This window comes from Lepus europaeus, chromosome 15 (assembly GCF_033115175.1).
Source record: "Lepus europaeus isolate LE1 chromosome 15, mLepTim1.pri, whole genome shotgun sequence".
Classification (NCBI taxonomy): Eukaryota; Metazoa; Chordata; class Mammalia; order Lagomorpha; family Leporidae; genus Lepus; species Lepus europaeus.
In genome coordinates, this window is record NC_084841.1 from 832788 (window position 1) to 901233 (window position 68446).

At 65.4% G+C, this 68446-nt stretch overlaps 1 protein-coding gene across 1 annotated transcript; it reads right to left on the reverse strand.

Annotated features, from left to right (window-relative positions):
* Positions 1-890: 890 nt before the first annotated feature.
* Positions 891-25869, reverse strand: LPCAT1 (lysophosphatidylcholine acyltransferase 1). The gene is made up of 14 exons (XM_062212182.1): positions 25723-25869; positions 16692-16834; positions 14170-14384; positions 13095-13207; positions 11939-11999; positions 9396-9454; positions 8957-8991; positions 7245-7299; positions 4782-4864; positions 3081-3206; positions 2709-2862; positions 2215-2313; positions 1252-1393; positions 891-1089 (listed from the first exon to the last, which is right to left on the reverse strand). The coding sequence occupies exons 1-14, from the start codon at positions 25867-25869 to the stop codon at positions 923-925; spliced, it is 1599 nt and encodes a 532-aa protein (XP_062068166.1). The 3' UTR covers positions 891-922.
* Between the last annotated feature and the right edge of the window lie 42577 nt (positions 25870-68446).

A 68446-nucleotide genomic window follows, 5' to 3' on the forward strand; every position in this document is an offset into this window, starting at 1 on the left:
TCCCGCTCGAGATCGGTGAAGCGAATGGGAGCCCCCCCCCCAATCTGGGAAGCAAAGTGCTGGCCGCCCGGGAGGGGTCTGATGCCGGCCCGGAAGCTGGGCTGGGCAGACGGAGCAGCAGGGGTGACCCCCGCCCTGTCCTCGGGGGCCCAGCGCGTGCTGAGGAGAGGGGCTGCGACCCACGGGCTGCTCGGGGGGGGGGGGGCAGGGGGGGTGGAGGAGAACGCCCCTGCCCGCAGCAAAATGGGCCGCAGGGAAGCGGAGGCGTGGGCGGCGCTGGCCACTCGCAGCCCCTCCTCCCGGGGACTTCTGGTCGGGCCTGGCGTCCGGGGAGGACATTGGGGACCCCCTTTCTGGGGGCGGCACCGGAGCGCTGTGCTTGTCCGAGCGGCCCCGCTCTGTTGGAGCGGTGGAGCCGGGGACTCGGGGGTGGGGGTCCCCCGCTGCGCCCCAACACGAGCCCCAGCACGTGTTTAAAGCAAACTCGGAGCAACCAACGGCCACATGCGCCCGCCGCCGGCTGCGGGATCAGAATGTTCCAGAAGGTCTCGGCCAGTGGCAGGAGCCACTCGGCCTCTCCCACGCGGGCTCCCGGCGGCCTGGCTTGTCTGGTGCCGCCCGGCGAACGCGGCGCGAAGAAAACACGCCCTCCAGTACCAAATCTCCCGTTTATTGAACCCCCGGCCGCGGTGGGGGCGGCCCTCAGGAGGGGCAAGCATCCGCTCCGAGTCCGGCCGTCAGGGACGCGGCGCCGCCGGCCCCGTCATCGGCCGAGCGCGGGGCCTCTCGGCTCGCTGGCCTCCGTCACTGGCCGCTCCGCTCCCCGCGGGAACCCCGACTCCGTGTCCGGGCCCGAGCGGGCCAAGCGGACACGCAGCCGCCCGCCCGCCCGCGGCTCCGGGCCTCCCCGGGCCTCCCCGCGCTAGTCCGGCTGCCCGCGCGGCGGCCTCCGCCTGCGGCCCGCGCCGTCCACGCCGTCCACGCCGTCCACGCCGAAGTCCGCGCAGAAGCCGTTGGCCGGCGTCCGCTCGCGCCGCAGGAACTCCTCCGCGAAGCCCGGGCGCGCCTGCGCGAACCTGCGGAAGTCGTCTGCGGACACAGGGTGGCCGCGTGGGTGCAGGGCGCGGGCGTGGACCCTGCGGGCGCCCCCCAGCTGCTCCTGCTCCGGGAACCCTAAGCCGCGGAGGGCACGCGGCCCGCAGGCTCACGGCAGGGGCGGGGCTCGGGCAGGGCCACGCGGGCCCCACTCACCGAACGTGATCCTCCCGCTGTCGCCCGCGTCGATGGCTCGGAACAGCTCGGTCACGCCGAGCTCCGCCACGCCCAGCGCGGTCTTGAGGATGCGGGACAGGGCGTCCTCGTCGATGCTGCCGTCCTCCTGGGCGCCGTACACCTGCAAGGCCAGGCGGCTCAGGCGGGGCCCGCCCCGGCTCCCCGCACACGCGGCTGCGCCCGGGGCTGCACGCGCGCCCCCGGGTCTCGGGTGCCCGCCAGGGCCCTGGGCAGGGAGAGCGAGCCTGGACCCGAGGGCGGCGCGCGCCCCCTGGTGGCCGCGGGGCAGCCAGCACCTGCTCGGCTTTTGGCGACTTTGCCAAACACGAGGGGGACAGGCAGGTGCACCAGACATGGCCCCCCGCCTGACAGCTTCCCACACACCCTGCGAGGTGGCGTCTGGGGCAGGGCCAGCGGCGGAGGGCGGCCCTGCTGCGGTGTCCCCGCCCTGCCCGGGCAGCCGCGCCCGGCCAGCGGGAGGACAGCCAGGCTCTGTGCAGCTGTTTGTGTAAGCGGCAGCCGAGCCCCGGGGGCGCCTGCCAGATCCCAGGCGGTGACTGTGGAGCTGGGCGGGGGTGGGTGGGGGGTGGGGGCGGGGTCCCCGGGGCCGGCTGGGCAGCGAGAGAGGCAGCCGGCTTCTGGACTTGGCGTCAGGGTCTGAGACTGGCCCCCCGAGTGGCACCCGTTCTGCAGCGCGGGCGGCCCTGGGGTCGCTGTGAAGAGGGCTGCGACCCCAGTGGGTGGCACACACGTGTGCGTCCTGCGTGTCGGACGTGCTGCGGCAGGGGGCAGATCTGTGGCCCTGCCCCCGCCTCAGCCGCAGCTCCGTGCCTTTCCTGCGAGCGTGGTCGGACCTGGAGTGCAGGGCACGCCTTCCAGCCCACGGGCAGGTGACGCGGGGTCGCGGTCCCCACAGACCAACGCGCACGGGGCTGCACTTGCCTTGAACGCCAGCTGGATGGTGTCCAGGGTCCGGGACGGCCTGCAGACCACCGACAGGGCGACCACGAACTCGCGCAGGTCCACCTCGCCGGCCCCGCCCTGCGGGGGAGACGCTCGCTCAGCAGCGGCTCGGCCCTCCCGCCGACGGAGGCCTTGGTGCCCACCCTGGCACGTATGGGGCACCCACGGCCCTGCTGTCACTCACTGGGAAGGCGGGACTAGGGCGAAGGGGCTCAGCACGTGGCCTGTGTGTGGCCACGCCAGCACCTGGGCAGGACCAGGCCCGAGGGATTTCCGGTGGAGGACGGCACTGTCCCAGACCCCACACACGCAGGGCCGGGACGTGGGGACGGTGGAACCTGAGTGAAAAGCCCCAGAGCCCAGGCGTGCTGGCCGCCAGGAATGATGGGGAAGTGGAGCTTCCTCATGGGGGGCAGGTCCCCCATCCATGGTCCAAACGTCCCCCAGGGAAGCCAGGGGTCTCGGGGGCCCACCTCGTCAAACAGCGCAAACAGCTCCTCCAGCGCGGGTGACACGGCCACCTCCAGGCATTCGGCGAACTGCGCCAGGCTGAGCTTGCCACGATGCCGCGTCTCGGCGCGCTCCCAGTACTTGTCCAGCTCTCGCTCGAGCCGCTCTGGCTTCAGCCTAAACCAGCGAGACCGCAGGGCGCGCAGGTCACAGCCTCGGGACGGCTCCTGCGGGCGGGGGCGGGCTCTGTCCCCCGGACGGCCCTCAGCGCCCAGCTCCGGGGCACCGTGTGCCCTGAGGTTGGTATTTTGAAAAAACAAACAAGCGAGGGGCAGTAGGGCCACCGTTCCCCACCCCGCGGCTGGCTTCCTCCCGCGCGAGAACATGGCGCTCACCCCAGGCCCCGCACAAGCCTGGCAAACTCCAGGAGGCAGGTGTCCGCGGGCAGCCGGAGCTGCCCCTCCGCCAGCGCCAGCTGACAGTCCTCGAACGTGTAGTCGGTCACCGAGACGCCCAGGGCCCTGCAAGACACGGGCGCCCGTGCTCGCTCACTCGGCCGGACCCCCCGTGCCCCTGGGGTGACGGGGCAGAGAGGCCCCCGCCTGTCAGTCACCGAGACGCCCAGGGCCCTGCAAGACACGGGCGCCCGCCTGGCTCCACCTGCAGCACACAGCGGGCGCCCCTGTGCTGACCAGCAATGGGAACCTAGAGGAAGACGGGGGACGTGGGGGCCCCCGCTTGAGACGCGGCACCCAAACCCCAGCCGCTCCACCCAGGGCTCAGAGTCCCGAGCGGCAGGCCTTCCAGAGCCCCGGAACATCACTCTCCGCGTGCAGAGCCCCGGGGGGCACCATGAGCCACAGAGGAGCGAGGTCAGGGTCAGGGTCAGGGTCAGGGTTCCCATTCAGCCCCAAGCACTCGGGCCTGGCCTGCGTGAAAGCCACGTTTGCTTGTGCAGGAAATCTAGCGAGCAGAACTCCCCAGGAATCCCTGCGGCCGAGTCACCGGGACACAGCTCACAGCCTGGAGGAAGGCACGGGACAGCTTGGTGCCGGCCCCAGGAACCGGCCAGGCCCGTGTTCTGGGGGGAGGTGGGGCTCCTGGCTGGCCTCAGCCTTCCCTCCTGTGCCCAGGGCTGGGACACGCCCCTCCCAGGACGCTGACGGGAACTTGGCGGCTGCACTCTGCACAGGGAACACACAGGCTGGCAGGGAGGGGGCGCGGGTCCCACTAGCAAGAGAAGACCCTCGCTGGCTGCACCAGCCGGGCACAAGGCCAGGGCCCTGGGCTCTGGGTCCTGCCAGGGGCTCACACAGCGACTGGGGGGCGTGCGCGGCAGGAGCGGGGGGGGGGGGGGGGACGACTTGGCTGTCTTAGCACAGCTGTGCCTCTGTCAACAGGTGGCTTTACACCCTCCACAGGCCCACTGGCGACCTCTGGTGGACTTCTGTGAACTCTCGCCTGCCTGGGGCCTGGACGGAGACTGAACACGGAGAAACACTGCGCGGAGGGCGAACTCAGACTTCCAGCCCTGGAGAGCGTCTTCCGTCTGCTTGGAACTCGGAGACCGCCCGCCCCGGCGTGTGCCAGGGCAGAGGCCAGGCGGCCAGGCGGCACCTTCGGCCGAGCCTGAGTCACGGGGTCACCGGAGCCGCCAAAGCCGGTTCCACCAGGGCCAGCATTGGGGAGCGCACGCTGCCCCGGCGTCGCTGGGGAGGGACTGGAGGGAGCAGGAGCCGTCAGCGCTGTGGCCACACAGACGGGGGCTGCAGCAGTGCCACCAGAGCCGGGCCTGGGTTCCGGCCCGTGCACCGGAGCCAGTGAGAAGGGTTAGGAGCCCTGGTGACCGCGGGGGCCGAGGACCACCAGGCCCCGAATCCTGTCCAGGCCGGTGCTGCGCCAGACCCTCGCAGCGTGGTGTCGGTGGCTGTGGGCAGGACCGGAGCTGGTGAAACCCACGCCGATTGGCCACGGTCCTCAGGGAACCGAGCACTGCCTGTTGGCGGCGCCCGCACAGCTCGTTCGCCGTGGCCTCGGCAGCACCGCGGCGGGGGACGCCGGCCCCACACGGGGACGGGGAGGACGCGCTCACTCACTCGGCCATGACGCGCCGCACGTTGCTGGCGAACAGGGCGGGGTCTCTCTTCTCCTCCTCGGAAGGGCTGTACACGGGCAGGAACTGAGGACACGAAGAAGCCCCGTCACTCCATGGGCGTCACGCACACCAGCCCCCCAGGGCCACCGCTGACAACGGCTGGCAAACAGCTGTCAGGGCTCTGTCCTGAGAACCTCGCTCAGCACTGTCACACGTGCACACTCACAACGCACACACACGCACTCACACCCACACCACGCACGCACCCACAATGATGCCGGTGCTGTATGTACACCTGTACCACACACGCGAGTGCACACTCAACCCAGAGTACGTGTGATGCACACACATGTGCACCGTGCAGACAGGAGAGGCAGACGACATCGCTAGCTCCCTTTCCTGCAGTGCCGACGTTCAGGAACACGGGAACATCCCCAAGTCCCATCAGCTGTCCCGCATACTCCCGCTCTCACGCATGGCCACTCTGCCAAATGACCCAGCGCGCAGGGGCCCTCACGTGGACAGCAGCATCTCGCTGAGTCTCGCGGGAATTCTGCAAAGCCCTCGGGTTTCTCTTCAGCTCTCACAGTTAGGAACCAGGGCTGCAGGGCCACTGAGGACCAGGCAGGCCCTGGGCGGAGCACACGCATGCCCCGGCTCTGTGGCCTGGGGCCGGGCAGCAGCCCCCGCGCCCGCCACGAGGAGCCCACAGGCTGTGCTGGGAAGCAGGGGCGGCAGCCCTGGCACCAATGGCAAGTGGCGCATCTTCCACAGAATCAGGTGCCCGATGACAGCCTGCCTGTGTGTTAGCATCACTCTGCAATGCCTGCTGGGAGAAGTCTCCCACCGAACACACAGCTGCACATAGACTCGCCTGTAACTTTCAGGTGCAGGCACAGCACCCCAGTTTTAAGAGAAAACTATTCCTTGTGCACTCGGCTGCAGACCTGGAGCTGTTCAGGTAAGCCAGGAGGGTGGAGTCAGGGCCTGGAGACCTGCGGGCGGCAGGCCAGCAGCAGGAGGGCGGGGCACGTCACTCGACCTAGGGCTCCCGTCTGTGACACACGGAGCAGGACGCGGCCAGCGGAATTAGTGTCAGGTAACAATACAGCCAAAAACCGCAGCAGGCCCCCCGAGTACGTGCCCCGTTCTCGTGCCCTTAAGGTACACCAGCGGCAGTAGAACAATGTTAGCTTCCCGCGCATTCAAGACCCTAAATGAATGGCTCAAAAGTCACGCTAGAGGGGCCGGTGCCGTTGTGCAGCGGGTTAACGTCCTGGTCTGCAGAGCCGGCATCCCATATGGGCGCAGGTTCAAGTCCCGGCTCCTCCTCTTCCGGTCCAGCGCTCTGCTGTGGCCTGGGGAAGCAGTGGAAGATGGCCCAAGTGCTTGGACCCCTGCACCTGTGTGGGAGACCTGGAAGAAGCTCCTGGCTTCGGATCAGCACAGCTCCGGCCATTATGGCCATCTGGGGAGTGAACCAGCAGATGGAAGACCTCTCTCTCTACCTCTCTCTCTCTGTAATTCTTTCAAATAAATAAAGTAAATCTTTAAAAAAAAATCACACAAGACACAAAGTCATAGAATCCGGAAGCCTCTGCTGAGGAACCCTGAGGAGTGGAAACACAAGGAGAGAGACAGGACAGAGCCTCACACGGGGCAGGCCGCAGCGAGACACCACGCACCCTGCCCTTAGCGCTCGGCACAGCTCTGCAACACCACGTCCACACGGCTCTCGGAGTGACCACAACACCACTTCCACACGGCTCTCACTGTGACCACACCGCGTCCACACGGCTCTCACTGTGACCACAGCACGTCCACACGGCTCTCACTGTGACCACACCGCGTCCACACGGCTCTCACTGTGACAACACCGCGTCCACACAGCTCTCACTGTGACCACACCGCGTCCACACGGCTCTGTGACACAACACCACGTCCACACGGCTCTCACCATGACAATACCGCGTCCACATGGCTCTCGGAATGACCACAACACTGCGTCCACACGGCTCTTGGAATGACCACAACACCGCGTCCACACAGCTCTCACTGTGACCACACCACATCCACACGGCTCTCACCGTGACAACACCACATCCACATGGCTCTCACTGTGACAACACTGCGTCCACACGGCTCTGTGACACAACACCATGTCCACATGCTCTCACTGTGACAACACCGCGTCCACACAGCTCTGTGACACAACACCGCGTCCACACGGCTCTCACTGTGACACATCGCGTCCACACGGCTCTCGGTGTGACTACGACGCTGCATGGATACAGGTGTCACAAGCAGCCGTCCGCAAACATCTCAGTGTGACACGGCACCTGTAAGCCGCAGTAACAGAGTCCCCGTCCCCAACACGGCACTTGCATGACTGCACGTGTGCTGTGCCGCCATGACACCATGCAACCCGAGACGTACATGCTGCTCAACACGCATCCACACAAACCTCGATCTCCACTTGATTGTGAAACTGGCACAGGGTGAGCCACAGGATTTTCAACCTACAGACGACACATTGAACAGCCTGGCGTTGGTTACCGCAGGATCTCACTTCCTCTTGGCTTCCCGGCTTCCCGCGGCCGCGGCCCCCACCCAGCACCGGCGTCACTGCAGGGTGTGAGGGCGCGGCTGCTGCCTCTCCCCGGCCCCTTCCACGCCGGCTCTCCCCAGCTCGGACACCTGCCCTGTCATGGCTGCACCTGGGGATTCTCAGGCCCTCGGTGGTCTCCCGGGCCCGGCCTCTGAATTCCTGACCTCAGCAGAGGTTACTCCGTTCGCCGGAGTTGGAGGCAGAAGTCATCTGCAGACCCCAACCCCCGCCTCGCCTGTATTCCTCCCTGGCACCTGTGCCCGCTCTGCACTGTCGGCCCAGCCAGGCCAGTGCCCCCAGCCTGGCCCAGCCTCTGGGAAGCAGCCCTCCTGTACCCCCCCACCCCCGGCGTCCTGCTCCCGACACCCGGGCAAGCGGGAGGCTGCCCGGCGACCACACCCACTTCCAGCAGCAGGGCCACCCTCCCCAGCACGGTCTGTGCCGTGTGCCCGTCACTGGGGCTGCCTGGGACTCGGGTTCCACACAGGGACAACCAGGCAACAAAGGGAACTGCTGAGCGGACACAAGGCAGGAGGGGTCCCACAGGGGACCCAGGGCCCCACGGGGGCTGTCAGCCCTCACAGGTGTCCACAGGGGCCCCGCGGGGGCCATCAGCCCTCACAGGTGTCCACAGGGGCGCTGGGGACCCCGCGGAGGCCATTAGCCCTCATGGGTGTCCACAGGGGACCCCGGGCCCCGCGGGGGTCGTCAGCCCTCATGGGTGTCCACAGGGGACCCAGGGCCCCACGGGGGCCGTCAGCCCTCACGGGTGTCCACAGAGACCCCGGGGCCCGCGGGGGTCGTCAGCCCTCATGGGTGTCCACAGGGGACCCAGGGCCCCACGGGGGCCGTCAGCCCTCACAGGTGTTCACAGGGGCCCCGCGGGGGCCGTTAGCCCTCACAGTGTCCCACAAGGGCCCTGGGGACCCCGCGGAGGCTGTCAGCCCTCACAGGTGTCCACAGGGGCCCCGGGGACCCCGCGGAGGCCATCAGCCCTCACAGGTGTCCACAGGGGACCCCGGGCCCCGCGGGGGCCGTCAGCCCTCACAGTGTCCCACAAGGGCCCTGGGGACCCCGCGGAGGCCATCAGCCCTCACAGGTGTCCACAGGGGCCCCGGGGAGGCCGTCAGCCCTCACAGTGTCCCACAAGGGCCCTGGGGACGCCGCAGAGGCCATCAGTCCTCACGGGTGTCCACAGAGACCCCGGGCCCCGCGGGGGCCGTCAGCCCTCACAGGTGTCCACAGGGGCCGTCAGCCCTCACAGTGTCCCACAAGGGCCCTGGGGACGCCACGGAGGCCATCAGCCCTCACGGGTGTCCACAGAGACCCCGGGCCCCGCGGGGGCCGTCAGCCCTCACAGGTGTCCACAGGGACCCCGCGGGGGCCGTCAGCCCTCACGGGTGTCCACAGGGACCGTCAGCCCTCACAGGTGTCCACAGGGGCCCCGGGGCCCCACGGGGGCCGTCAGCCCTCACAAAGGACTGAACCCAGCTGCTGTGGAATGCAGTGGGTCCGCCCACGGCAGCCACTGGGGCGGCAGCACAGAGGCACCGTGGTGTCCGACTTACGCTCCAGGTCCCTGCCACGTCCACGTGATGGTGTCCTGTGGACGAGAAAGGAGAAGCGACAGTGGCTGCAGTCAGCGTGCTCGTCCTGCCCTCCCCTGCCGCTGCATAGGTGCTGGGTCTCTGTCTTCCCCCAGGTCGCTCCCCCCGTGTCCCCAGAGCCCCAGAGGACCCAGGCTGTGCACCCCAAGGACTCTCATCTGTCGCCTCAGAGGTCACAACCCCACGTCTGCCCAGGACCCAGCCCACGCCTGCTTCTCCTGCCTCCCGGCTCACGCGGCCCCGGACACCAACGTGTACGACATGTGTGAACCACTGTGTCTGCCCGACACCTGCCCCCCCACGTCCACATCCCTACTCCCCACCAGACATGCTCCGCTGGGGCCCCTGCGCGTACCGGGACACACGACATGGCACACACACCTGCGACACACACACCTACCAGTTTGTTTGGATACCGCAAGACCACGGGCTGGACGGGCACTCCGGGGATAAAGGCGCCTGCAGGGAAAGAGCCGTTGTCCTCCTGGGGCAGCAGGTCCTCGCCTGCGCCCCTCACATAGGCCCTGGGCACAGTGAGGTCTTCTGCCCAGGCCACCCCCACGCCTGCACCACTGTGAACGCCCGGGGAAGTGCGGCGCCACTGCCCCGGTGACAGCTCCGGGAGACACGGCGCAGGAGCTTCCCGGCCGAGGCACTTCTGAACGGCCTGCACACCCTGCACAGCAGCCATGGCGCCTGCACTGGGGTCCCCGTCACCCACAGGCTGTCACCCAGCTGGGCTAGGGTCTGCTCTGCCTGGCCCTGGACGGTCCAGGATGGACCAGATGGGCCACAGTGAGCAAGGGCCACCTGCACCTGCCTCTCTGAGCAGCCACGTGCTGGGCTCCCGAGGACCTGGGGAGAAGCCCTGGCGACGGCAGAGCTGCAGCGAGGGACCTGGGGACCCCCTGCTCCCGTGTGAACGGTGGATGCTGCCCGCCAGGCCCACCGCGCTGCCCAGCCTGGCCACGCTCACTTGCCCTGCACGGCCGCCGGCAAGGAGCCACACGTTTTACAGAGTTCTGTTTCTATTTTAAGTTCTATGTAAAGGCTTAAAATAAACCCAGAAAATACCCATATTAGGAGCACCCAGATTTTACAACGTGATGGACACTCTGGGAGGATGCCCCTGCCTGGCTGAGGGGCAGCGTGCGTTGCCTGGGGTCAGTGCCAGGTCTGGTTTTGGGTCTCCGAGGGCGGTCTCCCGGCCACCTCTGGGGCCTGCGGCTCAGGTGACAGTCCTGCCCAGAGGCTCCTGGGAGAATGAAGCCCATGCCTGCTCTTGGGGCTGCCAGGATCTCTGTCCCTGCGGTCACTCCTCCATGGTGGCCCAAGGCCAGGGACCAGGGTCAGGGCTGCATTTCTGAGCCGACTGTCCCCCTGCGGCCCAGCATCCAGACTCCCAGCGCCGGGGCCTGCCAGGCTGGGGCCCCACCTCGCACACAGGAACCTGCACACGGAGCTGGGCCAGCATCTCCGTGAGCCAGGACGGAGGCTGGCCCCACACCCACAAGGCAGGGCACGGGCAGGGGCACGCCGGCAGCCGGTCCAGCCTCCTCGGTGCGTGGCGCTGCTGAGAGGATTCCTCCCCTTGGGGCCAGGGAGCCCTGGGAGGCGCTGGCTGCCTTGGCTTAACCACCCGTCTGCACTGCACGCCACCGTCAAAACCCAGGTCTTCCGTCCGTTTCCAGTTTGGAACGCAGGCGAGACGCGTGCGTTTGCACAGGCCGCTCACATCCGAGTGAGGCGGGAGAGGAGTCGCCAGGCCCCAAGCCCAGGCCGGCATCAGGCTCGCCGTGAGACGCCATCTCAGTAGGAAGCGTGTCCCTGCCGAGCCTGACACCGGCACAGGCGGCAGCTCCCCCGGCTTCGGTGCCTCTGGCCGACAGACACCGCGGGCCCTGGGAAGGCCCCGGAGGCCTCCAAGTCCAACCGCGTGGGAATCCCACTTGCGATGCCCGCGTGAGTGACTGCCCCGTGGTCTGAACGCCGTCAGCACCGGGCACCCACTGTGGATCTGACACGGACAGTGGGGCGGGCTGGGGAGGGTCCTTCCATGCCCAGGAACCCTTGTGGCCAGGCCAGGGCCGCTCGGCCGAGCAGAGCCCCTTCCCCCTCCCACCCCAGGCTCTCCCCACGGCCCTGCACTGTGGAGAGCAGAGCCCCGCACCACCCTGGGGATCGGGACACGGCCTGTGCGCAGTGTCCAGCTCCCGCCGGGGCACCCAGGGTGCTGGTGCCTCCCACGGTCCCTGCTGCTGCGGCCTTCCTCAGGCCTGGATGCGACGAGCAGGTGACAGTGACAGTGACCTGTGCAGCTCAGGTGTCCTCCAGGCTCCCAGGAAGGGGCTGGTGACACTGAGGGCACCCCAGGGAGGACGGCCAGCACGGCCAGCCCAGAGCCAGGGGACCAAGCCAGGCTCCACCCTGACGGGCAGCAGGGGCCGCTGTACTTCCTGGGTCCTGGGGCGGAGCCAAGGGCTGAGCCTCGGAGCCTGGCACCACCCCTGGGAGCCGCGGGACCTCCAGGGTAGATTCTCCTGAGGGCTGCAGACCCCAAGCCGACTCTGCCCAGAAGGCCCTGCAGGGCCCCCTCCCCTGCCCCCACTGCCACGACCCACCCAGGGGCTTCTAAGGGCAGAGGCTTGGCCCGGACAGCCCCAGGCGACTGTTGTGGGGGTCTGCGTCGAGGGCCACAGCAGTGGTATGGGGCTCTGGGGGACCACCCAGAAGGCAGCGCTCCGAGTGGGGGGCCCCAGGCCCCTCATGTTCAGACTACATGCAGCTCTTCCCAGGGCGCCAAGGGCCCCGCTCACAACGGACACGCAGCCAACCCCTCCCTAACAGGGCTCTCCTGAGGAGCACCGGGGCGAAGCCACCTACCCCGAGGAGCACCGGGGCGAAGCCACCTACCCCGAGGAGCACCGGGGCGAAGCCACCTACCGGGTTTGAAAGTGATTAGGCAGCTCCTGTTCGTACAAGTTCCTTCCGGGAAAATCATTATCTAGAAGGGGAGGAGTCAGCATTGAAACCACAGGTGGTCCCCGCCCAGCTCCAACCCCATAGCTGCCTCCTGCCAGCGCCTGCTCGGCCATGGCCACGGCCACCCCCCGCCCACCGGGTTCATCAAAGCCTCGAGGATCAGTGCCCAGCACGCGCCCTCTCCAGCCACTGCGCCTTGGGCGCCAGCCCCGAGCGAGACGCACTACCAGCTCTAGCAGCTCAGGCGCCCGCACACATGTAGCAACACAGAGGAGGGGCCAGTGCCACGGTGCAGCGGGTAAGCATCCCACATGGGCACTGGTTCAAGTCCCGACTGCTCCACTTCCCATCCAGCTCTCTGCTGTGGCCTGGGGAAGCAGTGGCAGATGGCCCACGTCCTGGGCCCCTGCACCCACGTGGGAGACCTGTGTGGAGCTCCTGGCTCCTGGCTTGGCCTGGCCGTTGAGGCCTCCTGAGGAGTAAGCAAGCGGATGCAGGATCTCCCTCTCTCCCCGCCTCTGCCTCTGCCACTCTTCCAATTAAAAAGACAAGAAAATCACGGGGGAGAGCGGGGGGACGCGGGGTGGGGGTCTCTGAGGAGTGGGGGCCCCGGAACCACACAGGGACGGGTGAGACGCAAATCACAGCTCAGCCTCCCCCACACACGGCAAAGCGCGGCTCGAAACCCGACGCGGCTGAGCCGGCAGGGCCCCAGCTGGGCAGGCCCTGGCGGAGGGGCAGTGGCCGGTGCCACCCGCTGCGGTCTCCCCGGCAGCCAGCACCCAGTGAGCCCCGTGGACCCCCAGCTTCTCGATGTCAGCGCAGCTGAAAAAGAGAGTCGACTCTCTCTCTCTGCAACTTTCAAACAAATAGATAAATCTTAGAAAAAAAAGTCGGCCAAACCCAGCACGGATGACGTGGCCAGCACCGTGGGCTGGGACGGTGCACCCCGCTCGGGGGCAGAGCCGCCTCCGAGGGGATGACGCGAGACCCCGGAGCACCGAGCCAACGCTCAGCACGTCCCTGGTTCGCACGCTCAGCAAAAACAAAGCAAAATGCGGCAAAACCCGGCACCCGGGAGCGTCCTGGCCGCTCTGCTGGGAACGAGGCGCTGTACCTGTGGCCACGCCCCCTTCGACTGTGCCCGCCTCCGGATCTCCTCCACGGTCTTCCTGCGGGAATCCTGGTCCGACCGGGACACAAACACTGGCCGGATGTACCTGATCAGGGCTGCAAGAGAGGCAGGCGGTGTGGGAGGCCGGCTCCGGCTGCACCGGTGGGCCAGCTGCGTGTCTGCGTCTGCTGGTGATCAGATCAGGAAAACCCCCAAGCCCCAGTGAAGCCCTGCAGGAAGTGAGTGTGCAGGGGCCAGGGCCGGGGGCGGGCAGCAGGAAGTCCTCGGCCACCCCTGTGGACAGCGGAGGGGTGTGAATGTCCCCGGTCGCGTGGCTGGGGCCCCACAGCTCGTGTGGGTTGGACTGCGCCGCAGCCCGAATGCTGGCTCTGGGGACGGACCCCCTTCGCTTGCTGATGCCGGAGCAGAGGTGAGGCCGTCTGGAGGAGGGGCATCCTGATGCCAAGAGGAACGCCGGGACCACCAGCCACAGCAGTGGCCAGGGAGGGGCTGGAGGCTGCTGACCGGCACCGTGAGCCAGGACACAGGTGGGCAGATGGATTCCCACAGTGCTTTGCATGGGCAGCCCCAGGACCCTGCACAGCCTTGACCCCCGCGGGAGGACGAATGTGGGAGACTTTGATAAAAGTGTCCTCGGGGAGAGCCGCCCCCCAGGCCCCGCCCAGGCCGCCCCGGCTCCCAGCATTCCTGCCCCTCACGGGGGGTGTTTCACGTCTACACCCCCCTGGAGCCTTCTAAAGAGAATGCACTGGAAGGAGACCCTCCCCAGCCTCGCAGCCGCACAGTCTGCAACCTCAGACTCGTGGGGCTCAGGCTCCGCACTTCCTGCGCCCCCAATGTCTGTGTCCCCACTCCAGGAGATCCCTGCTCATGGAGAGGGCGGGGCTGGGGGTGCACCTGGGGGGTGGTGCGGGAGGGGTCGCTCACTGCAGCGGGGGGTCGCTCACTGCAGCGGGGGGTCACTCACTCCAAGGGGAGCAGTCACTCATTCCAGGGGGAGGAGTCAGCGGGGGGGGGGGCTCTCACTGCAGTGGGGGTGGGGCAGAGGATCACTCACTTCCCCAAATCGGGATGTCCCTGCTCTCAGCCTTCATCACAATGGACGACATCGTCATGGTGACGGGGATGGCGTCGAAGTAGGAGGAGTGTGGTGCCAGTGTGAGGACAGCCGCCTCGGTGGGCAGCGCCCGCCGCCCCTTCACGGCCACCCAGTGGAAGCCGCCGGCGAACCACATGGCGCGCATGATGGCCTTCAGCAGGAAGTCCACAGCCCTGCAAGACAGGGGCAGAGTTGGTCAGGGGCGGCGCGGGAGGCCCTGGAATCGGCACCAGCGAGCACCGAGCCTCCCCCACGCCGCGCTCAGGGATCCGGGCTCTGTGACGGCCGCTGTGCCACGGAGACGACATGTGGCTTCCCAGCACGCATGGGCACGTGGCACGCCTTCGGCCTCGGTGACATGTTTGCCACCACGCTGTCATTTAATGGACACGGACCCTCAACGTCCAACACACGTGTGGGACCAGGGCGAGGAGTGCTGGCCCTGGATCCTGCGGGACAAGCCCAGGAAGCAGAGACCGGCTTCCCACTTCTCCCGGTGGACGGCGAGAACTCGGCACGCGGCACAGAGCCGTGGGGACTGGGAGGCGCCGACTGAAGCCCACAGCTCTCGGAGAATCCCACTCCCAGGCAGCCTCCACGGGGACGGCGGCCTCAGGAGCTCTGGAGAGCTGTGCCAGCCGCGGCAAAGCCAGCAGCGACCGGCCACGCCAGCCCGTCCACAGGAAGTGAATCGGGACACGGATGTGCACACAGGACACCCAGGCCCAGGGCAGGGACGGGGCAGTGGGGGTTGCCGGGCAGCCTCAGGGCTCAAAGCTGAAGGGGGCAGGAGAGGCCGACCCAGGAGGCCACGGCTGGGGCCACGTCCAGGAGGAGGAAGTGGAGCCAGTCTGAGGCCAGAGGTCAGACTGTCCTGAACCCAGGTGTGTGGGGGGGTCAGAGCCTGAGGCAGGGGCTGCCTGGGGGAGGGGCAGCGGCCTGGGTGCGTCTGCGCTCCTGTGAGGGTCCCATGGAGAAGAGAAGGGGTCAGCCCAGGCAAAGTGGAGCAGATGGAGACCAGAGCGTGGCCAAAGCCAGGCCACTGAGCACCGGGCTTCTGACCAAACCAGCGGCCACGGCCTCGACCACAAAGGCATGTCTGGGGCTACGCTGGCCCTGCTATTCCGCCTGGTGACCCACCAACGCCACACAGGAACCACAGGACACAGCCTGCTCTTCAAGAATGCACACCCAGAAAGCCAAGAACCAAGAGCCGCTGGTGACCCCACACGGTCCCAGCAGAGCCGGCAGGAGGGCTTCCCACACTGTGCCTGGGAGGAGACCCCTTCCCCAAGGTGACCGGGCGTGGCCAAGGGCATGGCAGGACCCAGGGGGCGTCAGGTGGGAAGGACACACAGGAGTGGGCTGGCAGTCACAATATCACAATAAACTTGTTTACAGAGGCGGGTGGGGCAAGCCCCAGGCCACGCAGGGCATCACAGCCTTGGTTTTACGAGCAGAGTGACCTTTAAGTCGCCTAAATCCTGCCAGCACACCTGGCACACCTCAGCACTCCTACTAGCACCGGCTCGCGTGGCCCTGGCCGATTCAGCCCCGACAGGGGCCCGCTGTGCGCTCTGGGGCCCGCGGGGGTCCCCCCACAGTCGGGTCTGCACGGCTCGGGGTTCAGCCTGGGAGGGGCACCAGGGCGCAGGTGCCGCCCACCTCGGCTGCCAGGCCCCGTCTGAGATCCCGGCTGGGTCCTCCGCTTGGCCAAGATCAGCCAGAAACAGCGACTCCGGTGTCAACCTCGGTGACTTCTAATAGAAGCCCGCGGGCGAGGCCTGCTCGCTCCCGGAAGATGAGCCCCTGGCCCATGGTCCCGTGAGGTGCAGGTGCGGGGACCTGATGGGTGTGAGGTCCGCGTCACGTGGTCCCAGGGCCGTCCACTCAGCTGGGAGCCTGGGGGGACCGCACTGGCCCAGCCAGCACCACGGGCTGAAGTGTCAGGGCACAGGGCCAGGTGCGGGTGCCCACGAAGTTCTGACTGCAGCTGTGGGCGGCAAGGAGCCCAGCAGGTTCCAGACCAGAGGCAGCCACGGCAGGGCGGAGCTGAGGAACACGCCACGAGGCCCACAGCGTCCTGAAGACAGAGCCTCGGAGCAGGGCCTGGCCAGCCTCAGGCCAGCAGCGTGGACAGCAGGAAGCCCAGGGGGAGGTGGACAGAGAAGGGGAAGACGGACAGGGCCCTGAGGAATAGGCACGAAACCCCGAGAGCCACACACAACCGCTGGCCGTGTCGCCCCAGTGTGAGAGCGCCCGCCAGGAAGCGCTCACCTTGCCAGGTGCACACACCTGCGCCACACACACGCACCTGTGCCACAAACACGCACCTGTACTACAAACATGCACCTGCGCCACACTCACCTGTGCCACAAACACGCACCTGTGCCACAAACACGCACCTGTACTACAAGCACGTACCTGCGCCACAAGCGCTCACCCGTACTACAAGCGCTCACCTGCCAGCAAGCACTCACCTGCGCCACAAGGCCAGGGGCCGCTCGGGCTCCTTGTCAGCAGGTCCCAGGGAAGCCACAAGCGCGAAGGGCCAGGCCAGCAGCATCATGAAGGCTGCGAACAGGAGCCGGACAGGGAAGAGCGTCAGCGTCATGAGGAGCACCTGGGGAGACAGGGGTGAGCGTCACAGAGGATGGGGGGGTGAGCGTCACAGAGGACCTGGGGAGACGGGGGTGAGTGTCAGAGGGGATGGGGGGTGTGTCACAGGGGACCTGGGGGGGCGAGCCTCACAGGAGACAGGGGTGAGTGTCACAGGGGAGGGGGGGTGAGTGTCACGGGGGGGGGGCGAGCATCACAGGGGGCTTGGGGGGTGAGCGTCACAGGGGACCTGGGGAGGGGGAGGTGTCAGCGTCACAGGGGACCTGGGGCGGTGAGCGTCACAGGAGACCTGGGGGCTGAGCGTCACAGGGGACGGGGGAGGCGTCAGCCTCACAGGGGACCTGGGGAGGGGGAGGTTTCAGCGTCACAGGGGACCTGGTTGCATGGTTCTGGAATCGCCACTCAGGGATCCTGTCCATCTCCCTGCTGACCTTTAGCGTGGAATGACCCAGGAGAAGCCAGCCCTGGGACTCAGTGCTCGGCACACTGGCCCCGCCTCAGCCAGCTGCCCCAGTACCACCTGCACCTGCAGCCCCCACCTCCCTGCCTCCACCTGAGAGCTGTAAGGGGATGGTCTGCAGGTTCAAGGGTCACTCTGACAGTGCCCTGCTCCCACCACAGCCCCGTCCAGCCTGGGGATGGCGTCACACACGGGTGGCAGGCAGCCGGCACACGCCCACCTGTTGCTCAGCAGACGAAACCCCAATGTCACAGGGCAGTCGAAGCATGGGACAAACAGCCCCCAACTCCTGAGGCTTGGGAGGGAGCGCCGTTTGCCACACCCCTCACATATCCCTTAGGGAGGACCAGGCCCTGCAGGCCACAGGAGGGGACACCTTGGAAGCCCTCACCCCTCAGGTGGCCGAGGCCACACTGCCCTTCCCAGGTGGCCACTGGCCAGCAGGGCCCTGCAGGAGGCCCTGGGCACTGCCACCCACCCTCCGACCCACACCAGTGCCGCCATTGTCCCCACAGCCAGTTACAGGTCACAGAGGGGGAGCCGCCCTCCACACCTGGACAGTACTCTTTGCACCACACCTGTGACCTTTCACCCAGTGCCAAGGCCAACCCCTGTGGCCCCTGGGGCGGAGGGCATGGTGGGAAAAGGCCTGGGTGCTTGCTGGCCGCTGGCGCATGGGATGAGCAAAAGCGTGCGTGACGGAAAATGAGTGGACCTCACAGCAGGTGCGTCTGGGTGACTGTGCTGGGCTGGGGGCCCCACCACCTGCAGCACTGCCTGCCTCAGACCCCGGGCAGGAGTCCAGCTGAGGGCCAATGGGTGGGCGCAAGCTCAGGCATGAGTCACTACGCTCACGGACTGGAGGACATGGCAGTGGGGGGGGGGGCACGGCTCTGACCCTGCGGCCCCCAAGCCCCTGCGGCCCCCAAGCCCCTGCCCTCCCCCGGGCTGGCTCAGCTCCGGTCAGATCTTTCCCAGGCTCCTCAGGACCCCCTTCTGGGGACCAGAGCTCTGTCCGTGAGGCCTGAGTCCCCTCTGCAGCCCACAAGAAACCAAATGCAGCCAGGATTTGCCACGGCTGCCAGTGCCTGCTGGGGGCCGGCGTCGGGCAGGGCCTGGCTCCAGACAGGTGCCCAGGCAGGCGGGAGCAAGTGTGTGCCTGTGTGTGCACGTACACGGGCGTGCGTGTCGGGCAGCAGGAAAACGGGAATTTCTGTGTGGGGAACAGGAAGCACACCAGCATCCACATATCCAAGTCCCACCTGTGCTCACCCGCGGGGTGGGCCAGCCCTCTCCCTGGGGGCAACTTAGGGCATCTCGCCTGTCCCGCTCCGGGCGGGCGACTGTGAGGTACCCCGGACTCGGCACAGGGGTGGGGGGAAATCACCCACAGCCAGATCCATAAAGACCCCAGGCTGAGTGCAGAGCCGGCTCTCGGCTCCTTCCTGAGACGCCCGCCTGGCCGGCCACGTGTACCCTCTCCATCCTCTCTCTTCACTGAACTCTGCTACCTCGCTCACCGCTCCCACGTCGGACAAGGGGCGGAGTTTCTGGGCTGGAACTCACAGCACCCAGGAACGAGGCTTGGCCCCAAATCCCTGCTCAGAGCTGCAGGGACCCTGCCACGCCTGACCCACTTCTGTGCACCTGTAATCACAGTGCCGCAGGAGGGAGTCCCAGGACGCCGGCTCTGTGCCCAAAGGCAGCTGCAGGCAGTCCAGACAGGCAGCCCCAGGGGTGCAGCGGGGGAGGGGCCAGGGACCCCTGCAGGAACTCCACGTAGAGGCCTTGTCCTCCTCCGCTGAGCCTGGGGAGGGGCTGTGGCACAGCAGGTGAGCTGCCTCGGGCGGGCGCCCACGTCCAGGACCCCACCCTGGTGACTCCACACTTCTCAGCCAGCTTCTCGCTCTCCCGCAGGGGGAGCCCGAAGCGCACGGCCCAAGTCCTTCATTCCCCGACGCCCTGGGCCCCGCGGGAGGCTGCAGCAAGGCGGGGCCCTGGGCAGTTCAGGCTTGCGCAGGGTGCAAGGCAGTTCAGGGACCACAGGGTGGACGGGCGGCTGCCCCAGGGCAGCGTCCCCGGCACCCAGGGAGTCCTGAGACACACACACGGGCCGAGGGGCTGCCTACCGCCCGCCACGGGGACATCAGAACGAGGCACTCGGGACCCGGGGGGGGGCCTCCAAGCCCGGCACACGAGCACCCCAGGGAGAGCTGAACACCCTGTACAGGCTGCCCTAGAGCCGCCACTCAACCTGGAGGCGGGACACAGCAGCAGGCGGAGCCAGCACCAGTCTTAAGTTTATGAAGAAGTGAATTCACAAATCCTCGCAGAGCAGCCGGGCAGGCTCTCAACACAGCTCTGCCTGTGCAGTGGGGCTGATGGGGGAGAGTGGCACACAGCTCACACGCGGGACAGATGCCGGCTCCTGCCACACACACCACCGACGGCCGCAGGTGCAGTGAGCCCGGTCCTCGAGTGTAGACGCTGTCCTGAGCCCGGTCCCTGCGTGTAGACGCTGTCCTGAGCCCGGTCCCTGCGTGTAGACGCTGTCCTGAGCCCTGGTCCCCGAGTGTAGACGCTGTCATGAGCCCTGGTCCCCGAGTGTAGACACTGTCCTGAGCCCTGGTCCCCGAGTGTAGACGCTGTCCTGAGCCCTAGTCCCCGAGTGTAGACGCTGTCCTGAGCCCTGGTCCCCGAGTGTAGACGCTGTCCTGAGCCCTGGTCCCCGAGTGTAGACGCTGTCCTGAGCCCTGGTCCCTGAGTGTAGACGCTGTCCTGAGTCCTGGTCCCCGAGTGTAGACGCTGTCCTGAGTCCTGGTCCCCGAGTGTAGACGTCCATCATGAGCCCTGGTCCCCGAGTGTAGACGCTGTCCTGAGCCCTGGTCCCTGAGTGTAGACGCTGTCCTGAGCCCTGGTCCCCGAGTGTAGACGCTGTCCTGAGCCCTAGTCCCCGAGTGTAGACGCTGTCCTGAGCCCTGGTCCCTGCGTGTAGACGCCCATCCTGAGCCCTGGTCCCCGAGTGTAGACGCCCGTCCTGAGCCCTGGTCCCCGAGTGTAGACGCTGTCCTGAGTCCTGGTCTGAGTGTAGATGCCCGTCCTGAGCCCTGGTCCCTGAGTGTAGACGCCCATCCTGAGCCCTGGTCCCCGAGTGTAGACGCTGTCCTGAGCCCTGGTCCCTGCGTGTAGACGCCCATCCTGAGCCCTGGTCCCTGAGTGTAGACGCCCATCCTGAGCCCTGGTCCCCGAGTGTAGACGCTGTCCTGAGCCCTGGTCCCTGCGTGTAGACGCCCATCCTGAGCCCTGGTCCCTGAGTGTAGACGCCCGTCCTGAGCCCTGGTCCCCGAGTGTAGACGCTGTCCTGAGTCCTGGTCCCCGAGTGTGGACACCCGTCCTGAGTCCTGGTCCCCGAGTGTAGACGCCCGTCCTGAGTCCTGGTCCCTGAGTGTAGACGCTGTCCTGAGCCCGGTCCCTGAGTGTAGACGCTGTCCTGAGCCTGGTCCCCGAGTGTAGACGCTGTCCTGAGTCCGGTCCCTGAGTGTAGACGCTGTCCTGAGTCCTGGTCCCTGAGTGTAGACGCCCGTCCTGAGTCCTGGTCCCCGAGTGTAGACGCTGTCCTGAGTCCTGGTCCCTGAGTGTAGACGCTGTCCTGAGCCCTGGTCCCTGAGTGTAGACGCTGTCCTGAGCCCTGGTCCCCGAGTGTAGACGCTGTCCTGAGCCCGGTCCCCGAGTGTAGACGCTGTCCTGAGCCCTGGTCCCTGAGTGTAGACGCCCATCCTGAGCCCTGGTCCCCGAGTGTAGACGCTGTCCTGAGCCCTGGTCCCTGAGTGTAGACGCTGTCCTGAGCCCTGGTCCCCGAGTGTAGATGCCCGTCCTGAGCCCTGGTCCCTGAGTGTAGACGCCCATCCTGAGCCCTGGTCCCTGAGTGTAGACGCTGTCCTGAGTCCTGGTCCCTGAGTGTAGACGCTGTCCTGAGCCCGGTCCCCGAGTGTAGACGCCCGTCCTGAGCCCTGGTCCCTGAGTGTAGACGCCCATCCTGAGCCCTGGTCCCTGAGTGTAGACGCCCGTCCTGAGTCCTGGTCCCTGAGTGTAGACGCTGTCCTGAGTCCTGGTCCCTGAGTGTAGACGCTGTCCTGAGTCCTGGTCTGAGTGTAGACGCTGTCCTGAGCCCTGGTCCCCGAGTGTAGACGCTGTCCTGAGCCCTGGTCCCCGAGTGTAGACGCTGTCCTGAGTTCGGTCCCTGAGTGTAGACGCTGTCCTGAGCCCTGGTCCCCGAGTGTAGACGCTGTCCTGAGTCCTGGTCCCCGAGTGTAGACGCTGTCCTGAGCCCTGGTCCCTGAGTGTAGACGCTGTCCTGAGTCCTGGTCCCTGAGTGTAGACGCTGTCCTGAGCCCGGTCCCCGAGTGTAGACGCTGTCCTGAGTCCGGTCCCTGAGTGTAGACGCTGTCCTGAGCCCTGGTCCCCGAGTGTGGACACCCGTCCTGAGTCCTGGTCCCCGAGTGTAGACGCTGTCCTGAGCCCTGGTCCCTGAGTGTAGACGCTGTCCTGAGCCCGGTCCCTGAGTGTAGACGCTGTCCTGAGCCCGGTCCCCGAGTGTAGACGCTGTCCTGAGCCCTGGTCCCTGAGTGTAGACGCCGTCCTGAGTCCTGGTCTGAGTGTGGACACCCGTCCTGAGCCCTGGTCCCCGAGTGTAGACGCCTGCAGAAGTAACTTTAAATCAGTGGATGGCTGGTGCTGCCCACACAGGGGTCCCCATGGGCAGTGCAAGGACATGCAGGAACTGAACCCCAAGGGCTTGGTGCTGGTCTACTGCACACCTAGTGCCACAGTGGGGGCTTCTCGTAAGACGGATGGTGCTACAGCCACGCGTGTGTCTGTGACGGGGGCGGGACAAGTCTGTGAAGACACATTAACATCCGTGTTTTCAGAGCACATTTGCCATGACCTTGTTGAAGGCCCCTCACGCTTGCACGTACACACTCTCCTGTTAAAGACCAGATATGGGGCAGTGGGGCAGCAGTCGCGGCACTGCTGGGGATGCCGTGTCTCACCCGGGAGTGGCTGGGTTCAGCCCCAGCTCCCTGCTGACGCACCCCCTGGAGGCAGCGGCAATGACCCAAGTGCGTGGCCCTGCCTGGATGGAGCTCCTGGCTCCCGCTGACGCACCCCCTGGAGGCAGCGGCAATGACCCAAGTGCACGGCCCTGCCTGGATGGAGCTCCGGGCTCCCGCTGACGCACCCCCTGGAGGCAGCGGCAATGACCCAAGTGCGCGGCCCTGCCTGGATGGAGCTCCGGGCTCCCGCTGACGCACCCCCTGGAGGCAGCGGCAATGACCCAAGTGCGCGGCCCTGCCTGGATGGAGCTCCGGGCTCCCGCTGACGCACCCCCTGGAGGCAGCGGCAATGACCCAAGTGCACGGCCCTGCCTGGATGGAGCTCCGGGCTCCCGCTGCAGCCCGGCCCAGCCCTGGGTGTTGTGGGCATTTCAGGAGTGAACCACAGGATGGAAGCTGTCTGTCCGTCTCTACTTCCTTACCTCCCAAGTAAATTTTGAAAAACTTTAGATCCCAACTTGAGGAGAGAAGACTACAAAGAGGAGGAAGTGAGTCTTCCAGCCTCGAGTCTCCCTCCAGAAACCAGAGAAGCCAGCGCGTGAGCAGCTCCCCCATGCACGCACAGGCCAGCCGCGCCGCCCGGACACCCAGCCCCAGCTTCCCACCTGCCTCCCAGGGCTGCAGCCGACACGGGAGCCGAGGTCACTGGAGAAATCCGGGCCTCCCCGGGGCCACAGTGCAGCAGCAGAAGCAAGCACCGTGGCAGGCCCAGGTCTGACGGTGGCTGAGGGCCGTGGGCCTCAGGGAGGGCCGGGCTCTGCACAGCCCTTGCCGCCTCCGGCCTCCTGAAGGGCACACACCCTCCCTGGACTCCTCCAGGGCAGTGTGACTGCCCCCCTGCCCTCAGGGTCTGCTCCTGAGCCCCTCAGAGTGCCAGCCACGGGCCAGGCCACCCCCTCCACAGAGGCCGGGCTGGAGGCTGCAGCAGGGGCTTCGTCCAGAGGCATCCGGACCCACGTCCCCACGTGCACGCGTGTGCACTGGGGGCAGAGAGCGCCTGCACCTGTGGCTGGGGAGCGCTCAGGCAGGGGCCCCCGCCCAGGGTGGGAGGTGGGGGTGCTGCCACACAGCCCAGGCAGGCACTGGGACGGGCTCCTGGAGGGACAGGTGACATGCTCCGTGCAGGGCAGGGCACAGCCCGGCTTGGGCCAGCCGGTGTCATAATCCTCTCTGGATTAGACTTGGGGGGCGGGGGGAGCACCTGCAGCCTCCTCGCTCTGAGCCCATGCTTGGATCCAGGACCAGGTTCCCAGGTGCAGTGGAGGCACCTCTGCCCTCCAGGAAGGGAATTTCCTGACTGCTCAGGACACAGGGAGAGGACCCAAGGGCCCACGGAAGTGTGGTCACCAGTCGATGACTCCAAGGACACACAGGAGCACATGACTCTGAGGAACCCAGGCCGAAGCCGCAGGATCCAGTCCCGCACCACGCACAAATCCGTATCCTCGCTTTAGCCAAAGCTGCTACGGACAGATGGTCACAACACCTCTGTCCAGATCTCTGTGCTGCTTCCTGTCCCAGCACCGTGTAAGCTCCTAACTAAATCTGTAGCTGAATGACAGACGGGCTGGAGGGATGAGGCGGCCCCAGCGCTAATCCCGCACGGGCAGCACTCCTGGAACCAACACGGCAGGTGGACACGGGGACTCGGGGCAGCCGGGGACCGTCCCAGGCACCCCCAGGATCCACGGGGGCCGTCCCAGGCACCCCAGGATCCACGCGGATCGTCCTCGTCCCAGGCACCCCCAGGATCCACGGGGACCGTCCCAGGCACCCCCAGGATCCACGCAGGACCGTCCCAGGCACCCCCAGGATCCACGGGGACCGTCCCAGGCACCCCCAGGATCCACGGGGGCCGTCCCAGGCACCCCCAGGATCCACGGGGACCGTCCCAGGCACCCCCAGGATCCACGGGGACCGTCCCAGGCACCCCCAGGATCCACGGGGACCGTCCCAGGCACCCCCAGGATCCACGCGGACCGTCCCAGGCACCCCCAGGATCCACCGCGGGCCGTCCCAGGCACCCCCAGGATCCACGGGGACCGTCCCAGGCACCCCCAGGATCCACGGGGACCGTCCCAGGCACCCCCAGGATCCACGGGGGCCGTCCCAGGCACCCCCGGAATCCACACTTTCTTCACAGCTTTACTGTGAAATCCTCACCCTGACGGTTACACAAGGGACTGTAGCAACCTCACCTTGATGGTTACACAAGGAATTGTAGCAAGCTGCCTGGGTGACGCCCCCTGCACACAAAGTAGCCCTCATTTCCAGGAAGGGGGAGACCACCGCCCACCTGTTCTCTGGCTAACGCCAGCCTGGGGAAAAGGGTCCTGTGGGGAAAGCTACCTGGAGTCCCCACCCCCCCCATCTCCCAAGGGGGACCCTGGGAAGAGCTCACCCCCAGCTGGGCGAGCAGGCTCAGGCTGGGTTCTCCTGGCCGGGTTTTGCCCTGCTCCCGTGAGGGCGGGGGGCACCCACTTTGGGGCAGGACAGGGCAGACTACAGGGACCTGGGGGGGGGGCACAGCTTTTTTTCTAGAGGTGGTGAGGGTCCCCCTGGGCCAGGGTGGGAGGGCCACAGAGCCAGGAGAGAGGGCGAGGAGTCCTAGGGAGTGAGTGACACGGGGGAGACCCGTGAGCCCGCGGAACGGAGCGGGCAGCACAGGGCCAGGGGGCCAGGACAGCCTCTGCTCTCAGCTTCTGTCCGGGGCCAGGGGTGCCAAGGAGCATCGCGGGGCGGCGGCCGGGAACCCCGCTCCTCCAGGGGCTGCAGGAGCTGCCCCCCGCACACGAGTCGGTCCCTCGGGGAGGAGGGGGCCCACGCCCCACGCTGAGCCGGACACGCGGAGGTCGCTCGCTCAGCCCCTCCTCCTTCAGCCGGGCCCCGGGGGAGAAGCTGATTCTGGGCACGCACCAGCCCCCGGCGGCTGGAACCCGCTCTCCGCCGAAGGCAGCTCGCAGCCCCGAGGGGCCTCCCGCCTCCCGCAGGCCCGCGAGGTCCCGCACACGAGGCGCGCCGGAGACAAAGTCGCCGCCCGCCGGGCCCAGGGAGGGGACGCCCCGGGGTCCCGGCGCGCTGGGACTGCCGCGCGCGGGATGGGCGCATGGACCAGGGGCGGGGACCAGGGACGCGCCGCGTCTCCGCCAAAAGGGGGTGTGGGGCTGGGTTCGGGGCCGCGGGCGGGCGGCGGGGCCCGGCGAGGCGAGGTGCGCGCCGGCCGCGGGGGAAGGACCGCGGCTCCCCGCGCCCGCCCCGGGCCGCGACTCCCCGCGCCCGCGCGCCCCCCGCCCATCCCCCGCGCGCCCCGGCACCCACCTGGGCCTTCCGCAGGGTGCTGAGGCGCAGCTCGTGCACGAAGGGGTTCCGCCCCGGCGGCGCCAGGCGCCTCGCGTCGCCGGCCCCCGCGCTGGAGGCGGCGCCGCAGGCGGGGGCGGCCCGGGGACCGCGCGCCCGCAGCCTCATGGCCTGCGCCCGCCGCGAGACCGCAGGGCGCAGCGGGGCCGGGGCGCGGGCGAGGATGCGCGGCGGCGCAGGCGCGGGCGGGGCGGCGGCGTGACGTGGGCGGGCGGGGGGCGCCGGCGGGGCGGGGCGTCCCCGGAGCCCCGCCTCCTGCCGGCGGGGGAGGCGCGAGGGCCGCGCGGGTGCGGAGACCCGGGGCGGCGTCGGGGGGCGCCTCCGGCCAGGGGCGGTCCCCGGCCCCAGGGCGCGGGAGCGGGGGGCTCGGAGCCGGGGTTCCCGCGCCTCCTAGCCCAGGGGCGCGGGCGCGGGGCTTGGCCGGCCTGCTCGGGGACCCTGCACCGCCTCTTCTACTTCCCCGTCTCTGAGCTCACGTGGGGGCGACCCCGGAAGGCTGCGGAGCAGTGACGGAGGTCCCCCGACCTGGACCGCGACCGCAGGAGGCCGCGGGGTCCCCTCGGACGCGGCGCGGAGTCTCCCGCGGGCGGAGGGGACGTTGGGGAATCTCTCGTTTGTGGCGCTTTATTAGGGCGAAAGCAAAATAGCTTCCTGGTCAAACTTTGCAAATTAAAAAAAAAAAAAGCCAACTCCAGGCTGGCTTTAGGGCGCAGCTAAGGTGTGCGGGTGGGGGGCGGGGGAGGTCTGGAATCAGGAGGAGGGGAGGGGGCGGCTGGGACGTTTCCTGACCGCATGTCGGGGTCGGGGAGCGCCCTCTACCCCATGCCCCTGCCTGGTGGAGTGGGGCTTGCTGAGGGCCTTCTGCTTTGAGACCTGGACGGGGGAGAGGTGGAGGGGATCCAAGACGAGGGCGGGGCGAGGGGAGAGTGCCGCCCCTGTGGGGTCAAAGCCTGCTGTTGGCCGCTGTGGTGACTGACCTCGCCTGCCCACCCTCTGTGCCCCGAGGGGTGGGACATCTTGGGCACTGGGCTGAGGGTCCCGCTGGCGGCCTGGTCATCAGCACCCCACTGCCCTCTGGGCTCCAGTCTCCGGCAGGAGAGCCCAGCGTGAGCAGCCTGTCCACCCCAGACCAGACCAGAGGGGCTGCCCGGACTGACAAGGGCCGCACCTGCGGCACTGCGGGAGCCGTCTCCGCCCTGTGGCCTCGTTCGGCAGTCAGTCATAGGACGATGTGGCCTTCAGGTGGGCCCTGCCCGTCCCCTGCCCCCTCCCCCCACCCGGTCCCCCCAAACCGAGTCATGTGTGGACACCCCAGAGCACGCCGGCAGCTGGAGAGGGGCCTGCCCACCCCTGTCTGGGACATCTGCCCTTCAGCCCTGGGAGGGGCATGAAGCCTGCAGTAGCTGGGCCGTGGTCCTGGCCGTGGTCCCCGCTGTGGGAGCCCCAGGAAGCTCCAGGGGTGGAGGAAGCAGGAGAGCAGCCTCGGCCGGGCCCGCAGGGTCCCCCGCTGCCCCTGCCCCGCTCAGTCGCTGCTGGAGCTGCCGTGGGGACACAGTGTTGGCTGCTCTGGGGCCTTGGGGCAGGGTCCAGCTGCAGTGAGAAGCCCTCGAGCCAGCTGGAGGGGCAGACGAGCTGGCGGCCACGCGCTCCCCTCCCTGCCGCCATCCAGCACTGGGCCCGGGGCGGAGAGCCAGAGCCAGTGGGCGGCCGGGGACAGGCTGGGTGGGCGTGCCCCTGGCCCCTCGCCCCTCTCCTGGCCAAAGGGCAGCTCAGGTGCCATGGTCAGCATGTCAGGGAGGGGGTGCTCGCTCAGCTGCCCGCGGCAGTCATCCTGGGGTCTGGGCCGGGCGGAGGCGCCGACAGTGTGGATCTGGGAGGAGGGTCTGGGGTGCAGCGAGAGGGTGGTCAAGAGTGGCCCCAGCGTGGCCCGGAGCTGTGCGTGGCAGAGGCTCTCCAGGGATGGGGGCATTTGTGGAGGGTGGGGGAGGGCCCTGGGAACCCCGAGACAGCCGGGGCCTCGTCCTGAGAGCTGCCTGGGGGAGCTGTGGCGTGGAGGGGCCTCATCCTGAGAGCTGCCCGGGGGGAGCTGTGGCGTGGAGGGGCCTCGTCCTGAGAGCTGCCCAGGGGGAGCTGTGGCGTGGAGGGGCCTCGTCCTGAGAGCTGCCCAGGGGGAGCTGTGGCGTGGACAAGGTGGGGAGAGGTGGCACCTGTGAGGGCGTCAGAGTGAAGAAGGCGCACTGCGTTCCGCCCCCGCATCCTGGTGCAGTGTCAGTTTGCACGTTGCTGGCTTAACCGGCGACCTTGTGTTAGGGCGCCTGGGTCTCTGTTCCCGGGAAAGCCTGGCCTGGGAGGCTGGTTGCTCGTGGTGTCCGGCTTTCGGATGGGGATGGTGCCGACTTCGTGCAGTGAATTGGCAGCGTCCGAATCCCGTGAGTGCCGCTGCGTCTTTTTAGAAAACTTTTAAATTACAAATTCGAGTTCTTCAGCGGTTTGGGGCTATTCGTCTTTCCTCCCATTTTAAACAGTGCTTCCTTATTGTACTTGGGAGAGAGAGAGAGAGAGAGGGTTCCCACGCACCGGTTCGCTCCCCTGGTGCCTCCGCAGTGGGGCTGCTACCGGCCTGAGCTGGTTCCCCTCCCAGGCATCAGCGGCAAGCTGGAGCTGGCGGTGCAGCCAGGGCTCGAGGCCGGGCACCGGGCGTGGGGTGCAGGTGCCCCAAGCCACATCTCTTCTTCTGGACTCAGTTCTGGCAAGGTCGGCGTTTCCTGGACTTGGTTCGTCGGCTCGAGTTGTCGGATTTACTGGCGTGAGACGGTCCTCTCGGTATCTGTCGGTCTGGACCGCTGTCTGTCCAGAGCCCGGAGCTTGGCCGTCTGTGCCGTCTGTGCCGTCTGTGCCACGTCTGCTACAGGTCCTCAGTGTAGTCGGTCAGTGGAGACAGCTGCCCGGGGTTCGTGTTTTTTTCTGTTATTTTCCCACTCTGTTTCAGGCCTAACTTGTCCTGTTCTCCTTTGTTCCTGCTGACGGCTTCTCCCCTCCAGCTCTGGGGCAGCCCCGGCCCTCCCCTCCTGCCACCCTCATGCCCAGAGGTCTCACGGCTTCACGTGTGGTCTCTGTGGTCTCCTGCTCAGCCCTCCACAGCCCGCCTGGGGTCTGTGTCCACTGGGGCCCCGACAGGGTGGCCCAAGTCCTCAGCTTTTCCGCTCACAGCTCTGGAGGCTGAAGGCCACGATGGAGGCGCCGGCAGTTTCTATGTCCCACGAGGGTCTCTGGCGCCCCCTCCCAGTCCTCACCTGGGAACAGGCCGGGCAGCTCCAGGAAGAGGGCTGACCTGTGAGGAGACTCTGCCCGACCCCCGAGGCTCCACCTCCTAGCCAAGCCCCGAGGCCCCGCCTCCTAGAGACTCCGCCCTCCTGGCCACGCCCCCAAGGCTCCGCTTCCGGGCCCCATCACCTGGATTGGGGGCACCCAGTGCAGTTCCTGGCAGCTCCAGGTGCCTGTCCAGCAGGCCAGGCCGAGGGCTCCCCTTCCTTGCTCTCAGCCTGTTCTGTCCTGACGGCCTGGCCTCGCTTGATTATCTTCCAGGCGCAGCAGGTCCATCATGTCTAGATGACCCCCACGGCCCCGAGACCCCTGCGGGGAGACCCCGGCACAGTCAGGAGCCAGGAAGTGGGGGTGCCAGGCACCTGCTGTGTGGGAGCAGAGTGGTGTGGGGTGGGCCTGGCCTGTGTGGGTCCCTGTGGAAGGAGCACCCTGAGAACACATGAGCCCCCCTGGACATCAAAGCAGGTGCTCCTGGTGCCCCCTCCCCCCGGGCATTTCCAGGCCCTGCATGGTTCAGATGTCACCGCCAGTGTCCCCAAGGCTCCTTGTAAGTGGAGGTGGGGTGGCCCTCCTGTAGGGGACCTGCCCCGCCTGGCTGCCACAGTGTCCCCTCATACCCGAACCTCCTTCTTGATCCCACAGCCCCGCCGGCAGGAGGGCTTCGGCTCAGGAGCTCCCGTTGCCTCTTCCTGGGCGTCCTGTCCCGAGAGCCAGGCTGGCGAGAGCCCGCCTCTGTGTGCCTCGCTTGGTGTGTCTGCAGCGCAGGCATCTGCTCCGAGGTGCAGGAGGGCATGAAAGTGCCCAGGGTCACGTCAGGCCTGCCCCAAGGACACGGCTGCCACTGTCCTCTTCCACAGGTGACCTCCAGAGAGGCCCCGGCCACCCAGCACATTCCCAATCCAGCATTCAGTGAGGGTTTAGAAACGTCATTTTGGGGGCCAGTGCTGTGGCGTAGCAGGTAAAGCCGCTGCCTGCAGTGCCGGCATCCCATATGGGCGCCGGTTCAAGTTCCGGCTGCTCCACTTCCAATCCAGCTCTCTGCTACGGCCTGAGAAAGCAGTGGAAGATGGACCAGGTCCTTGGGCCCCTGCACCTGCTTGGGAGACCTGGAAGAAGCTCCTGGCTCCTAGTTTTGGAATGACACACCTCCGGCCATTGTGGCCAATTGGGGAGTAAAACAGTGGATGGAAAATTCTCTCTCTCTCTCTCTCTCTCTCTCTCTCTGTGTGCAACTCCGATTTTCAAATAGATAAATGAATAAATTTTTTTAAAAAAGAAACAACATAATTTTTATGTTTTACTGGGAAATCCTGACTTCCTTAAAATCCAATAAGCATTTGACATGGGGGTGGGGTGGGCAGGGCGGTGTTATGGTGTAGTGAGTTAAGCCACTGCCTGAGATGCCAGCATCCCATGTGGGCGCCCGTTCCAGTCCTGGCTGCTCCACTTCTGATCCAGCTCCCTGCTATGGCCTGGGAAAGCAGTGGAAGATGGCCCAAGTGCTTGGGCCCCTGCACCTGCGTGGGAGACACAGATGGAGCTCTAGGCTTCTGTCTTTGGCTTGGCCCAACCCTGGTTGTTGTAGCCATCTAGGGAGTGAACTAGCATATGGAAGACCTCTCTCTCTCTCTCTCTCTCTCTCACTCACTCACTTCCAAATAAAAATTAAATAAATAAATCTTAAAAAAAAAAAAAAACCCGCAGCGGGAGTAATGCTGGTGACAGACCCAGCTGTGCCGAGGGAGGCTGACCTGGCACTGCCCCTGCCTCGGCGTCCACCCGTCCCCGCTGAGGCCGAGCCAATGGCCTTGGTCTCAAACCCGCGAGAGGTCAGGGGTCCCCCGGAGGTCCTCACACAGACTGCAAAGTCAGAGGCTGGAGTGTTTGCAGCGTGTGCTTGCTTCGTTCTTCACACTTTGGGTTTGCAGAACAAATGTTTGCACATAGTTTTGCTTCCTAAAATGTCAGAAAAAAAATCACAAATATGAAAACAAGAGTTCCCCCAGGAGTGGTCTCTCACGAGACGAGTGCCACGGCAGCTCGTGCCAGCCGGCTGAGGGACATTGTGCCAAATGCTGCCAGCACCCTCGGGAGCAGGGCGTGTGGCGATGGCAGCTGCCCGTCCTGTGCCCATGATGCCAGCACCTGCTGACAGCCAGGGACGGGCTGGACGGCAGCGTCGTTGCCTGCCCTTGGCAAGGAACCCAGCAGGGACAGCGTCACCGAGGAGGACCTCCACTGCCCCCTCCTCTGTCCTAGCCACACCGCCGGTGCGTCGTATCCGGAAGCACTCCTGCCACCTCTCAGGGCGTCTGTGGGTCTCAGCCCCCTGGGCACTGAGGTGTGGTTACGTGTGTAAGTTCTGGCACCAAGTGGGTCACAAGCACAAGATGTGTGAGCTTCTGGGAAGTGCCCTTACATCTGCACAGCCCCACACCCCTGTGCCTGCTGCACGCCTGCACACCTGCGCGCACACACCTGTGCTCCGACGTTGGCTCCGTACCAGAGTCATCTGGGCTGTGGCTCCTGGTCTCTGAACTGGTGCCCAGACGCACCTGCCGGCTCCTCACGTGGCGCCATCCTCACGGGGCCCCGTGCACATTTTCAGCTCGAGTAGCTGGCGAGGACTCTCACCGGATCAGAGGAGTTCCTGCTTCCACTTGACTCGAAGCACCGGCCGGGGGCCTGGCTCCTGAACCCAGATGGAGGAGCAGCGCCCGTGTTTGCGGACGGAAGCTGGGGCCAGATTTCGTGAGTGTGACGGGAACGTGGGCGCCACTCCCTGGAGTGCTTGTGGCGGTTGAAGTCAAAGCACCATGGGTTTCACTTCACTGGTTTGCTTTTAAATGATTGTTTATTTGAAAGAGAGAGAGAGAGAGAGAGAGAGAGAGAGAGAGAGAGAGAGAGAGGGAGGCCCTCTGCCTGCTGGGTCACTCCCCAAATGCTTGCCACAACCAGCTCTGGCCAGGCCGCAGCCAGGGGCCCAGAACTGCAAGCAGATTGCCCATGTGGGTGTCAGGGCCCAAGGACTTGGGCACCACTGCTGTCTCTGCCACCAGTGCCCGCGGGCAGGAAGCTGGATCGGAACCCGGTGCTTGGACCTGGCCCGACACCCGCCCCCGTCTTCAGAAACGGCTTTGACCGCAGGAGCGAGGCTCTCCTTACTCTTCCCTAGCTGGAGGTGAGGGGCTCGCTGAGTCGCTGTGCCGGCCACCCCTGGCGTGTGCGCGGTGTCGCTCTGGCCACGGTGCTGGTGTTGCCAGCCCCTGGTTCAGACTGCTGTAGTTCTGGGGGCTCAGAACTTGTGGATCCCCACCTACAGCCTCAGCCCCCAGGACCCCCCGAGGGCAGCCAAGGGCCCCGGGGGAAGGAAGGAGCTGGCCAGGAGGAAGTGGCCACTCTGCGTGTCAGGGGTCACCTTCAAGTCAGAGCCGGGGCAGAGAAAGGAAGTGATGGCCCCGGCCTGGGCTCCTGGGGAGGGGGCTCCCGTCCCCCAGTCCTCTTGTCAGGCCCCTGTGGGTCAGGCTGAGCCACAGGCCCTGCCCGTCCACCAGGAAGCTCCGGCCTGGCCGTGGTGTTTTCCATGGAGCCGCTGACCCGCGACCAAGAATTCGGCAAGGACTTTTCCATGCACTGGGCAGCCGTGCTCACGTCACAGGCAGAGGCCACCCTGGCCGCCGCCTTCTCAAACCCTCCCAGACGGTTCTCCGGGCCGTGGCACGCAGGCCTGGGGGAGACCCCTCCCCGGGGGGCCTCACGGGTGCCTTCTCTCAAGGAGAAATCCAGGCGTGTGCTCCCTGCTGCCCAGGCTGCGGGGCTCTCCAGGGCAACACACCCACCTGTGGAGGTGCAGGTGAGCAGAGCTGGCTGTGACCCGGAGGGGTCAGCCCTGAGCGGAGGGGCCGGAGTCCGGAGTGCAGCCAGGTGGCAGCCAGGGCGGTGGTCTCGGGCGCTCCCCCACCCCACCGCGCAGGGCGCCAGCAGCTCCGAAGCACCTGCCCTGTGGCCCTGGGGCCCTGACGCTCAGGCCCCAGCGTTGGCACCTGGCTTTCTGAAGGGAGGGCCGTGGGGGAGGCTCGAGCGGGGCGGGGGTGGGGGCCGTCCCCGCCTTCTGCTCCCCACGCCCCACCCATCGGTCCCCACTGAGCGAGGACTCGAAGGTGGGCAGGGAGGCCCTGCCAGAACCTGCTGCCCAGCCGGCTTCGCCAGCTTCATGGCCACGGCCAGGGCCACCTGGAGCCATGACGTCAGGGCAGGGCTGGACGTGGCCAAGGGGACCCAGGGGTCCCTGAGGGGTGTGGGGGACACAGGGACACGGCGCCCACTCCTGAGGGAGGGGTGGGGGGGACACAGGGACACGGCGTCCACTCCTGAGGGAGGGGTGTGGGGGACACAGGGACACGGCGTCCACTCCTGAGGGGTGTGGGGGACACAGGGACACGGTGTCCACTCCTGAGTGAGGGGTGTGGGGGACACAGGGACATGGCACCCACTGCTGAGGGAGGGGTGTGGGGGACACAGGGACACGGCGTCAGCGTCCCCCCATGAGGGGTGTGGGGACAAGAAGCTCTGGTGATGGTGGGCGGGCCGGTTGTGAGTGGCAGCAGCTCGGTGGGAGCGCAGGTTTTGCTCTGCCTTGAATTTGCCAGCATTTTACTTTATTTTTCACACAAAGTTCATCATTTAGTTTTATTTGTTTAAAGGTGGAGAGACCCAGAGAGGAGACCTCCTCCATCACCGGTTCACTCCCCAACAGCACGCGACAGCCAGGGCTGGGCCAGCCAAAGCCAGGAACCGGGAGCTTCATCCGGGCTCTGGCGGGGGTGCAGGGCCCCAGCACCCTGCAGGGGTGGCCCTCAGTGCCCACTCTTAGGGAATCCGGGCGTCCCCAGCAGCGGCTCGACCTGCCCCACCACGGCACCCACCCACGTGTCGAGATTCTCAAGGACTAGGGTGCAAATTGGACCTCAATGACTGTGCAGGAAGGGCGGGCTCGCCTGGTGCCGGGCCACAGAGCAAAGCCTGGGGAGGTCTGACCAGGCGCAGGGCGGGCACCGCAGCTGACCGAAAACAGAACCAGTGCAGTGACCGAAAACAGAATCCATGCAGCTGTGAGGACGGGCCCCCGGGGAGGAAGCCGGGCAGGAGGCAGCAGCCCCTGGCTGTGCCTCGCCCCACGGGGAGGGTCCGTCCAGCCAGGGTTGGGAGGGCGTGGGTCCAGGGCACAGCTCGGACCAGAGCAAGTGGAGGCCCCGATCCAGGAGCTGCAGGCCCAGTCTCCCAGGCACCCCCTTCCAGCCCCGCAGGGTGGGTGTTGGCCGGAAGCCGAACTCGGGGGCTGCACTGGGAGGACCTGGCGGCGCCTCTGGGGCAGCCGCTCCTCCGGGCTCAGCAGCGGGATTATCCCGCCGCCACCTGGCTGGTGCAAATTCGCAGTGCAAGCGCGGGATTTGGTCTCCATTGTTGCGCTCGCTGGAGGGGCGGGGGAGGGGTGGGGGGGGGCTTCCAGGTCCTTCTCAGAGCAGCGGTGCGGTGGCCTGGCAGGCGCCCAGCCTGTGGCGGCACTGGAGGCTCAGCCAGGGGCCGCTTTCCCACCAGGGCCGGGCTGTGATGTGGAAACATAGACGCCTTCATCCCTCTGTCCCCGCCTGGACGCTGGCCAGGCGTCCTCGGCCATGGAGCCAGCTCAGCCCTGGAAATCCCAGTGAGACAAAAGCCTCTGTCCCATCGCCAGCCAGCCCCGCCCCGCCACTGGGCTCCCCTATAACTGGGTCAGCCCAGCTGGGAGGACGCCAGCGCCCCCCCCCACCCCCAGGGGAACTTCTCCAAAGTCGACCTTTCCTGGAATCCCTCCTCTTTGTTTCCTCGAGTGCTCGGCGCCGGCTCCAGTTTCAGGCCAAGGGTGCCAGCCCAAGCCTGCCCCGCCACTGCCCACCAGGCCCCCATGGCCGAAGCCCTCCAGCCGCGCCGGGCCTGTGGGCCTGTCCCTCTTGGTCACTCCTGGGGGCCTTGGGTGGCTCCTGGCAGGAAAGGGGAGGACGGAGCTGCCCGCGGCGTCGCCCTGTGCGCCCCGTCCGCCGGTGCCAACACCGGCTGAGCCCTCGAGCCTCAGCTTCCTGCCTGGAACGAGGCTCGGGCGTTTGCTGACCCAGGGCCATGCCAGGTTTCTCCCTCTGCAAACAGCTTGGAGATCCAGCTGAGCAGTTTTCCGGCTCTCTGGGGGGCAGGGGGGCTCATAGGGGGCAGGGGCCGCGGGTGGGGGCATGGCCAGGTCTGCAGCACACCCGGAGAGACCACGGAAAACGCAGTGCCAGCTCACCGGCCAGGTGCTCTCGACAGCAAGGCAGGTGGGGCACCCGGCCTGGCTCTGCTTTCCCGGTGGAAACCATTGGTCCCTGGAGTCCAGCCGGAACAGGACAAGCTCCAGGAGTGGCCAGGCTGGCTGACAGCCCGGCGACAGAGCTCGGGGCCAAAGCCCCACCTCGGAGTCTTCTGTCAACCTGCTGCCCACGCAGATGGCACCTGGCCACGTCACGCGTACCTGCTGCTGGGTCAGGGTGTCGGAAACGGCTACAGGCCACACCCCCAGCCCCTGCACAGCACAGAGCCTGGGACTAACTGTGGTCCATGGATCGGGGCCGCTCCTGTGGGCACCACTGTGGACATCAGGCCACACTGTGGAACCCCAAGGGACCACCAGGACGGCCCTGGGCCTCCCCTGACCCCTCAGGAGACACCTGCAGGAATCCTTGCCGGGGGGGGGGGGGGGCTTGGGCACGGGACTGAGTCACCATCTGGGACGTGCCCGCTGATGCAGCTCAGGGGGCGGGGCAGCCGCCCAGCCTTAGTCCTGGGCCTCTGCCAGCCTCCTGGGAGACCAGAGTGGGGTCCCGGCTCCTGACTTCAGCCTGGCCCAGCCCTGGCCGTGGGCATTTGTGGAGTGAACCGGCGATGGAAGACCTCTCTCCCTCTGGCTCTGTGGCTCTCTCTCTCTCAAATAAAATGAAAATAAAAACTTGGAAAAGAAAGTGCCAAAGCACCACCTGGAGGTAGCAAGCCACGAACCACGTGGCCTCGCTGCTCAGTGGGCACACGCCCACAGAGAAGCCACAAGGGGGCAGCGCTGGCTTCCTCCTCTCCTCCTCCTCCTCCCCCTCCCCCCAGTGACATCGCTCCCATAAACAAAAAATGACGTTCCTGGTGAAGAGGCTTCCACGGCCACACAGGCTGACCTCACCTTGTTTGTCTGACATCTGCTCGGGGGGAGACAGAGGTGGGGGAGGGAGAGAGACAGACGGGGAGAGTGGGGGGGAGAGAGGGAGATGGAGGTGGTGGGGAGAGAGAGATGGAGGGAGAGGGAGAGAGACAGGGAGGGGGAGAGAGAGAGAGGGGGAGAGAGAGAGGGAGGGGGAGAGAGAGATGGAGGGAGAGGGAGAGAGAGAGGGAGGGGGAGAGAGAGAGGGAGAGAGAGAGAGGGTGGGGCGAGACACACAGAGATGGACAGAGAGAGGGGATATGGGGGGGGACAGAGGAGGCCGCAGAGGTGGGGTGGCCCCGTCTCCTGCTCAGCCCTCTCTCTCTCCCAGGACGCTGCCTCTGGGAGCCTGGTGTCCCCGCCATGGGCCCGGGGGACATCGCTCTACCCATGTCTTCTACAGTGGCCGGTCATTCACCTCAGATGTGTCCAGCTCACCAGGTCCTTAAACTCAGTTAACGGTTGCAGCACCTTCACGGGTACCTCCTGGATTAGTTGGGGTCCACGGGCAATCAGACTATGGGTTTAGAGGGTGGTGCTGGGCGGCTGGCTGGGGCCCTGTGCCCTCGGAGCTGATGGCAGCCCTGTGCTGGCACAGGCAGGGTGCCCCTAGTGGGCTTGGGGCTGTGGGAGCTCACGGGCCACACTCGGCAGCAGCCCTCCCCCCCTGAGGCCGAGCAGTCCCAGTGGGTGACAGTGAAGCCGCCGTGGGCCGGCTGGTTCCAAGTCCAGCTCAGTCCTCACTTGGGGGGGCTCAGCCCGATGACCGAACACAGTGCCTCGGGCTCAGGCTATGCCCGTGCAGCAGACGCTGTGGACAGAGGAGGGGGAGGGGGACAGGTGAGTACCAGGAAGTGGCCACCCACAGCCGAGAGGCCGGCCCTGGTCAGCTCAGCCAGGAGAGGGCTGTCGGGGGCCACGGAATGTACCAGAACCCTGAGAAAGCTCTGGCACCCAGGAAGGCCGGGCGCTGTCATCTGCTCTACAGATTTGCAGCAGGGAGCAGCTGTGGCCGGGGCTCAGGGCTGTGGGGCACCGGGAGGCCCTGCACACGGCGGCCTCAGGGGCAGGAGGGCCCTGCCTGCGGCCCCAGACCCACAGGGAGGGGGCAGCCCCTGCTGCCGTGGTTGCTGTGTAACCCTGGCTCCCGGGGCAGAAGGGGGCACTCTGCTCCTCCCTCCCCTCCCCTCTGCTCCTCCCCTCCCCTCCCCTCTGCTCCTCCCCTCCCCTCCCCTCTGCCCCCCCCCCCCCCCCCGCAACAAAGAGAACCAGTGTGAACACGTTTACAACTGCTCCAGAAACCTCGGAGCACATCCAACACTGAGTAATCAAGAAAGACGCGACCAAAGGTGTTCAAAATCCTTTCCCCAAACTGAACGTCTTTCAGGAGATGCCGAAGCGCAGGTGTCCCCGGCCACAGCCATTTCCCCAGGCGGTCACGGATTCTCTCGGGTCACACGGCGGGGGCTCTGTAGGCTCCACCCACATGGACTCGGAAATCCATTCCTGAAGGGGACTGTGGTACGCCCAGCATGGCGCCAGTCACACAGCCCGCAAACTTGTGGAGCACACAGGGTCCAGAAGCAAGCAGAATGAGGCCGGCCGCTGTGCCCCAGGGGCCGGGAGGACCGGGCAGTGGGGAGCAGCCGGGGCGGGGCTCGCGCTGGGAACACAGCGGGACTGCGATGCTGTGCCTCGCGTCTCAGTTCTGGCCACCAAGCTTACCAAGGGCTGACCATGGAGAGAGTCTTCTTCAGACACGGGAACGTTGTGCAGGCAGCTCGGAGACACCCAGGCGAGCTTGAGAGCCAGCTGGCACTCTGAGATCACCGTGCGTTCCCAGGCGCCGCGGTGGGAGTGAGCCAGCTTCAGTCCAGGGCAGAGGGGGTGAGGAGAGGGCGCTCGGTGCCCCCAGGCGACGCCTGTTCGCCCGTGTGGGGTGGGGACAAGGGCAGGGCGAGCCCCCTCTGAGCAGCGCTACCTGCACTGCCCTGTCCACGTGGACCTCCCAGGTGAAGTGCACCCCCGCTTTCCACAGGACACACGGGGCTCCCCCCTCGCAGCCCTGGGCGGCTTGTGTCCTCCCTTGTGCTGTCCCCCTCTCTGGCCTTGTCCTGGGCCAGCCTGCAGAGCCATGTGCTACCTGCTCTGTTGGGGAGTGGCCGCCGAGGTGAGGCCCCATCCAGGACCCTGACCTCACCCCATGGGCACACGGGATTCCCGCCAGGCGCTGGGAGGAGAGCTGGCTGGCTCAGGCTGGCTCACGGGTGCCTCCTGATGAAGCTGCCCGGCCGCTGACCCCAGCCCCGCGGGGTGCAGCTCTGCTCCTGCCTGCGGAGTTGTCCTGGGCCCTCACCCCAGGCCGAGAGCCTCTAACGGCAGCTGACCACAGCCATCGAGGAGCCGGGCCCTGCTCCCCGAGCTGGGAGTGGGAGCTCTCCTACGAGAGAGACCGTTCTGGCCTCGCTGGGCCTAAACGCTTGCGCAGTGTCCCTGTGTGACAGGGGAGGGTGGCTGGACACCTGCCGGAGGCCGATGAAGGTAGAGGCAAGGCTTAGGGTGGTGCAGCCACAGCTGGGAGCACCCGGAGCCTGGGGGTTGGGAGAGACAGGCAGGACGCCCCGGGGCTCCAGAGGGAGCGGCCCTGACCACACCTGGACGTCACCTGGACGTCGGACATGAGGAGAGGCGTCCTGTGTTCAGCCCGGGTCTCTGGGGCTTAGGGTTAGGCAGCCCCAGGGCCCAGCACCCAGGAGGGCGGCCCCTCCCAGGAGCCAGGCCCCAGGAGCCCTGGCCGCAGCCCGGCAGCCCTCCTGCTGACATCACGCGCTGACGTGGGAGCTGCAGCCTGCCGGTGCCCGGCCGCTCTGGACTATGGGGCCTCTGCAGCGCGCACCTCCCCCCGGGTGGCTGAGGCAGGTCCACGGGGGAGCAGCGGCTGTGTGTGCCATCCGCCTGGGCGGCGGCGGCTCCTGCCAGCCTCGCGGTTTCCCGGGCGCTGCCTTCGTGCCCCAGGCCTATCATTTCTCGGGAGATCTTATCTCTGCCACCTGCCATGGGAGCCCCTGGCAGAGTGGAGCCGGTTCCCACCGCGCGTGCGTGCGGCGCTGGGCTCAGCGCAGTCGCCTGCAGCTCCCACAACAGCAACGCCGGGAACACTCGTGGCCTCCAGGCTGTGGCCGGTCACAGCCGGCAGACGGATTCCTGGGCACGTGTGAAGGGGGTGGGGCTGGGGCGGCCCTACTGCCGCTGTACAAGTTACTCCAAGCTCCAGGTGCAGCCGCCATCACTCCACCCGCAGTTTTGTGGGTCCGAAATTCCAGAAGGTTCTGGGGGCTCTTGCTCAGAGTCCTCGTGGCTGATGGGCCTGCGTGGACGTGGAGTACGGCAGCTGCGGGAGTCTCTCCGTGGCTGCCCCAGGTGCCATCTGTGAAGGGGGCTGGAGCTCACCAGGTGGGAAATTCTTCCTCACCCCAGCAGACCGTCCACGGGCCTCGGCACGGCTCCACAGGCCACCACAGCACCTAGCGCCATGTGTGGAGTCACGTACAGTGGGGAGGAGGGGACATGGGCTCCCACGTGGGTGGCAGGGAGCTGAGTCGGGAGGGGGAGCGGGGAGTGGAGGCTCTGACGGGGCACTGGGGCGTTTTATTGCTCAGAGCCGGTGGTGTCCACAGGGGTGAGGCCGCACCTGCAGCATGCCCACCCTGCTCAGACCCAGAGGGGTTAGCGGCACCTGCTCAGAGCTCCGTGAGCACCGATCACAGCCACAGCGGTGAGCCCACCGCCCCGTGTCCCTGTCACAACACACGGGGCTGGCCCTGTGACCGTGTGGACGTGACCATGAGGGACGTCAGAGGCTGAGCACAAAGTGGCTTCCTCTCTGCTGAGAACGGCCCTGGCGCAGCAAGGGGCACCAGCCCTCAGGGCTGGGGACGCCTTCGCCCCTCCTCTCGCTGGGGCTCCAGAGACGGCACAGACAGGATCGTGCTGTGCGGCCAGCCTGGGGCTGCTGCCCGGGTGTTGGGCAGTCCCTGAGCCTCTGAGCGTCCTGTGTGCTGGACAGGAGCGGCCCCGTGTCCCCTGACCGCGGCACATGAACTTCTGAGTCCGTGCAGTCCTCGGGCAGTCTGCGGCCACGCCCAGCTTGGGCTGGTCTGGATCTGTCCCCAGGGGCTCAGGCTGGAGGCTGGGCCCCCGGTGGGGGGTGGAGACCTTCCTGAGGGCCCGGGGAGGCAGCTGGGCATCGATGTCCTCTGGGGACGCCCCCTGGTTCCTACGAGAGGGAGTGCTGGAAGAGCCAGCCTGGCCAGGGACCTGTCTTCCCGTCTGGCTCCTGCCTCCATGCCCACGCCCACTGGGCCGGCCTGGCCTTGGGCCTCCAGCCAGCGGCGCGCTGGGCCACATCAGCCTCCTTCCCCGTCCAGACCCAGCCCGGGCGTTCGGTGACAGAGCGGAAAGTTGGGCTGGGCTGTCCTGGGGCAGCACGGGAAGTCCAGCGTCTGGGAAGCACAGGAAAAGGAAGTTCCGGGTGTGTGTGTGTGTGTGAGAACGCGCACGGAGGAGATGTTTGTATTGCAGGTTTTAGAAAAGATTTGTTTAGGTATTTGAGAAGCAGAGGTAGAGAGAGACAGAGACAGAGAGAGAGACAGAGAGCGAGGTCTTCCACTCACTGGTTCACTCCCCAGATGGCTGGGGCTGGGCCAGGCTGAAGCTGGGAGTCGGGAGCTTCTCCCAGGTCTCCCCTGTGGGTGCAGGGTCCAAGCACTTGGGCCATCTCCCACTGCCTTCCCAGGCCATCAGCGGGGAGCCGGATGGGAAGTGGAGCAGCCGGGATAGAACCGGTGCAGTGTGGGTGCCGGTGCTGCAGGCGGCCCCTGTGCTGTAGCCCTGAGATCTTTCCCTTGCTGCACTTTGCCTCTCTCCTTTCCTCCTGCATTTTCTTACTGTGCCCCCAGGCGGCCCTGTAACCGGACGCGTGGGCAGTGCCGCAGCAGGAGCCCGGCACAGCTCCAGGCCTGGGCTCTTGCAGTCTGGATGAGCTGAGCACCAGGAAGCCGGAGGTAGGTTGCAAGAGTCCACCTGCAAGGGGTCACGGGTCCCTGAGGAGGACACCAGGGGAGGGGGAGGGGGCAGAGCTGTGCCCTGAGCTGGGGGGTGGGGCAGAGCTGTGCCCTGAGCTGGTAGGGGGAGGTGAGGGGGAGGGGGCTGAGCGGTGCCCTGAGCTGGCAGGTTTGGGGACGAAGGTGAGGCCAGACCTGGTTCTCAGTGTGTACCCTTGCAGGTGGGACCGTGTCCTGTGTCCCCAAGGGCAGAGGAGCCGCCAGGGCTGGGATCAGTGCCGACCACACGCCAGGGGGAGAGGCCCCCACCACACCGACCCTGCCAGCTCCCGGACTGTGGACATCCAGCCTCCAGGACTCCCCGGGGGGCTGAGCCAAGACCAGCGGGAGGAGCCGCGGAGGACAGAGTAAGAAATCAGTGCTCCGGGAGCGGCACTGGCTGGAGTCCCCAGGTGGACATAGCCATCAGCTTCTCCCATGGCCTCTTCTATCACCACCCCCGGATCCTGGCATAGGGGTAAAGCTACCACCTGCAGTGCCAGCATCCCATGTGGGCTCTGGTTCGCGTACCGGCTGCTCCACTTCCAATCCAGCTCCCTGCTATGGCCTGGGAAAGCAGCAGAAGACGGCCCAAGTCCTTGGGCCCCTGCACCCGTGTGGAGACCTGGAAGAAGCTCTTGGCTCCTGGCTTCTGCCTGGCCCAGCCCGGCCATTGCAGCCATTTGTGGAGTGAACCAGCAGTTAGAAGATTCACTGTCTCTCTCTGTTTCCTTCTCTCTCTCTGTAACTCTGCCTTTCAAATAAATGAATAAATCTTTTAAAGTAATCCCAGATCTGGGGAAGGAAGCAGGAGTCAGATGGGTGCATCCTTGCGTTTGTTGTCCGTAGCCTTAGGACTTGGTGTTGGCAGCAGGGAGTGACGTTGGAAGTGTGGCTGGTGCTGCGGCCCCCGCGGGCATGGCCGGTGGCCTGGCTGTCTGGGCACTGAGTGTGGGGTCAGCAGCACGGCCCTGCTTTTTCTCGTGTGTCCAGAGATGAGTGTGTGAGTGTGGGTGTCAGAGACTCTAATTCACGATGAATCCACCCAGCCCAGCGAGGAGGGGGCTGCACCAGCCCTGCTCTGGGCTCCCAGGCTCAGCCCTAGGCCCTCGGAGCCCCGGGCGGGAATCTGAACCTGGAGTGAGAGAGGTGAGTGAGAGCCTGCGGGAGCCTGCACCTGTGCTCGCGTGTGGCACTGTGGGTACACGATGCATGTGCATCATGTGTGTGTGTGTGTGTGTGTGATGTGGGAGTGTATGCACACATATGTATCCGAGTGTGCAGCTGTGTGTTCATACATGTGTATCTGTGCCTGGGTCCTGCATGTGAATCCCTGAACCCTCCCGGGCCACAGCAGCATGGGCTTTGTCTCCCTGACCCCGGCCTCTGGGCGGATGGGCCAGGAACAGGGGGGACAGAATGGCTGACAACGGCTGGGTCCCCAGCTCTCTGCCTGGAGCCCGGGGTGGGGAGCTGTGTTGCTCCCTGGGCCAGGCACGTTCAGGCCCCGGCCTGGGATTCTGAGCTGCTACTCCGGCTGCCACTCAGGCCGCTGCTCCGGCCTCTGGCTGGGTCCAGTGTGGCCGTCAGCCCACAGGGACGGCTCACTCTGGCCCACTGTGGCTGTGCCCACAGCGCCCTCTGGTGCCGAGTGTGGAGGCAGCTGCGGCTCTGGACCGGAGGCAGGCGGGTGACCTCCAGATGCTGGGCGGGAAGCAGCAGCTGCAGGTGCAGCCTCCCAGCTCCTTCGTGGCTGGGAACCGGCTGGGACGCCCACCAGGGGCCTGGTGGAGCCTCAGAGGGGGTCTGTGCGGCCTCCACCTGTCCCTACCGTGCCCCTCACATGGCGGGAGGCACCGGCTCGGAGCAGGGACCAGGCGTCTGGTCTCTGCTTGCTCTGATGGCCCCTGCTCCAGGCTGCAGCAGAGGCCACGTGGCCACAGCCTCAGCAGCCCCAGTGGGGCCCCAGCACCTGCAGCAGCCCTGGGCTCAAAGGACAGCGCCTCCTGGGGGGGATGTGTGGCTCTGGCCTTGGGAGCAGGTGCTGGGTGGGGACCAAGAACATTACACACACACCCTGCTCCTGCGTCCTTCTACCCAGGGACAAAGGTACAGGAGGAGAGACAGGGATGGGGAAGGGAGGAGAGGACAGAAGGGGGTCGGTGCTGTGGCCTAGTGGGCTGAACCCCTGCCTGCAGTGCTGGCACTCCATGTGTCCGTGTTCCGGCTGCTCCTCTTCCGATCCAGCTCTCTGCTATGGCCTGGGGAAGCAGTGGAAGATGGACCAGGTCCTTGGGCCCTGCACCCACGTGAGGAAAAGCAGGTGGCTCACCCCCACCGCGTGTGGCCGCGGCGCCCACTCCCAAACCGCTCCCTTCTCACCCCGCACAGCGCCCTGCACGGTGCCTGCAGGGCTGGGGGCTCCAACGGGGGTCCTACATGGGGGTTTAACCTCCCAGCTCTGTAAGACAGTGCGGGCGGGCACAGGCTGGGCTCTGCACAGTGAGGTTGAGCCCCCACCCGAACGCCAGGCAACACCTTGGCCTGTGTGGGGGCGCTGCTGAGCCCCCATAGAAATCCCGTCTGGGATCCGCCCTCTGTGGGGGTGGCCGAGCCCTGGTGCACCTGCTGAGCCCGTGCCGGACCCTGCGCCGTCCCGCGCCCTCTGCCGCTGCCCGTGCGCCTGTGCACACACAGAGGCCTAAACGGTTAAGCAGCAAAACAAATACACCGGCGAGCTGCAATCGCACCTTATTTTCTTTTAATTTCAGAGTTGTCTGTGAAAAGCTGATCTGAAGTTCGTTGAAATTGGATAGGTAATTAATTCACACGCACCTACACGAGGGGAGACACACAAATTACTTGTAACATTTTGTAAGCACTGAAATTAATGTAGTGTGAATTTGTCATTTCTACCAAAAGTTACAGATTTTCTATATTATAATTTAATCTTTTTAATGTAAAAAGAATAGGAATTTTGCCCTTTCTGGCCTCCTGGGAAGCAGGAGCTAGTGTATCTAATTATCTGAACACACAGAACATAAAGGAATAGCAAATGGTGAAATTATAACTGGGCCGGAACGCCTCCGTGTTTCCTGATTAAACCCCTCGCTGGGCCCTGGGCAATCGTGTCGCCCCGTGTTCACAGTAATTGCATGTGTCAAGGCCCAGCCTTTGTGTACCTGGGACCCGGCGTCTCCCGGCTTTAATTTAGCAGGAGATAACCGTGCCGGCTGCGAGGCCAGCGGGCGGAGTGGGCGTCTGCGTGCGGAGCCGGGGGCACAGGCCCCAGGCACGGGTTAAGGGCGAGTGGGATGCAATCAGGCCACACCCCCCAGTGGGCTCTGCACCACGGGAAAGCAATTTCCCAGTGCAAAGCTGGCCACCTGCCTTCCCGTGCCGCCCGCCAGAGGAGGGTGGCCCAGGCTCCCAGCCCAGGTCCCGTGCTCGCCGTCCACACGCCGCATGCCGGGTGCAGCAGGGGCCCCGTCGGGGGAGCCCTGTGTCTGAAGGGCGTCCGGTGCTCCCACGCGGAAGGTGCTCACTCGGCCCCAGGCCAGGGCGTCCGGGGCCAGCTCGCGGAGGGGGAGGGGCCGAGAGCGAGGCCCCAGCACAGAGCTCACCCTGGGCGCAGGCAGCCGGGCAGGACTGTGGGGCTGTGGGGGTCCTGGAGCCCCCGGAGGCTGGCCTTTCCCTGCCAGCGCCCCTCACACTGTCCCTTCCTGTGGCCAACACAGGCCTTGTTCTCCCACCCTGAAAGTGACAGGGACCCCAGAGTGGGACTCTAGAGGACACTTCTGCGGCCGAGGGGCCCTGGGGCAAGGCTGCCGCCCTGCACACAGGCTCCCACTGTCCCCGCACGCTGGGTCCCTGTGTCCTGGCCCCGGGGAGGCGGTGTGCCCAGAGCTCTCGGGCCCCTGCTGGCTGCCCGCAGTCCACGCGAGCTCCGAGGGCCTCACACGTGCTCCTCTGGGCCACGCCAGGATGCCAGGGCCGCATGCCAGTGGACGTGCCGGCACAGCTCTGGCAACTTCTGACCTGGTGCCCACCACAGCCTGAGCGTCGACTCACAGGTTCTGGGCTGGGCAGGCTAGGGGGACGCCTGCTCCACAACCATCCAAGAGTGGGTGCCAGCAGGCGACCCCCAGACTACACACCTCCACATCCCGGCCCCCGTGGGCCTCCCCAGGGCGAGGGCCAGGGGCTGCGCTGAGCCAGGATGGCCTGCGCGTCACGCAGGCAGCTCCCCCGGCGACAGCCCTGGAGCCACGGTGCCCCTCTCCTGCCCGCCTCCCCCTGGAATCAGCAACCCTTGCGGGGCGCTGTGCCCCCTCCTGGCCGGATGCTGCCGGCCTTCCAAACCTTCCCCAGCAGGGCCACGACCTCCCTCTCTCCTGGGACCACGATGGCCTTCCAGACGGACCAGCACCTGTCGGGGAGGAGACGGCTGGCAGGTCCCCGTGGGCCCTGCGCCCCATGCCGGTGAGTGCCCAGTCCCAGCGTGACTGTGGAGCGAGGCAAAAGGCGCGTAGTCCTCTACCACTCAGCTTCCCGGTGTCTGGAGACAGAGGTCTGTCCACATCCATCGGCGAGGGCAGCTCTCAGGGGCCACGCTCCGTGTCTGGACAGCCCTTTGCTCTCCCCAGCCCGGGGAGGCTGTGGGTCAGGGGCCAGGGCCTCGGTACCGGCTCCTCCTAAGTCCCCTCCGTGGGCTTGGGGACTCAACGCCCTGCTGTGTGTGTCTGTGTCCAGTTGGGGGGGCAGGTTGCAGAGGGGACACATGGAGCCCAGGACCTGCCAGCGATGGCTCCAGGAATCCCCGTGGCACAGTGGGGCTCCCCTGTCCAGGCCATGTGCCCGCCACGTCATGGCCTGAGCCCAGGAGTCTCCAGTGCTGGGGATGGGGCTGCTCCCGACACCCCACGTTCACGGGGAGGGGTCTGGGGCACGGAGCCGCCTGTGTCAGCCCAACACAAAATGGGCGAGGCCGGGAGGGGGGGACGCTTTGGAACCACGGGCTGGCACTCAGCCTCAGACTGCCCTCGCCCTGGTCGGCCGAACTCCCCGTGTTGGGAAAGGTCCCCTTGTTCCCAGCCAGGTCCTGTGTCACAGATGGCCCCAGTGCCCGGTCGCATGGCTCCCTCCGCTCGGTTCTCACCCCTTCCTGGGGGGCCGTGAGGGGTCTGAGCTCTCCTGCTCAGGGACCCTCCCCCACATTCTCCATAGATCACCCCAGGGGCTTCCACTGAGCCCACCCCACCCCCAACAGCTGCCCAGGGCCTGGGCCCACCCTCTACCTGAAGCCCCGCCTACTGACCTGAGAGCAGGGGCCGGAGAAGCCCCAAGGAAGAGGAGGCATCTCCAGGAGTCTCCCCTGGTGTCTCGGGAATCCTGAGCAGGAATCTGGCAGCTGGTGGGCGGAAGGGTGGAGGCCCTGGGGCCAGCGGGGACTGCATGGTGTGGGGCGGGCACCCTGGGCTGGGGCTTCAGGCAGCGAGTGTCTGGGGAGACCTGCAGAAGGGGTAGGCCAACCCCTGGAGGGGAGTGGGACACCCGCTGTGGAGGCGGGGCTGGCTCGGGCCCTCCACCTGCAGGTCTCCCTCTGGGCTCCTGCCCTGAGCCCCTCCCATGGGGCACTGGAGCGGACTGGGCACGGTCGGCTTTTAGATGTGCTGGGGGTCGCTTCATGGTTCAGTTCTGTTCAGCTCTGTGTGGTCCGGCTCTCACCAGCCTGCCGGAGCTCGCAGGAAGTGGGCTCCCAAGCACGCGCCAGCTCCTGTTCCTCCACCTGTCCCACAGAGCCACTGCCACCACCTCCTTGCGTCCGCAGTCAGGAGGTGCCCCCATCAGCACAGCCGGCAACCAGCCTGGCTCCCACCAGCACCCTGACTGGGGGGCAGGAGGATGCTCAGGGTCCTGGAGCCCCCTCCCCAGCCCACACTGGGACCCTGGGTGTGCGCAGGTGTGGGCTGAGCCCTTCACACCCGGGAGCAAGGAGAAAGACTGGACACTGGACACTGCGTGCAGTCGGATCCACCGTCCGACTCCTCGGCACCAGCGTGCAGCACTGAGTGTTCGAGTCCCAGGACAGCCGCGTCTTAGGAGTACCTGGGACAGTCACCTCACAGGGTTGGAAGGCACTTTTGAGACTCATGTTCTTTGTGGGGGGGTCATGTGGTCATCGGCTCTGGCATGGGGAGGTCAGTATATGGGGGCAGGGATGGGACCCTCTGGCAGGAGTCGCTTCTGACCTGGGGGCTTCATCAGGGTATGGGGAGGGCCAGCCTGGGGAGGAGCCAGTGGGAAACGGGGGCTGAGGGGGAGGTTACTGAAAGGTGGGATCCCAAGGTGACATCCCCTAACATGCTCTCCCCATGTAGGGACCCTGGTGACTCCCCCCACCCTGCCCCATGTAGGGTCCCGAGTGCTGACTGTGTGACCAGCCCTGGCCACTCAAGCCCCAACACAGGAGGGCTGACTCCCCAGGGCGCTCCCACGTGCAGCCGGCAGGGTGTGAGGTGGGCAAGGCTGGGTTTACTTCCAGGACCGGCTCAGCCCCACGGGGAAGGCTGGCTTCTCAGCGCAGGTGCCCCGGCTGAGCGCCAGGTGGGTTCTGCGTTCTCTGCGGCTCCAGCTTTGCCGCCGTCAGGGGCCCTCCACGGACGGAGCAAAGCCCACGGCAAACAGAGGAGCAACCCCGACTCTGAGCCTGTGTGGCAGGACCAGCCAGAGAGGTGCGACCACACCCGGATCCTGCCCAGCCACGGTGCACAGCAGGTGGTCACGGTGCACAGCAGGTGGTCACGGTGCACAGCAGGTGGTCACGGTGCAGGCTCCCCGCTCCCTCTCCTCGCCCCTGAGGCCTGGGTCCAGCCTGGTGAAGCGCCTCTCCCCGTGTTGAGGTTTTCTGGGTAGACCATGCACACAGGTGTTCAGGGCAGGTGTGGCGACAGCGTGTCCTGTGCGGGGCAGGGGGAGGGCAGCGGGTGAGCTCACCAGCCCGTGTCCCTGACAGGGACGTCCCAGGCCGGCACCTGCACAGGCCACCTCCCGGTTCTCTTCCTGGCTGGGTGCTCAGCCCCAGGGCCTCAGGGGGAGATTTAACCTGTGTGGGGCTGCACCACTCCGTTCTCCACTCCTGCCCAGACCTGCTGATTTCTGAGCTCTGCCTGTATCGGCTCACTTAGCCCCCACACCGAGACGGGGACGCTGAGACACACCTGAGTGGGCTGCAGGTGGGCCCAGAGGGTGGCCCCAGCACCTTCCCGCCGGCTGCTTTGTCTTAGCGGGCTTCCGCCTCCGACAGGGGTAGCCAGCCAAGGGCCTGTGCACCTGTCCCCCTTGGAGACTCTAGGGGTCCCCTGCAGCCTCCCCTCCGTGCCTGGCGCTCACCTCCCCCCGTGTCTCACCCCAAGCCCCGGCCCCCTCCCGCCGCCCCCTCCGCGAGGCGCCTTCTCTGTGCCCACCGAGCGGTGGCGCTGCTGACCTGGGAAGCGGAGGCCCCGCGGCCTCAGGACTTGGGGGGGGGTGCTCCCTGCCCTGGGGGCTGGGGGAGACTTAGCGGCCGCGAGGGAGCGGGGCCTCTGGTGGGAGGGGTCGCGGAGGCCGTAGCCCCCCCCCCCGCCCCGCGCGCGTGGCCTCCCCCCGGCCCAGGTGCGGGCGAGGCGAGGGCGGGCGCCGGGGGAGGGAGCGGGGGTCTCTGGCTGGAGGCGGCGCGGTTTCGGGCCCAGGGCGTTGTTTGTGGCCGGGTGACTTGGTTGTCCAGGGGAGCGGCCGCAGGCCCGCCTGCGAGGGCGGGAGGAGGGTCCAGGCCGACCCCACCCAGCAGTCCTTGCCGAGGTCTCCCGCCAGTTCCCGGAGTCTTCGCGCCCTGGGGACTCGCGGACGGGCGCCCGAGGCCTGGGTCCTGAGCGCAGGCCTGGGGGTCTCTGGGAGGCGGACGGAAACATCCCTCCGCCTCCCAGGGGAGGGGTCTCACCCAGACCTCTGCTCCCCCCACCCCAGGCCTCCGAGCTTTCACTGAGGCTCCCTGGGGCCCCGCCCGCCACACCGGCTCTCAGGCCTGGCCTCGGCTGTCCAGGCTTCCGCGTGGGCGTGGGCTGTGGGGTCCGGGGGTCGGGACCCCGGTTGTGAGATGGGCTTCCCAGCACAGGGTTTGGGGGCGGTGCTTGCCCGCGGGAGGGCTCTCTGCTGCCTGAACCTGGGACAAGGGGCATTGGGTCCCCCAGGGTCTGTGTCCTCCCCAGCCCCACCTCTGTCCACCCTGGGCCTGCAGTGGGATCCCCTGCCCGTGGGAGGCAGGTGTGGGGACGACGCTGGGGCTGCTGGGAGCCGGTGGGCTCTGGGCATGGGGGAGGGGGACCCCCGGAGCCCACTCTTCGGGCAGAGACTTGTGCTTCTGCGGGTGCCTGGCTGAGCGCCACGGGCTTGGCCGGGGCACCTGCAGCGTGGTCTGCGGTGTCGCCTGCCGGGAGGAGCCCCCAGCGCCTCCTGGGCTCTCTGGGCCCGTCCACCTGGCGACCGGGTGCCCAGATCCAGCTGGGCCCCATGCATTTCCTCGCTGTCCAGGAGGGACAGTGGGGGACAGCTTGGCTGAGACAGGGTGTCATCCCTCCGAGGAGGGTGGGGTCCACATTGTGAGGCGTCAGCTCCGTGGGTCCCTGGGGCCCTCAGAAGGGATGCAGGTGGCTCCCGTGGGGCCGCCTAGAGGGCTAAGAGGTGCTCACGTGTGGGCAGTGGAGAGAGCAGCCGCCTGGCCCTGCCCGGCCTCTGGCCTCCTGCGTGGGGGGTGGTCTCTGCCTGTGCTGTTGAGCTTCGCAGGTTGAGGGGAAGAGGCCTCTTCAGGAAGCCCCCAGCCCGGCGCTCTCTCCACAGTAACACACCCGCCCCACCCTAAGCCCAGCTGGCTGTCGGAGTCGGGGGCTTCGCAGTGGGGCTGAGGTTTGAGACCCCAGGGACTTGGCGCGTCAGCCGCCCCAGCCTGGGGGAGGTGAGGAGACAGGGCCCCTCTCCCGTCCACCCCCAGGCCCCGGGTGTCTGCCTTGACCTGAGCAGGCAGAGCCCCCGGCCGGGGACTGCCCAGGTGTGGGAAGCCATCTACCACCCCCCAGGCAGAGGGCCGGTGCACGCTGCCCGGCATCTGGGGATGTGCAGCGCCTCCCTCTCTGCCTCTCTCCCTCTCTCTCTCTCCCTCTCTTCCCCTCTCTCCCTCTCTCCATCTTTCCCTCCCCCCCCCCCCCCCCGCCCAAAGCAGGGGCACAGGCGATGACTGGCGCCAGGTGCAGTCCCACAGAGGTGGCTCCTGCACCCACGGGCCTGCCTAGCCTGCCAGGCCAGCACCCTGAGGTTGGTCTGCCCCGGGGCCAGCACTGTGGTCGGTCTGCCCCGGGGACTCCTTGTGAGAGGAGGGGCCCGGCCTGGAGGCTGGCCGGCCTGCTGAGCCGCGATGAGGTCCCAGCCGCCCGCAGCGTGTGCTGCCCGGTGCTGCCCCGTGTTTTCCGCTGCACCACCGGGCACAGCTAGGTGTGCATTCTGAGGATGGGAGCTTCCTGCTGGGAGAGCCGCCATGCTGCTCCCCGGCACTGCACACGCGAGGCTTCTCGCCTGGTGCAGGCTCGGACACAGACCCACCTGCGAGTGCTCCGCCTCCCTCCCTGGGGTAGCAGACCCCTCGGGCTCCGGGGGCTGCGCCCCTCACCCTGGGCGCACACAGCAGCCTCCTCATGGGGTCAGAGGGAGCTGTGGGTCTGGTGAAGAGAGAGCCATTTCACCGTGACAATGGTCGTCCAGGATGGGCGGGGTGCTGAGAAGGGTGGGGGGCCCCGAGTCCCTGGCAACCTTCGCCAATGCCATTGTGGGTGTCAGTGCTGTGTGGGCATCAGTGCCGTGCAGGGGTCAGTGCCACGTGGGCGTCAGTGCTATGTGGGCGTCAGTGCCGTGTGGGCGTCAGTGGTGCCGTGGGCGTCCCTCAGTGCCGTGTGGGTGTCAGTGGTGCCATGGGCGTCCCTCAGTGCCGTGTGGGCATCAGTGGTGCCGTGGGCGTCCCTCAGTGCCGTGCGGGCGTCAGTGGTGCCGTGGGTGTGGGCCTGCATGGTTGTGATGTTGGCTGATGTCCTCACGTTGGCCTTCTCAGTTCTTGTACCGTCGTGGCAGAGCGTGAAGATGACACATGGTGACGTGTGTGCAGCTCCCAGCCTGGGGCCTGGTGCACGCCCCACGCCTGGTAAGCGCCGTTTGCTTCTCAGACTTGAACGTTCGATTTCGGGTTTTACTGTGTGCGTGCATCCCGGCTTGTGTCTGCGCCCCGTGACGAGACCCAGAGTGGCCCCCACTGGAGATTTGCCCACAGCGCCTGGTCAGAGCCTCCCTGTTACGAGGAAGCCAAGACGCCGTTCCTCCTTCCCCCTGTCCGTCTTACAGCAGGCCTCCTGCGGGGCACACCCCCAACCCCGACTCTCGCCTGAGAGCACCCGGGGCCTTGGCAGAGCCGGCTCTCCCGGTGACCCAGGCTGACCGAGACCGAGGGCCGGCGCCCCTGTGGTGGCGTGAGGGTCACCTTCCCAGGGAACTGACCTTGTCTGTCAAAACCCAGTGCCAACGCAGCAGGAGCACCTGCCCGAGCGCTGCTCCCACAGGGAGCGCCATGCAATCACCAGGCCCCACAGCCCCCCGGGGAGTGCTGGGGACACACCGTGCTGTCCTCGAACTCCATGGGGGTTTTCCCAGCCTGTGTGCAAAGGCGCTTCCGCCGATTCTGTGGCTCTGGCAGCAGGTGCACAGCTGGGAAGGCGTCAGGCACAGTCGTGCCAGCGACTTGCAGGCCTGGCCAGCAGGGAGGAGCTGTTGGACGGTCAGCTCTGCTCCTGTCCGACGCCAGGAGCTGCCGGGCCTGGTGAGGCAGGCCGCCGAGAGGCTGTGGGTCAGGAGCGCTCACCTGCCTGGCAGGTGCCTGAGTGGCAGTGGGGGACCCTGGGGGCTGTGGCACGGCCTTGGCAGCCTGCCCCTCCCCCTTCAGCACCTGGGCAGGAGGGCAGGGCCATGATGCATCCCCAGGCTGGCCATGGGACCCTGGAGGGTGTGAGAGGTCCATTCCACTGCCCCAGGGTGCGAGAGCTGCCTGGCCACAAGGACGGTGAGCCTGTGCTGGACCCACAGGTGCTCCGGCTGGCAAGAGGAGCCCAGAGCTGCTCTGCTTGGACAAAGCGGGGGTGGGCCCTGGGGGCTGGGACGGGTGAGGCTCAGCCGGTGGGCGGAGTCAGCCCACACTGAGCCTGACCCTCACACTGGGGCCTCGTCCTGCCTGCTTGCCTTCTCCCTGGGACCCCAAGCACCGTCCAGGTCAGTACAAGGGAGGGGGGTGGCCGGCGCGGGTGCGGCAGACGGGGACGCTGGGGACGCCGTGGCCGCCTGAGCCGCGCCGGGCTGGGCCGCCTCTCCTGCTCCGCTGGGCTGCGGGGCCCCCGCCCGCCCCGGCTCAGGGCTCAGACTTGTGCAGTCCGCTAGGAGGCGAGACAGGGCTCCTGCGGGCCTGCTCGGAACTCCCAGTGGCTCCTTCGGTTTCCACGGGGACCCTGACGGCCGCCCACGTCCTCGTGGCCTTGGGCTCGGTGGCTCCCTTGGGCCCTGGCTACGTTTTGGGCATGCTCTGGCCCCTCTCTGCCCTTGACTCCCGGGAGCTTCTCTCATGGCGGGGCTGAGATGCGGCTTGTGCCGCGGCCTGGAGCCCCCCTCGCCCAGACCAAGGCTGTGGGGACCCAGGCCGTTTTCTGTGATGCTAGCGAGGCCAGTCCCCAGGGCCTCAGGGTCCCCTCTCCCCTGGAGCCCCCCACCTGTCACCCCTCCGTGCACACTGTCCCCGGCCGCCTGCCACAGTTCCAGGGGCCGTCCTCATGGATGTGCGAGGCCTTGGGACGTCCCCCTGGCAAAGCATCCCAGAGTCCCGGGGAGGGGAGCCCGCCCCTCCTGTAGCTCCTGGCACCTGTCACTCACCCCCCGTGGCAGGTCTGTACAGGAACTTCGGGCCAGCACGTATTGTTTTGGTTTAACTTGTTTATTTGAAAGAGAGTCAGGGAGAGAGAGAGTGGCTGAAACACACAGGAGAGATCTCCATCTGCTGCTGGCCTCAAGAGGTGGGGCGGGGCCAGGCAGAAGCCAGGAGCCCAGGACTCAATCCCGGTGTCCCACGTGGGCGGCGGGGACCAGCACCGTGCCTCCCAGGGTGCCAGGGTGCCTGTTAGCGGGAAGCTGTGGGGGCGTCCCGGGCCAGCGTGGGGCGCAGGCATCCCCGTGGCTGTCAGTGCCGCCCTGCGTGCTCTCCGTCCCAGCTTTGACTTGGGTCTCCGCGGTCTGCGTCTCCGGTGGGGTTTCCTACTGCTCCTCACAGGCAGGCATCTGGGTGCTGCGGTGGTTGTTGCTGTCGTGCGAGAGCAGGGGAGCTGGAGTGCACAACCTGTTCCGTGTTTTATAAATCACATATTATAAATTATTCTATGCTGTATAGCGAGGGAGTCAGGATCCCCAGTGCAGTGGAGCGGCGGCCGAGAGGGCGTGCGGACTCGCTTGATGGAATCAGTGCTGTCACCACAGTACCCCAGGAACACGTACCCCCACGCGTGTCCCTGTGTGATGACCCAGCACCTGTGCTAGCATGCGTTTGGTCTCCGGCATTGGCCTGCACTCGGGATGGGCCACGTTGTTTTGTTTTTGTTTTGTTTGCCGTTTCTAGCAGCTTCTAGGAATTCTACAGATTACACAGGAGGTGTGATGAGAACTTCAGGGCTGGATTCTTGGTGTTCGTTTGAAGATTGTTGCTATTTTATCTACTTTTTAAAAAGTTTTATTTATTTGAAAGTCAGAGTTACACAGAGAGAGAAGGAGAGGCAGAGAGAGAGAGAGAGAAGTCTTCTATCCCTCCATCCACTGGTTCATTCCTAGTTAGCCGTAATGGCCAGAGCTGCACCGATCTGAAGCCAGGAGTCTTAAGGTCCTTCTGGGTCTCCCCGGTGGGTGCAGGGACCCAAGGACTCGGGCCACCCTCCACTGCTTTCCCATGTCCTAGCAGAGAGCTGGATCAGAAGTGGAGCAGCCAGGACTCGAACCAGTGCCTGTATGGGATGCCGGCACTGCAGGCCAGGGCTCCAGCCTGCTGCACCACAGCGCCTGCCCCAAGTTGGATCTTACAGCTAAAATCTTGTTTAGAATTTGTATATCCATGTTGATGAGAGACTTTTTTCTTTTGTTGTAAGACTGATGGTTTTTTGTGTCAGCTAATGCTGGAATAGTCATGCTCATGAGAACCCAAGTAGTCACAGGTGGTTCTGTGAGTGTAAAACGCGACAGTAGCAGTCACCCCCTGCAGGAGAGTTAAACAGGGAAGACAGCAGGTGAGGAGAGGACCAGTGGGCCCGAAGTGAACCCGAACACACCACCCGGGATGGCGCACAGAATCAAAGTGTGCAATGGGTTCCAGGAGCGGCGGGAGTGCAGAGGCCTCTGTGTCCTGAGCTGGAGCTCCTGGGGACAAACCGGGAGGGCGACAGAGCCACGGTAGACAGCCAGTGGCGGAGAACGGAGGAAAACAGAATCCGGAGAGTCAGAAGCACAAAACCACTGGAGACACAGTGGTGCGTTGCTTAGCAACAGGATTCTGTCCCCAGGGCTGCCATGAGGGAGCATCACACCGGGCACCTGCTCAGACCCACGGATGTTGGATGCCACGTGACCTTGTGGGATCCTTGTCCTGAGTGTGGTCTGTCACTGGTGGTCTGTCACTGGTGACGTGACTATAAAACAAAGTCTGTCCCTAAAACAATATAGTGAACTTTAAGAGTAATTAAGAATAATTAGTAATTAACAGTAATTAAAAGTATCTGGAGATGGGGCCGGCGCTGTGGCACAGCGGGTTAAAGCCCTGGCCTGAAGCGCCAGCATCCCATATGGGCACCGGTTCAAGTCCCGGCTGCTCCACTTCCTATCCAGCTCTCCGCTGTGGCCTGGGAAAGCAGTGGAAGATGGCCCAAGTCCTTGGGCCCCTGCACCCACGGGGGAGACCCGGAAGAAGCTCCTGGCTCCTGGCTTCAGATGGGCGCAGCTCTAGCCATTGCAGCCATCTGGCGAGTGAACCAGTGGATGGAAGACCTCTCTCTCTGTCTCTACCTCTCTCTAACTCTGTTAATAAAATAAATCTTTTTTAAAAAAAGTATCTGGAGAAAAGAGAGATTAGGAACTGATTAAAGACTTACGACAGATTAACAGAGCCCTGAAGAAATCGGGTTTACTGTGACTGGACGGACAGCTGCCCTCTGTAGGACACACGGGAGCCGGGGCTCAGTGTGACTGCGTCGTCACAGTGCGGAGAGCAGAGGGGATACAGACAGACGTGGACACAGGGGCAGCCCTGCTGCAGCCTCCCCTGGCCGTCGCTGGCCGGGGCTGTGTCTCCTGTGCCGCTGTGCGTGGAGACCCCGGGGCCGGCTCCAGGGAGGCGCTCCCGAGGTTTCACTGCTCTCCCGCGGGCTCTGCGACCCCACTTGTGTCAGGAGACATTGCAGGGAGCTGAGGCCACAAAATGCGCCCCCGGCTATACCCACTCCACTGCCCCCCTGCCCGCCCGGGTGCCGTCGGGGCTTCCTGTGGTGCCTGATGTGAGGAGTGGCCACACAGATGTCTGGGAGTGTGGAAAAATGGGGGCGCATTTCCCCATCATTACGGATAAGGTTCTGGACTGATGTGTGACCGAGCGGCTGGGACAGAGTCCAGTGAGGACAGAGCGGCTGGGACAGAGTCCAGTGAGGACAGAGTCCAGTGAGGACAGGGTCCAGTGAGGACAGAGCGGCTGGGGCAGTGTCCAGTGAGGACAGGGTCCAGTGAGGACAGGGTCCAGTGAGGACAGAGCGGCTGGGGCAGGGTCCAGTGAGGACAGAGCGGCTGGGGCAGGGTCCAGTGAGGACAGAGTCCAGTGAGGACAGGGTCCAGTGAGGACAGAGTCCAGTGAGGACAGGGTCCAGTGAGGACAGAGCGGCTGGGGCAGTGTCCAGTGAGAACAGGGTCCAGTGAGGACAGGGTCCAGTGAGGACAGAGCGGCTGGGGCAGTGTCCAGTGAGGACAGGGTCCAGTGAGGACAGGGTCCAGTGAGGACAGAGCGGCTGGGGCAGTGTCCAGTGAGGACAGAGTCCAGTGAGGACAGAGCGGCTGGGGCAGGGTCCAGTGAGGACAGGGTCCAGTGAGGACAGAGCGGCTGGGGCAGGGTCCAGTGAGGACAGGGTCCAGTGAGGACAGAGCGGCTGGGGCAGGGTCCAGTGAGGACAGAGTCCAGTGAGGACAGAGTCCAGTGAGGACAGAGCGGCTGGGGCAGGGTCCAGTGAGGACAGAGTCCAGTGAGGACAGAGTCCAGTGAGGACAGAGCGGCTGGGGCAGGGTCCAGTGAGGACAGAGTCCAGTGAGGACAGTGTCCAGTGAGGACAGAGTCCAGTGAGGACAGAGCGGCTGGGACAGAGTCCAGTGAGGACAGAGTCCAGTGAGGACAGAGCGGCTGGGACAGAGTCCAGTGAGGACAGGGTCCAGTGAGGACAGGGTCCAGTGAGGACAGAGCGGCTGGGGCAGGGTCCAGTGAGGACAGAGTCCAGTGAGGACAGGGTTCAGTGAGGACAGGGTCCAGTGAGGACAGAGCGGCTAGGGCAGCGTCCAGTGAGGACAGAGTCCAGTGAGGACAGTGTCCAGTGAGGACAGAGTCCAGTGAGGACAGAGAGGCTGGGGCAGAGTCCAGTGAGGACAGAGTCCAGTGAGGACAGAGTCCAGTGAGGACAGAGAGGCTGGGGCAGAGTCCAGTGAGGACAGAGTCCAGTGAGGACAGAGTCCAGTGAGGACAGTGTCCAGTGAGGACAGGGTCCAGTGAGGACAGAGCGGCTGGGACAGAGTCCAGTGAGGACAGAGTCCAGTGAGGACAGAGTCCAGTGAGGACAGAGCGGCTGGGGCAGCGTCCAGTGAGGACAGAGTCCAGTGAGGACAGAGTCCAGTGAGGACAGAGCGGCTGGGACAGGGTCCAGTGAGGACAGAGTCCAGTGAGGACAGAGTGGCTGGGACAGGGTCCAGTGAGGACAGAGTCCAGTGAGGACAGAGCGGCTGGGGCAGTGTCCAGTGAGGACAGAGTCCAGTGAGGACAGAGCGGCTGGGGCAGTGTCCAGTGAGGACAGGGTCCAGTGAGGACAGAGCGGCTGGGGCAGGGTCCAGTGAGGACAGAGCGGCTGGGACAGTGTCCAGTGAGGACAGAGCGGCTGGGGCAGGGTCCAGTGAGGAAAGGTGGACGCAGAGGCTGAAGGTGGGGGGGCGCTGCAGCAGGTGCACTCGTGGTCTCCGTGCGAGTCTGGTGGAGCTGGGAGCTTGCACGGTGGTGGATCCGGCGCGCTCACAGTGGCCTGGAAGGTTCCAGAGCGTCCACACCCTCACTCTGCAGCTCCTCCTCATGGCCAGCGGGCCATCCTCAGACATGCCAGCCTTGTCCCCTCCCAGAAGCACTGCATTGTCCCCTAACCAAGCCCAGCTTTGCAGATGCCTCCGCTGGGGCAAACGCGTTCCCCCGCCCCCGCTGTCCCTGAGGGCAGAGGCAGCCATGGTGGTTTCCAGTGTCCGCTCCACCCAGGATGAGCCTCTTGGAAGTCAGCCAGTCACCGTCTCTGTGACTGAGCTGGGGAAAGGCCCGAGTCTGTGTCCCAGCAGGGAGGGGCTTGTCACCTCGGTGCGTTCTCCACCACAGCGGATGTCCAATGATGCCTGCCCCACGTGCCCGGGAACCGGGAGCGCGCCTAGCGCCAGGTCCTGAGTCGCTGTTGGTGCCACCCGGCCGCGGGCGCAGACTGACCTGTGACGGAGCCTGCCCTGCAGGTCCCGCGCCCGCCCAGCCCTCCATCAGGGACGTCTCGCGGGCACTGCACAGTGCAGACCCTCAGGAAATGCCTGGGACTTGCAGATGGGGGAGCCGGCGAGGTGAAGAGCACGGGAGGGGCTGGGGTCCAGCCGGGCCGGCCGGAGGGGCTGCGCCAGCACGTCGTCCAGCCAGCACCCGGGGAAATTATGCGAAAGCTTACCTGCTCCTGTCTTGCTTTCTGCCACTCCTAATAAGCCGCATTTTAATTCACAATGGCAATTTATAGTGCACTTCACTTACAGCAGCACCATCCGTTGTAATCGCAATGCCATAGATTTATGTTCTAAGTAATTTTTAATGCTTGTAGCAGCTGGGTCTCTGGAGTGTGGAAATAGCTGACATTTTTCACCTGGTGCAGCCCCGGGAACAGGAAGTGCTGCTCTTTAATTATGTAAGCAGCGTGGACAGCAGCGGGCGAGGGGAGCAGCCACAATCGCCGAGAACCTGAAGCTGCAGGGACCCAGCTCGAAGGCCGATCCACAGGAAACATCATTAGAAGACGGGGATACAGAGAGTAGAAATAGCTCAGACCGGGGGTCAAAGGTGCCTCTGTGCAGCGTGGAAAGCACTCTCGTGGCCTGGTCCCAGCCCCGAGGGCAGCGGCGTTGCCCGTTCGTGGGTGAAGAGGCTCGGGCGGTCCGGCCCCGGCACCTGGCCCAGGTCAGCACTCCTCCTGGGGGCCGGCGTGTGTCCCCGCCCACATCCCCCACCAGTGCCCAGGTTCAAGTCTGGGCTCTGCTCCTGATGCCCGCGTCCTGCTAAGGCGCCCGGGGAGGTGGTGCCCAAGCCTCAGGGGTCCCTGCCTGATTCCCAGCTCCAGCCACTGCAGGCATTCGGGAAGGCAGCAGTGGATGTGGGCGCCGTCTGTCTGTCTGTCTGTCTCTCCCAGAGCAGACAAGCACGCACCTGCCTGGTGCAGCCTGGCCCCCACCACTGTCCAGGCTCCGTGTGGCTCCAGCTGCCCCGCGGCACGCACCGTTCCCGAGTTCTCCGTTCATGTCCTAAGCCCCAGAGCAGACGGTAGCTGTGTTTGGAGATGGGGCGTTTTCGCAAAGGTCGTTAGATTTAAGTGAGATCCTTTGGGTGGACCCCAACCCCTGGGACCGGTGGCCTTACAAGGAGAGGCAGTGGGACCCAGACACACACAGGGACGGCCACACGCACGTGGGAAGACGTGTGAGTACCAGAGAGAAGCCCCGGAGCGGCAGCCCTGCCGGCCGGCGATCCTGTACGTAAGCAAAGACAGCTCTGCTCCAGCCACCCTGGCAAACCAGCGCTAAGGAGCCCACCGGTGAGTCAGCCGCTCTGTCCATCTGTCTGTCACCCACACACCCACCCATCCACCGTCCATCCGTGCACCCATCTGTCCACAGTGTAGGCTGCAGCGGCATAGGGCTGGGATTGGGCATCGAGGCAAGGAGAGGGAGTTCTCTCACACACAAGCTGAGTTTACCTTCAGAACCCCGAGAAGGGAGACGTGTGAGGACGGATGTCTCCCTGTAGGCCCTGCGGCTTCCCTTCCCATGAGCCCGACTCGGGGACCAGCCACACCCTGCGCACAGGGGAGAGGGCTGTGAGGAGGGCGTGCTGCCCCAGCCTCCCTGCCCTGGGCCCGCTGAGCCTCTGCCCTCAGGGGTCTGGGTCCAGCCCTGCCTGCCCTAGCTGGAGCTCTCTAGGGTCGACAGCCCTTCTTTGAAGCAAATGAAACACAGAGAGTGTGGATGTCCAGTGGCCACGTCCCAGTGGCCACGAAAGAGAGGCAGGGCCTCAGAGGAGCTGAACGGCAAGGGGACCCAGAGTGACCATGGACCCGAGATCAGTGGGACCTCACTGCCCGGGTCTTGGCAGCACGCTGCCATCGCTGGGGCCTTGTGATGTCAGGCAGCAGCTCTGGGGGAGGAAAGCAGGAGTGGGGGGAACTGCCCCCAAGATGCGAGGGAGCTGTGTGTCGAGGGCACAGAGGCTGAGCCCTGCGTCTGCCACCCGTCCCCTGCCCGTCCCGAGCCCCTGCCGCTCCCCTGCTCTGTCCCTGCACGTGGAGCAGAGACGGAGCCGGGGGAGCCCAGCGACCGGCCACGGCCGCACTCGTCTTGCTGTGTCCGTCCGTCTGGGTCACTCAGTGTCCGGGAAGGGACAGTGCCCACCGCCGCGGTGCGGCGACGCCGCGCACAGCGCCCGCAGGCCTCTCCAGAATGCCCACCGCCCTCCTGGGGATGGAAGGAAGCTTTCTTTGTTTTGATAAAAAGAACTCTGCCTCGCGCGCCTTGCGAAGGCAAACCTGTGGGCCTGTTCCGTTATTACCGCTGCCCGAGCCTTCCGCTTGTCATTGATGTATGTGGCATGGAAATAAAGAACGCACCCGGAACAGAGAGGCTGGGTGAATAGACATTCCGGGCGCCGCGAGCGCCGCGCCCCTTATCTGCATTTGCAGGTCGGCCAGATCCATCAGTGCAGCCGCCCAGCCCAGCCCAGCCCCGGCCCGGGCCCGCCCAAGCCGCCCCGCCGGGGAGGAGCCGGAGGCGGAGGGGACGCCCCAGCTTCTGCAGTGACTCGCAGCCGGGTCCACTTAGAAATTTCTGCTGGGGGCAGGGGCGACGTAGCTGTAATAATTTTAAGGACATTTCCCAAATGTTTATTTAGATAAAAGATGGATAACGGCGAGGCTCGGGAACCTGCCGCCCGATAACTGGGTTTATTAATGACCTGCCATATGCCCGGGCTGGATAATTAAAGTTCTCCCCCCCTCCCCAGAGGAAGAGAGTGGACAAATTTATTTGATGGTTTGATAACCAGGGACACTGGTTGAAAACTGTTGATAGAATCGGAGCTCATTCGATTTGCCCAAGACAGCCGTCCCTATCAGCTAATTTCACCTGTGAATACTTAATTATTCTCTGAATGCATATGGGCGAGTCATTAATAAAATTTGACTATGTCATAGTTTCTGTGTCACCCACGTGTGCCTTCTATCTCCTGCATCTCCCGCTCAGTCTCCCTTCCCATTTTTAACATTTTTTATTTTTTTTATTCCTTTCCATTTTCTCTCTCTCAAAAAAAAAAAAAAAAAAGTGCTAGGGAAGACAGATGTGGGCGCTGGGATTCTCCAGCTGCTAGACAGCGCCTGGCTGGTGCGGGGCGAAGGCCCGGGCGCGGCGGGGCAGGCGGGGCAGGCGGGGCAGGCGGCCAGTTCCCCTCTGGGGGCAGGGTGTGCAGCGGCCAGGGCGCGGGCGCTGGCTGTGGCCGGCACCTGACTGTCCCCACAGTGCCGCGTGAGTTCTGCGATTTCCGTCCTCTCAGCTGTAGAACAGGATCGATGCAGGGCTGGCACTGTGGAGCAGAGGTCAAGCTGCAGCTTGCAACGCCAGCATCCCGTGTCAGACGCTCGCTCAGCTCCCAGCGGCTCCACTTCCCGTCCAGCTCCCTGCTGATGGCCTGGGAAAGCCGCGGAAGATGGGCCGAGTGCTGGGGCCCTGCCACCCATGTGGGAGACCCAGATGGAGCTCCTGGCTCCTGGCCATTTTGACCCAGCAGATGGAAGCTCTCTCTTTGCCAGAGTGGACAGTGAGAGAGAGAAAGAGAAAGAAAGGTCTTCCTTTACCGTTGGTTCACCCTCCAATGGCCGCTACCACCGTGCTGATCCGATGGCAGGAGCCAGGTGCTTCTCCTGGTCTCCCATGGGGTGCAGGGCTCAAGCACTTGGGCCATCCTCCACTGCACTCCTGGGCCACAGCAGAGAGCTGGCCTGGAAGAGAGGCAACCGGGACAGAATCCGGTGCCCCGACCGGGACTAGAACCCAGTGTGCCGGTGCCGCAAGGCGAATAATCGATCCTTAAAAACCCCAGGGCTGGTCACGCCCACTCCAGGGAACGTGTGGGCGCTCAAGGCCGTGTTGGGAAAGCAGACACAGAGGCGCGCAGGACAGGGAGGCACCCGTGGCTGCGAGGGCCCCACTCCCCCACCCCTAAGGTGGCCCAGCAGGGTGCTGGGGCCTTTGTCTCTGGGTGACTGTGGTCAGACGCAGAGCAGGGTGAGCCCCGTGCCCCTGTGGCCGTGTCTGCCCTGGCTTGCCCTGCCTCTCGTCTCACGGCAAGGCCGGCTGCCCGGGGGTCTAGAGAGCGGCGGTGAGGGCCGTCCTCGCCTCCTGCCTGCCTCGCCAGCTACAGGGTTTGTACAGCGCTCGTCAGCTGGGGGAGCTGCCCCCCAGTCCTGGTTCTCTCAGGATTTTTATCAAAAAATGGGTGTGGAGTTTCTCAAATGCAACCAAGACATCCCCCCCCTCCCCTGTTTTCTTCTTCAGCTGTGGGAGGTGGACCGGCTTACTCTTCCGGTTTGAGTGTGGACGTAGACCTGAACCCTGGGGCAGAGCCTACCTGGTCACAGTGTGTGACTCTCGCTTTTGATTGTGATTAACTAATGTTTTGTTGAGGATTTTTGCAGCGTGTTGGTGAGACGCTGACCCGTTCTTTCTTTGCAATGTCTGTCTGGTTGGTGTTAGTGTAGCGCCGGCCTCGTAGATAACGCAAGCGTTCACGTTGCTTCTCCGGGTGTTGTAAAATTTCTTTCCTAGATGTTCGGCAGAATCCACGCGCGAACCCACTGGGCCTGGTGCTGTCTGGGTGGGGAGTTGTGAATCTGACTGCGTTTGCAGGAGCTTTCCGACCCGGTCAGGGTGTCCACGTCCCTCTCTGAGTGTCCGAAGATCGTGGCCTCCAGGGACTTGGCCGTTTCGTCCAGGGCATCAGACCCGTGCTGTCCTCCAACGCCCGTGCGGTCGGTGGCGATGTCCTCTTTCATTTCTGATCTCGGTAACTTGTGTCCTTGTCATCTTTTGCTTAGTCTGCCTAGCGACTTGTGGATTTTACTGATCTTTGCAAAGCATCGGCATCGGCCGTGGCTGATCTCCTGATTTTGTTCCGCTTCACTGAAATGGTTGTTTCTTCACTCCTCTAACAGACGACAGGTGTTTTTGTTTTTTGTTTTTTTTTGACAGGCAGAGTTAGACAGTGAGAGAGAGAGAGAGACAGAGAGAAAGGTCTTCCTTCCATTGGTTCACCCCCTATATGGCCGCCATGGCTGGCGCTGTGCCGATCTGAAGCCAGGAGCCAGGCGCTTCTCCTGGTCTCCCATGGGGTGCAGGGCCCAAGCACTTGGGCCATCCTCCACTGCACTCCCTGGCCACAGCAGAGAGCTGGCCTGGAAGAGGGGCAACCGGGACAGAACCGGCGCCCCGACCGGGACTAGAACCCGGGGTGCCGGCGCCACAGGCGGAGGATTAGCCATGTGAGCCGTGGCGCCGGCCACAGATGGCAGTTTGCTCATAATAGCAGCAACGATGTACACAGTAGGTTTGTTCAGGAGTGAATCTACCGTGCATGCTTCTGGGTAAATGAATGACGGGCACCGGATGGGAGAACGGACTCTGGATGTTTTGTTGTAAGGAGCTCACTCTCCCCGTGAAGCGGTGTCGTGTGACCACAGGGTGCACACAGTAGGGCACCCACTAAAAGTGCAAGGATGAGAAGAAGAAACGTGACTAACCTGTGGAGAAAGGAGAGAAAGTGGAATTGCATAAATGCTCAGTTACAATCACCACAGGCAGGGGCTGGCGCTGTGGCGTAGCGGGTAAAGCCGCAGCCTGCGATGCCGGCATCCCATGTGGGCACTGGTTCTAGTCCCGGCTGCTCCTCTTCCAATCCAGCTCTCTGAGTCCTTGGGCCCCTGCGCCCACATGGGAGACTGGGAAGAAGCTCCTGGCTCCTGGCTTTGGATCGGTCCAGCTCCGGCCATCACGGCCATTTGTGGAGTGAACAGTGGACGGAAGATCTCCTTCTCTGTCTCTCCCTCTCTCTGTAACACGACCTCTTAATATAAATAAATAAAAACCGTTAAATGCTTTAAATCCCGACAGGCAGAGAAGGCGGGGAGAGGGAAGCAGGAGCAGGAGTGGGGGACTCAGTGATGGCGACAGCTCCGTGCAGGGCCAGCGCCAGAGGTGGTCAGAGCACCAGGGAAAGACGAGGCTTGTGAAGTGCAGGACAAAGCAGGAGCCCCCGGAGTGGCCCACGAGAAGCCCACTTAGCCCATGAGAAGCCCACTTAGTCCACGAGAAGCCCACTTAGTCCACGAGAAGCCCACTTAGCCACAGAGCAGACAGGTGGCAGCAAACCAGGGACAGGACGTGTGTGCGAGAAGGCTGGCTTAGGGCACAGACTCCAGGCTGGCGGGCTTTGGTCAGCACTGCCGGCGTCCTGCACGCCCCTGGCTGGCACGGTCTCTGAGGCGGCGGTGGAGGCGTCTCCGTCACGTCCTCCCAGGAAGGGTCCCTCCGGCCCACTCGGCGTCCATCAGCCTCTCCCAGGAAGGGTCCCTCTGGCCCACTCGGCGTCCATCACGTCCTCCCAGGAAGGGTCCCTCCGGCCCACTCGGCGCTGTCACATCCTCCCAGGAAGGGTCCCTCCAGCCCACTTGGCGTCCATCATGTTCTCCCAGGAAGGGTCCCTCCGGCCCTCTTGGCGTCCATCAGCTCCTCCCAGGAAGGGTCCCTCCGGCCCTCTTGGCGTCCATCACGTCCTCCCAGGAAGGGTCCCTCCGGCCCACTTGGCGTCCATCATGTCCTCCCAGGAAGGGTCCCTCCGGCCCACTCGGCGTCCATCACGTCCTCCCAGGAAGGGTCCCTCTGGCCCACTCGGCGTCCATCACGTCCTCCCAGGAAGGGTCCCTCCGGCCCACTCGGCGTCCATCACGTCCTCCCAGGAAGGGTCCCTCTGGCCCACTCGGCGTCCATCACGTCCTCCCAGGAAGGGTCCCTCCGGCCCTCTCGGTGTCCGTCAGGTCTCTCCCATGTCTGCGATTTCCCGACTGTTTTGCCTCGCACTGCCTGGGGCCCTCGGAGCCTCTGGGATCTGTTGGGAATCCCGTCATTGCTGCTCCAGTGATCACTTCTGTCTCCCTCTTGCTGTTTGCCGCTGTGTGGGCCCTGGCACACCGCCCGCGGCTGTCCCACAGCTCCTGGGAGCGCTCCCCTTTCCAGTTCTGGACGTCTCTATCGCCAGGGTCTCAGTCGTCCCCGGTGTGTGCAGCCTGCTCACGGCCCTCACGGGGCCGAGGTCTCAGCTTGCTCATGGCCCTCACAGTGCCGTGGTCTCAGAGCCCCCCATGGGCGTGGTCTCAGCCTGTTCATAGCCCTCACGGGGCCGTGGTCTCAGCCTGTTCACACCCTCACAGTGCCGTGGTCTCAGCCTGTTCATAGCCCTCACGGGGCCGTGGTCTCAGCCTGTTCACACCCTCACAGTGCCGTGGTCTCAGCCTGTTCACACCCTCACAGTGCCGTGGTCTCAGCCTGTTCACACCCTCACAGTGCCGTGGTCTCAGCCTGTTCACACCCTCACAGTGCCGTGGTCTCAGCCTGTTCACACCCTCACAGTGCCGTGGTCTCAGCCTGTTCACACCCTCACAGTGCCGTGGTCTCAGCCTGTTCACACCCTCACAGTGCCGTGGTCTCAGCCTGTTCACACCCTCACAGTGCCGTGGTCTCAGAGCCCCCACGGGCGTGGTCTCAGCCTGTTCATAGCCCTCACGGGGCCGAGGTCTCAGCCTGTTCACACCCTCACAGTGCCGTGGTCTCAGCCTGTTCACACCCTCACAGTGCCGTGGTCTCAGCCTGTTCACACCCTCACAGTGCCGTGGTCTCAGCCTGTTCACACCCTCACAGTGCCGTGGTCTCAGAGCCCCCACGGGCGTGGTCTCAGCCCGCTCACGGCCTCACAGGCACTCTTCCTATTACTGTGCCTCCGTCTCTAGCATTTCCTCTGACTCTGGGTCAGAATTTCTCTGCCCGCGTGACCCACCTGTTCCCTGATGCTGTCTGCGGGCGCACTGAAGCCCTTGGCGTGTTACTGCTGACATCCGTGTGGAATTTCTGGCCTGTTCTCTCCCACGTCACCGCCGTATCCGGCTTGGTTCTAATGCCGGCTCAGTGTCTCCCGGGGTGCTGTGTTGCCATTAGCACAGCGCGGAATTTTCTGCTGACAGGCTTCGTGACCTGCTGGGTGAGGGAGCAGCTGCAAGCCGGCCTGGGCTGAGGCAGGTGGCCCGAGGGGCTGGGCTGCCCCGGCTGAGAGACCGGCAGGGAGGCCCCGGCTGAGTGGCCTCTCCTAGGGCACACCCTGCGAAGGGGCACGTGTGTCCTGGCCTCCCTCACAGGCTCCTCCCCCTCCCCCCGCTGGGGCAGGAGGGGCTTTGCCTGATCTGCTCTGGGGGACCTGGGGGGCCCTGGAGGTGACAGGCACAAACCTGGACCCCCACCCCCAGGTTTTTATTCCTCAGGCTGGTCTGCGTGAGCCTCAGCCCTTCGGGGTCTCCGGCCTGGCACTGGTCCCCGCCGGGGTCTCTGGCCTCTGCTCGGGGGGAGGCAGCTGCCCTGTGGCCTCACTTGTCGGAGAGACCCAAGAAGAGCTGTTGGGTTTCCGGTTTGTTCTGGTTTTCGCTTGTTCAGCTGAGGCTGAGCTGCTCACACCGGGTCCCCGTGGCCCTGTCCCGAGTTGAGTGCTGGACGCAGCAGAGCCGCCCTGCCTGGCTGCGGATTCCAGCAGCAGCGGTCACTGGGCCTCCACGGGGCTGCTCCTGCCCGCAGCGGGACACCCAGGGCAACAAGGGCACCAGCTGAACCCAGGGCTGCCCACGACCAGTGAGGAGTAACGGCAGGGGACTGGGGGCCAGGACCTCCGGCAGACGACACTCGGTGTGCCCAGGGATCCCCAGGCTGTCACAGAAACGGACTATAATAAAAACAGCTCAGGTGACTGGCCGCGGCCTCCCACCTGGAGCCGCAGCTCTGCCACCGGCTGCACAGGAAGCTCCGCCTGCCCCTGCCGGTGGCCAGCGACCAGTGACCGGGATTTCTCGGGCCGGCGGTGCCGTGGGCTGAGACGTGGCCCCGTGGACATACACAACGTGGCCTTGCTCAGAGATGGCGCCATTGCAGGCGTGAACCGTTGACGTGGTTAACCGTCAACCGTCACACTGGGGCAGAGTGGCCAGACAACTGTGTCCTTTTAAAGGCCAGGGAGAGGCCGGGTGATGACGGAGGCCGAGGCTGGGGCTTTGCTTCCTGGGCCAGGAACAGCCGCGCCACGGCAGCCAGCAGGCCTGGGGAGGTGGGCAGGAGGACACAGCCCACCGAGTGGCCGGGCCTGGCCGCCAGCCCCCAGCCTGAGACAGATCTGTGTCGTGCCTGGTCTGGTCAGTGGAACGTATACAGCAGCCCCAGGAACCCGATACAAGGGTATTTCAGAAAGTTGGTGGAAAAGGAAATTAAGGAATAAGTTTATCTTGGTGCAAAAAATGCTCAAATCCAGGGCCACACCAGCTGTGTGTGTAGAGGGGGTTACCACTGCTGTGGCGTAGAGGGGGTTAAGCTGCCGCCCGTTATGCCAGCATCCCATATGGGCACCGGTTCGAGTCCCGGCTGCTCCACTTCCAATCCAGCTCCCTGCTATGACCTGGGAAAGCAGCAGAAGATGGCCCGAGTCCTTTGGCCCCTGCACCCATGAGACCTGGAAGAAGCTCCTGGATCCTGGATTTGGCCTGGCCCAGCCCTGGCTATTGGGGGTCATTTGGGGAGTGAACCAGCGCATGAAAGATCTATTCCTGCCCCCACCCCATAACTGCTTTTCAAATAAATAAATCTTAAAAAAAAAAAAAGATACTGAAATCGAGGCACACAGAGTCTTCGAAAGTTTTGAGGAAAGTGCATCATGAAAAACTCTGCGTGGATTCAAAAACATTTTTGCACCAAAACAAACATTATCGTTCACTCGGGTGCTTCTGTGGATTTTCTGGGTCCCCTCCCACTCTCGTGTCTGTGAGAGCAGGGATCCCAAAGGGCACGGGGCTCTCCCCGCAGCTGCGGGACTCAGACATGGAGCTGGGCGCTCACCGTGGCCCCGATAGTGGACTTCCACAGCCCCAGCTCTGGCCTGTGGTTCTGGCCCCGCCTGTCCACAAGGCATTTGTTGGCTGTTCAGGGGTCAGCAGAGCCCCGAAGGCCAAAGTCCTGGACAGGGTTAGTCAGTTTGCTGCCC

Coding starts and splice junctions, on each gene's coding strand:
- LPCAT1 (XM_062212182.1), bottom strand. CDS start 25,869: ATGAGGCTGCGGGCGCGCGGTCCCCGGGCCGCCCCCGCCTGCGGCGCC. Junction 12,000..13,094: donor CGAAGGGGGCGTGGCCACAG/GTACAGCGCCTC, acceptor CTCCCCTTCTAG/ATAATGATTTTCCCGGAAGG. Junction 1,090..1,251: donor CAGCGGGAGGATCACGTTCG/GTGAGTGGGGCC, acceptor CTGTGTCCGCAG/ACGACTTCCGCAGGTTCGCG.